Raw genomic sequence first — 72,089 nt, 5'->3', positions numbered from 1 at the left:
AAAGGAAAACCTTACCGAATAATTATTCGAAATTAAAGTCAAGATTAAAAAGTAACAATTTAAAAATGAAGTCATTTTATATGAGCTGCGATCAGTGTACTGTGCAGATGGCAGCCGTTCGGAGATTTTAGGATAATATGGATAATCTACGTTGCGCGAAATGAAGCTTTGAAGAGAACCTTGCCTTCATCCTGTACGGAAATTGTTTAATCATTACTAATTTATAATTTTATTTAAGTACTCTTCAGAAAAAATGAATGTGTCCAGGGCATTTTGTCTCAAATAAAAACAAAGTTTGTGTTAAATTATCTCTAAAATAGTTTATAGCTTTATATCTTTTCTAACGATGTCTCAAAGCTAACTAGAAGGATTTCAACTTATACTATCCATCAAGAGAAGTAATATTGAAGTCTCACAAGTACCGATTCACAATATCTACTTATTATATTCCTTTTTATTCTTGTCTTTGGATCTGAACATTTATTACTGTCTTATTGCTTGTGGAGTGCTTGGGGCCGTGCGGGGGCAGCACTGTCAACAAGAGGTTATTATGTTGAGACTGGCGAAAATTGAACAAGAAAGATTTCGCGCAGTGCCAACGAACGCTCGAAAAAATATTTGCGTTTAGGTTTGAAATGAAATCATAAATTATTATTCTCATTCTCTGAAGAATGAAGAACGTTAATACTTATTAGAAATTCCGTAAAACTTTTAACAGATTTAGTTGATCGATTGTTTTTAGCTAAAATAACTTTAACAAAGGTTAATTTTCGAAACTTATCCAAAGATTAATAAAACTATTTTAGGAAAATAATTTTGTCATACTTAATTCTTGCGTATAAATGTTATATCCATATGTGATTTTTTCTCTATTCATTTATTCACTAATTGTTATTTGTTATAAGATAAACATTTATTACACAATAATGTTACACACATACAATTATACATATTAAATAATTTCAAAAAGATGAACCAAAAGACGAAAATTTGGGCAAAAAGAGAATAAGAAAAAATAAACACTTCATTATTGTATTCATTTGATTTAATTGACAAGAATTACTCACAGGGACTGTCAAGTATTTTTCATTACTTTCATTTATTACTTATTGGTCTCAACACACTCAACACACTGAGTTTGAATCGTAGCCCTGCGGCCCATCCTCGGCTAATCAATGGAGATAGCGTGTATGTGTGCAGTCCAGTGTGGCGTAATGATATGTATTTAGTAATAAAAAATCAAACTTATAAAACTACAAATCTAATGCATTTTTTATAATTTATAGGAATAAGCGATACACTTTTTTCATAGTTTAATATATTCCTAAGTATTATAAAAATAAATATAAGTTTTACCTGTGTGTATGACTATAGAAACGCTTCCATTAATCTCTTTGATAGACTGCCGAAATGAGGTCGCTTATTATCAACAATATCTCGAATGATGTGGGAGGCGGCAAAAATATTTCAAGATGGTTCAAAAATTAAAACATGCGGGTAATTTACGATAACATTTATTTGCCATTTATCAAACCAATTTAAATTTTTTTTAGTGATACTGATTTAACAATAAAAATGAATTTTAGGTAAAGGTTCCTTTTTTTCGTAGTAATAGTAATATTTTAAGAATTACCAAACCGTGCCTAATCTGAAAGGTTCGTTTGCAAATGTCGGAAATGACTTATCAAAATATCACACAACGCAAATGCTGAAAATAGTAACAAATAATATACTATGGTATTTACTTATTTATACCTATTTACTTAGCTACCAAAGAGCTTGCTCTTAAATATTTATGGTGAATCAAAAGGGGTTTTCAACGGTTAAGACTTCCATATAATCTAGTTGTGGATTTTTTCTCTATAAGATTAAATTTCTACATTGATCCTTTTTCTTTATAAATATACTTCAGGTGTTTGCTTGGAGTTTCGGTCCATTTATAAACAAAATAACATTCATAAAAAATCAATGTATTCTACTACTACAAATAAGAAGATACCAAATATATTATAAATATTTAATGTCAATATTTATTAAACGTCAACCTAAACGCAGATTTTATATTGTGTTTATTCATTTTATTATAGAGTTTTATCATAAATAATCTTTACCAAATTCCTTTATCTACTATATAGAAATAGTTTTACATCTTAGTACAAATTAATCCAGTGATAAAACGAGTTTCAAGAATAAAAGTGTGCTTTAGGCAACTCGGCTAAGATACGACTTCACTATACACGCTCGCCAAGTGTGAAAACCACAGAATTTAAATACAAATGTCTAAAAATTTAGTTTCGATTTTTTAACAACTATTTTCTTTACTTTATTGTTATTTATTTGAATGCCAAGCTTTAGAATAATACATAAGGGTTTGTCATTTTCTCTCTATTCATTACATAAACGAAATATTCGAATACAGCTTGAACTTGTATTGTAAGACGAAAACAGTAAATAGCGGCCATGGTTCAAACTAAAAATATTTCTGGCTAAAATATATCATAATGTAAAAACTAAAATAAAACAGTTATAGCAGCTCACCTATCCATCTGTGTATCGTATATACATTTATTTTAAATTAAATACGAAATAATGTTAAAACCTAATAAAATAAAACGTATAAGCATTTTTAATGTAAGTCTAATCTACATGATATTTGCAGGATTTGAATTCATTTCTTTGCAAAAAAGAATCCTCGATGTTATGGCATAATGCGTATAAAGGTACATTTGCAGAGGATTTATGAAGAGGCCTTGGTTGGTTTATGATGACAATGTCGGCGTCGAGCGCCGGGAGCACCACCTCATTTCCTCACTGAAAGTTATAAAAACATATTGAAAATGAGATTCCCACAGAGGAATACTTGGAGAATGTTATCTTGTTTTGTGATTTGCCTGTTTTTATGCATAACCTCGAGAAAATAAACATATTTTATTGAAACACCTTAACTTCTAACCTGGTTAGGGCTGCTTTTGACTGTTTCAACAATTTATAATATTTAAATGATTGTTGATTATGAATAATGGATATATATTAAGAAACAATTGCATTTTCTTTCTGAAAATTCTCACTTAAACGAATCGCAGCTTTATTTAAATCCAGTTTATATAAATTCACTCGGACTCTGAAGACTACTGGGTTATAGTGTTCAGGAAATAGGAAAACCGGCAGAACCGATAAATATGCTACAAGCTATATACATTAAAAACAGTATATTTGCCAAAAACTTTCACATTATTTAATACTATAAAGTGAACAGATGGGAAAAACGTCGTAAGTCGGTAAGTAATACTCATTTCAACAAATCAGCATTATTACGATTTTTTGAAAAAAAATCATTGTTAACAGCCTAATAATAAAATAAAATGTTATGTTTCAAATAAAAAAAATGAAAACTTTTTTGTATACTCATGTTTATGTACATGTATAATTATGTGTACGTAATAATTACAAATAGGATGAGTAGCAATAAAGTTGGTAAGAAAAAAAGGTAAAGACAAAGCTTCAGTTACGCAGCCGTTATCCGTGTGAAAGCTCACAAGTTGCTGTTATCTGCCGAGGGCCACTGTGTACAGGCAAAGATTGTCTTGTCAAGAGCCTCCGAGCTCAGTGCGACTCGCCCCGCAGTTCCGAACGGACGCTCTACGGCGTAGACGTAGCTTCGTAGCGTAGAACGCGAATTCGATTTATATTGTAAACTTGGAACAGTAAAAAAAAATTTGAACATGTTTAGTTTATTTTTATATTAATTAAATAAATCATTTAGTTCATTTATTGATTGGGACTTGGCAACAATGGGACAATTTCCGTCGTTTTGAAAACTTTTGGAAAGAGGTTAGTGAGTTATAAGTTGTTATTGAAACATACTGTTTATTCTCCCATTGTCATAATTTTATAGCTCTATTTACGTATGTAACTAAGTAATATTTTAAATTTAAAACATGACGTTTTTGATATAGATAATATGTAAAGTTTTTATCCGATTTGAAAGTATATATAAATATTAAGTTAATATTTATAATATTTGACAATTTACGTATAAATAAATAAATAAAAACTTTATGTTTAATATTCGACAGTTTCATGATTTATATATTATCAACCCCTCACTCAATGCAACAAAAAAATTTACAACGACATCGTCTCCGTTTGACCCACGCGATTTTTTTTGAGTTTCATTGTTTTCTCTTTTTACAAAATCGCCTTACGTTAGCAGCGTATCGAAAATAAATGGAAAAATAATAAGTACCGATGGTGTACAGTGCTTCGAAACCACGAATGAAGTTTGATAATTTATTTGTTGCAATTTTTGGTCCATTCATACATAATTATACGATATTTAAATAAAAAATGTAGAATTTAGTAGCAACATGCTAGTGTGTATCAGATGTGAACATCGAAACCATTAACCACGATCACATCATTGATATAAAAGACAAAAGAATAAAATAAATGAATTTTGAAGTAAAATTATATAAATACAGTATTTTAATGCAAGAAGGTTTAAAATATTTTTACTTATGAAAAATTTAAATAAATATTTTTAAATTAAAAACCATTTCTCAAATTGTAGGAAAATAATTAAAATTCAAATCTAAAATTCTAAAATTTAATTAAATGTAATAAGAATAGGATAAATTATAAGGCTTTTAAACCTTAATTTAATAGCTCCAGGTTTAAATTGTGTAAATACCTCCCTTTAAGACTCTCATAATTTTAGCAGGAATTCAATATTGCTTAAGTTAACGAATTTTGAAAGATACACTGTTTTATATTAATAATATAATAAAGGATATAGTGAAGACTAACTACTCAGAACTTTTTCTTTAACAATAAATAATAGCTTTAAAGTAACATTATGCATAACAATATTTATCGGTTGTATAAAATATTATTAAACGCATTGAATGAATTGAGTTTTAAACAAATTCGTTGACTACATTTCTATATTTATGGTACTTAGATTTAATTAAAAAATAATAATTTGATTTATATTTAAAACAATACAGACTATGCTATATATTTGTATAAATAATGTTTATTATAGCACTTAATTACAACAGGTTTTTTATATCTATAAACTTTGTTAAAGTTCATCGCTAATCTATAGTTTTTCAGTTTGGTTTCTATACCTTTAAAATGGATGTTAATATTATTAAAGCAACTTATAATTACATGGTATCAGAGACAACCAATTACTTGTAATGAAAAAATAAATGTAAGTTTTTTAACAATAAAGTGATAAAATAGTGTAAACTGTTACCATTTTTAAAATAAGGTAACATGGATTTATCGCTTACAAGAACGTCTGATCAGCTTAGTAATATACGAAAGTAAAACGCTACTCAAACAATACAGTACAATATCATTGCTAATAGCACCTAGGTAGCTGAAATACACCCGGCGATTGTATTCTGCAGTCTTTTGTTTTATGATATCTATAATCGATATGTAAATGAGATGGAACGCAATAAACAGTTTACATTTAAGGACCTTTGTTACGTGTACGTCGGATTGACATTTCTCCAATATACTTGAATAATTACTTATCATGTCAATATATCAAGGTCTGAATAATTAATTTATATTAAAGACCTTAATCAATTCATTTTCTTTCTGTCGGATTAGTTACATCTATTAAGGCTCTATGGTATTCACGGATTACCCAAAACTTTCTTGAAGGCCCGGATCTTGTTAAGTAATTACTTACCAATCAAATATAAATATTTATTAGTTGAAATATTCAACAACCCGTACTCACGCGTAAAACATGAACTTACAGTTAGAGTTAAATTAACTTGTTTGATTTAAATTACAAAATAATATTTTACCAACTTTGATAAAGCTGATGCTAGTTTAACAATTTTTTTTCCAAAAATTAAACTCATTCTCAAAACCTCATAACCTATTTGTAGTTTAAGTTTTTGTAACAAGGTTTTTTGTTAAAATTTAGGAAGTTTGATATCTGTATTATGCATTAATCTGTTATATTTGATATTAATCGTCATTCGTTGATTTTTTTAGTTTTTACTGAAAGTTTTTTGCAATGAACCCTTGTAGAGATGATCAACAAAAAGTCAGAACTTGTTTACTGTTAATGAAAAAATCCGCTCTTAAAAACTAATGAGAACCAAAGACGATGAAAACTTCAAAGGGATTCACGCCGTGATCATGGAAATGATAATAATTCCGTGGCAAGGAACGCGAGCGATCGTGACCTCGTGCTGGGACAATATTGAACACAGAAAGATTTTAAGTGACTTCAGTATAATTACTTTGATTATTTTTCTAGAGAGATATTTTTAGATGACGGATTCTATAGGATGATTGGTTATAGGTTTAATAGCTTTAAAGGGACGTATAGCTCATTAATCAGTTAAAAGTTTTTGTTCCTATTTTCATTCAGCATGTACGTTTTTAATGTTTACTTATTCCTTTTTTTACAAGTCTCGATCTATAAGAAAATTAACAATAAAGCTTTCAATATTGACCCGTAAGTTACAATAGGCTACCAATCATTTTGTACTGAAAGTTTTTTGACTTTCTATAGTGATATAAACAGGAATGAGTGTATGTCGATGGATAAGAGAACATAAGTATTATATAATAGTTACATTTGGAATTGTTAATGTTGTCAATTTCATTACACTAATCCATTATTTTTTTTTTATGTTTGTTTTTTATTTCTTAGTTTTTGAATGTATGTATGAATATGTTCAGAAACAACAATCTAAAACGTGAGTATTAAATTTTTCCGAAATTTTTTAAAAGACTTCAGTAACACCTGCCACTGAAGAACTACCTGCAGATTCTGAAGCTGCAATAAAATGCATTTGAAATATAATTATCATGTTGGTACATTGTAGAAATATTGTTGTATGTTAAATTATATCATCCTTATTAACGAGATGTAATGTAATGTCCAAGTAAGTTTATTTTGAACTAAACCCAATAAATATATCCGATCCACACGGGCACTGCATGGTTGATATCAATTCCTAGCATTTCCCCTCGACAAGCCTAACTAATCTACTGTGCGTGTGTTGCAAATGTAATGATATCAAACTAATACTATACTGTTTTGAGCCTTTCTCATGTTATTTGGTACCGTTTTAATGTTGTGAAAGTAAAATTATAGTGGCACTATTAAAATATCCAGTTTCGTTGGACGTGGTCTCGCCGCACGCTATCTGAGAGCATGCAGTCATTAACGGCGTCGTTGTTGTCTCAACTTATTATCGTATAATTTATGACCACACATTACCGCTTAAGGCGCCATTAAGCTTCGCCGAGGTCTTCCCCGGGAATAAATAAATCCGCCAAAAGTTCACATGACGTTCGCTCTTAACTCATTTTACTTGTGGCGCCACTTCATAGCACGTGCACTCGTTAATTTGTCTCCGTCACACACCATAAACACTTTACGGCTTTGTGTTAACGTTGTTAATGGTTAAATAATAACATTAACATCAAGTCTCTCATGACATTCTTACAGTTTACTCCCAACCATATGTAATAGCCGTTTGTATAAAAAAGGATATTTTACAAAATGCTCACGAAATACGCGTACATTACCTTGAATAAAAGTGTATATAACAAAACGTTTTTTTATTTATTATGGTTAATTTTTTATATTAACGGTGTGATAATTACAATATCCGTTATAAAGATACACACGGGTAAATTCACTCGTATTCCGTTGTCGGAATTATTAAAATTGATACTGAAACTATTTCCTCAATGCACAATAAGTCCACAAAAGTTCTATATATAAGAAATATTTTTCAAAATGTATGTTTCATAATGTAATAAATCTATTTTATTCTGTACTGTACGTACTGTAAGTCTCGTTTTAGGAGCAGGAATTAGTAGTAAATGCAAAACAAGGTTCAGTGTTTATTGAAAAATCTCGAATCATTCTCGAATGTTCGGTCCTAGGAAACATCAGTTTCTTTACGACGTGTTATTTTTTTAGATGACCAAAAAGTTACCTTTTTTGTCAACTTGTGAAAGATTACTTATATGAAGCTCCTGGAGATCGAAACTGATTAACTACAATCTCAAACCATTACGTTACCATTGCTCGCGTATATCGTTTGTTGTACCTACGTCTTTTTATAAATAATACTAGCTGTCTCCCGCGAACTTCGCGTGGCCTGGACCTTTTGTGAATATAATTTCATAAAATCCATTCTTGGTCATTTGTTTAATCAACCTGAAAAAAATATTTTTGCCAATATTTTACCCATAAGAGCTATATCATGTCCAAATCCTTTTTATAATTAATGACTCCAAACACACTCGTGGTTAGAATTTTGAAAATTATTGCTTGATCTATATTCATTGAAATAAATATTCCTACTGAATTACAAATTTCTAAGCGTTATGGATCCAGATATATCGTGATAGATTAAAACATACATGGATTTCTCTTAAACGTTACTTTTATAAACATTTCATCTTCTCTTTAAAGCGATTACTTAAATCAAAAACAATCAATAAGGTGTTGCTTTTCAAATGTATTTATACAAAACTTTAGTATGTGCATTTCAATCACCATTGCTTGGTGGATATAAATACTACGTACCGATAACATAAAAATGTATTCTCTTTTTGTTAGCTCATGTCATTTTTACTTTGTTAGTCGAATATAAAAAGATTTACTGTGATGCCAAACTGAAAACCGAATGAAATCTACAAAGCTGTCATTATACACTCATTTTAAAAATAAACTATTGGGTTTTTATCTCCGACATATAAACCATTTAAAGTCTAAGTTATAGTTAAAATATAGAAAATTAACATAACTGATAATAACAAAATAAATATGATCTCTAGGGAATTAAGATACATGACTCTTCTGCCGTAAATCCGATTCGCTGCCCTCTGCGTTCTAATTATACATGAAAAGGCAATTAAAGTCGGCGAATAGTCATTTGGGTTACTAACTTACAGTATTTTAACCATAACCTATTAATTAAATTTATATTGAGATAACAAAATAACTTTAGCGGTTGTTTAAAACAAAAAATTATACATTTTAACTACAAAAGTTGTAGTTAATTATAATAAATATTGCTTCATTGTACAATTATATATGTTACAAACAATACACCTTATCTTATTTTAGCCCATCTTCTAAAAATTGTTAAATATACATACAATGGATTACATTTGTTATTGACGTCAAGTTAAGTTTACTGTTTGTTTGGATGAAAAATGCCTCAGATATGAGAACAGGTCGGAAATAGGAAACTGCGGGGCCAAAGTTTCTATTTTTAGGGAAAATAATATATTTAACAAATAATGAAATAGCCTGAAGGCACACACATCACTTCCAGGGTGTGCTATTTTCGATGAAGTCACTGTGCAGTAGTCCTTAACACATAAGCGTCCTGTAATTATTTTACATGTAACAATGAATATTTTTGAATAATATCCGGGAACTTATTGTAAGAGCGTATACATGGGCCATAGAAAGATAAAGTTAAAGATATAATTCATTTATTCAAAATTTAAATACTAACTTTTAATAAATCTCTTATTGGTCTTTAACTTATTATCTATTTATTATTTTAATCTATTTTATTCTTGAATCTTCTTTGCAGAAGTAGTAGGAAGAAACTCCATAGTTAAAAAAAATATATGGAAAAGTTTTCCGAACTTGATCAAGTAGTTTTAAGTATACAAAATGAGTTTTAGTTTCTTGTATTTTTATGGTGTACTTCCAGGAAAATTCCGTAATATTTTTGGAGACAAATAACGAATTTTTATTAATATATTGAAAAGCTATGTTAAAATGTGTTTTTAAGCATTATCACATTTTTAACAATGTTTCCGAAACGTTTTATCCCGATGAAGTTATTTAAAATTTTAATAATAGAGTACCTTATATTTTAATTACTATTTCATGAAGTTAAGGTTTGACTTCTTAGTATAAAATTTAAACAGAAATCTGTTCATCTATGGAGTGTATGTTGTATTTTTTCTTTTTCAGCCCTCGATGGCCATAAAAATAATATAGGACATTTTTCTCTTTTTCCTGTTTTTGTGCAGGGGGAGTCTAACTGCTGCAGTCTTCTTTCATAATCTGTCTTCATTACATTTGTGGCCTTCCCTGTGATATTATCTGGTTCCATGGTTCCATCTCCATTAAAGCAGAGGCTTGCACCGGGAATGTTTTTTGCTGGCAATATGGCCGGCATATTTCCATTTGAGTCTTGTCACTTCAAGGCCAATATCTATGCTCTGATTTCTAAGGCACATCATTATCTTTAGACCTCCTAGAGTCACACCCACCTTTCCATTTTGTTTCGAGCCACCCCTCAGCTTATAACGTTTTTTAGTATTAACCAAAGTCTATGCTCTTAGTAAGTCCTCATAGTATCTATATGACAAGTTCGAACGATTGATAAGAGAAATTATCCTTTTTAAGGCAATATACGTTACATTCAATTGTATAAAAAATTATATATATACGTATATATGTATTTGCCCCAGCACGCCGATCACTTTAATGGAACCACATTTTGTAACAACATAATGCGCTGGGGAGACTCACAGAATCGCTAAGTAAGGGTTGCAATTCTAAATTCTACCGACAGGTCTCGCATTAAATAGAGACATGTTTGAAATGTTTGAATTTTCCAATAGAATATTCGAGATACGATGTGAAATGCGTTTTATGCCTATCCATTTACGTTACAATACTTTATACTTCAAATACATATTTTTAAATCATCAGTATATATTTCATCAATATATATATATATATATATATATATATATATATATGTATGTGTATATATATATATATATATATATATATATATATATATATATATATATATATATATATATATATATATATATATATATATACATCTTGCCACGTTAGTTTGAGAAAGATTATAAATAAATGAAAAAATAATTAGTTGTCGGTCATATAAGTAGACAATACTATATTTGATTTGTTGAAAAAAGTAATCTTGAAGATTTAATCACAAAATATGCAGACGACCATAAGTGAGGAATCATTATAGAGGTTGTCGACGATTTACAAATACAAACATTGGCCACCTATCGCGGATAAGAACGGAAAGCGTTTTCCGTTAATGTCAGATAACTGTCATGAATAGCAGTATCTGTCCGATTTTGTTTACACACAGTTCCTAATATTCATAGTCATAATTTTAATTTTATACTTATTTATTCATCGGCTTTGGGTAGCTTCATGAACATCTTTTTACTTTTAAATAAAGAGCGAAGAGGCTCTCATTAATGAACTACAAAAAAGGTAAATATCATGGATATCCCGCTTTTTATTGTATTTACATTCGTAGAAGAAATATGAACTCCTGCAGCATATGGAAGGTTTCTACACGTCCTCAAATTATTTATGGGATAATTTAGACGAATATAACGAATTTATACTTATTAGCAACAATAAATTCAGGGATCTTAATTTTTTCATAATATTACGTCATTTATTACATGTAAATCAATACGTATATATAATTTTAGTATGCAGAAAAGCACCTAAACAATTAATTCTTAAATATCGGAGTCATCAAGGTCGAACTGCTTTAAGTTTTATGCCGGTTTTGTTAAATTGTAACATTATGGCTAAAAATTAGACATTTCTTCAACAAGTATATAATCATATGAATAAGAGGCGTTGTGCTCGAAGATGTAGACGATAATATATACGTGGAACATGCGTCCAGCTTTGTAAGTTCAACTTCGAGAAAGAGATCACTCGCCGAATCCAACTCGAATAGGCATCGTTCGGGAAGCTTCGAAACATCTTCTTATCCATAATACCACTGTGGCAGAAACTTCTTGACCAATGTATGTTGCCAGTAATAGCATACGGGTCCAAGAGGTGGTCGCTTACAACAAGCCTCATAAATAGGCTCAAGGTCACCCAGAGAGAAACAGAGAGCAATAATCGTCAAAGAACCAAGATTGTGAACGTAGCTCGAAAAATTGGTCGCCTGAAGTGGCAATGGGCGGGTCACATCTCTCGTACTAGTCATGACCATGGGCATTGGAAATGTTGGACCGACTACATAGATGAGGTTGCGGTCGTTGAGTGCAGGCAGCGTAAGAGCGGTCGTCGAGGCGATCTCTGCGCAAGGGCTTTGTCTTGCGGTAGGCTTCTATCGGCTAAAAAGAAGAACAAAAGAATCATATGAATAAAGCTAGGAAATATTGATCATTTTTTTAAAATAATAATTAAATATACATAATAACTTTACATTAATGATTTTAAATGTAATTTTCCTTTTTCAAAATGACTTAATAAAAATATAGATTGCGTTGGTGGTTTCTTTCGCTTTGATAGTAAGTGCTTTTTAACCTAAATACATTTCTTATATTTCACGAAAGAAACTACACAAGATAATTCAATACTTGACAAAGAATCTGCTATTTCCCGACTTGCCCGGGTTTGTCTGTACTAATTAGGTTTGCCCTAATGAATACAGGGCGGGGTTCATCCGTAGTTGTCTGGGTAATTAACAGCTGAGATAGGAAATATTAATATTTATAAGCTTCGGGGTCGAGAGCAAATTTTCGTTATACGTTTTAACATCCTGAAAGCAGCACGATGAACAATATATATTACAATGTTGATAGATATGTATGCGTTTCAAAAAAATCGACTATTAATTGCATGGTACATTTTTATATTGTATATTTTTAATAATGTTCACTCAATACATTACAACTTATTACAACTCGTGGAGTTAACCAAGGCGGCGCAATTGACCTGTTATATACCAATCATTTCATTCTTAATGACCACGTAAATAAATGGAAAGATAAAAGGACGGAACGAAACGAAAAAGGACGGAGGCATATGGTCGTAGGTCGCGGATTCGATTTACGGTATACATGTCTTAAATATAATGAACATTTATTGGATTAATTTTATACAACTGTCATTACTACATATTACAAACAAGTTTTTGATGGGCAGCAGCGTCCTCTGCGTGCCATCATACGCGATCGCTAGCCCACTAGATGTCTATGAGGAAGGCCTAAGCTTTGCAGTGGGCATATATGCGTTGAAACCACGTCGACACTTTCATATATACACATATTATAATTCGCGATTAGAGAGAAGTTTTTCTTATTTTTCTGATATATAGATTTTTTCACAGCGTTCATTTATTTGTGAAGTTAACAAGCATCAGTACAATCCATCATTTAGCACTGCGTTTGTAAGGTGTATCTTAACCTGTCTTGACTACAATTACGAAATCATAAGAATATTTATAATAAAATACAACAATTTTATTGCATAAATTCGCAATGGAATCATTCAGAAAAAATTAAAAGAGACAAACCATCGCCCCTTTCGTAAACATTACTTTGTATTCCGAAATATAGAAAGGTTGAACAATAAAGTTGTTGATTTAATAGAAATAACGAGATTTACATTACCCGAAGGTTTTACAATTCATAAAATGTTTTCAAATTACCATATTCGTTTCGAAATCGCGCATTAAGTGCGAGAGTTACGGCTTGTAAAGTGTGTTTTATTGCACTTTATATAGATGTGTATTATAAAACTTAACCGTCACATTACGCATAAAATTTCTCACTTTTAAATGACATTAATTTTTATCAGTACAACAAAAACAAATCGTTTTATGTTTGAATTTAAATTTGTACCCGTCGTTACACCCGGATTGTAATAAGGCGATGTTTTTATTACAGTAGGCCCATCTAATAAGCGGACACTGGCTGTTTGTTCACAAACAATCTCATCCCATTCCGTAATTTTACACCTATATCCGCTAGCTAACGCAACAAAATTACACGGAACAAATAAGTTGAAAAAACATTGTCTTTGGTAACAAATTTTACTGCTTAATATCTGTGCATACAGACATTTTTTTAAACAATTAATAATTTAAAATTTAGCACACATTTTTAAAAAATGTTTTAAAATTTTTACTAAACATTCTCACATAATATGGCTGACATAAAATTCAAACCAAAAATTGCCTAAACCTTAACCTTCAAATTTATAAGCATTTCTTTTGTCAACTATTTTAAATTTTAATTAATTTTAAATTTTTATTACTCTGTTTTTTAAATATTTATTACTCTGACATTTATTAATATGAAAAGCGTTTAGTATCTAAAAAAATTATTAGAGTTAAACTAAAACGTAATAGACAATTTCTTCAACTATTTCTTCAAATATTTTCTCAATCGTTAGAGATTTTTTCTAAAAATTTTAATGTGTTTATAATAAATCATTTGTCAGCTTTCATTTGGGAAAGAAACCGTACAGTTATTTTCATAACTGTCATATTTTGTAAACTGTACAATAGTTGACGCCATCGATTGAAGTACATAAGTAAATTCAACACATGAATAAGAGGCCTAAGAGATAACTTTATTATTTATTTATTATATATGAGTGACAAACTTAACCCCGTAATTTAACTAGAATGTACGTAATACAGTCATTACTTTGAAAATAGCAAGCTTTACTGTTATCCGTGATAAATTAATGTCTTCTTATATTTAAAATCTACCGGTAGTCATTTGTTTCTCGTGGGTATCAACGGCACATATTTTTCGGTACAAGTAATGCAACAGTTATCTTGGTTAAGTAATTTAGTTTCGAATTGAAGGATTTAGACAGAATATTCGAATCCAGTCTATGTCAGCAGCAAACAAACTTACCTTCATCGTGTTTAAAAAAATTAAAACAAATTTCCTCTCTTTAGTTCAATGGTATCCTGAATGTTTCTTTCACTTTTTAGAAACGTGTTCAGAGCTTTTTATTTAAACCTATATAATATATATTAATTAGGTATAACAAAAACATAATTGTTAGTTTACTTTTGCAAATGTTCATCTCAGCTTAAATAATACCGATCTTTAGCGAAAAATAATTTACAACACGAAACCAATCGAGGTTTTTCTCGAAGCGGCAAATGGTATCGCCTAAATAAAAATCAATATTTGAATTGGTTGCGAGTTTCTTCTTCACAATCCATTTGCTCTAAGAAAGCAGTACTTTCTCAAAGAGACCCCAAAGGCTCTTATTTTGAGAACCTTTAGGATCATACTTGAAGAACGGCCCTGTACCTTTGGGCCCTTGCTTCCGCCCCTCTGAGAAATGCCCGAGATAAGAGAGACGTTTTGGCGCCCTTCATGTTCATGGTTGGGCAAATGGCTCCAGAATACTGCGATGCTTATTATAAACAAATACCGACACAAATTATACTTAAAATATATTTAGTATATTTTGTAATGCATCCTTTAATATAACAAATATAGTAAGTTGTCACAAGGTAGACAAAAAATCATTCTACTGCCATTACGAAAATACCGCAGCACTTATTGTGTCACTCGTGTAAACAGTGTAATTTTTTAAAAAATAAAATTTCATGTCTTGATTCCAACACAAGGAAATCTCTACAGAAAGTATAGCTACACATTGCTGGTGAATAATTTGAATCAGGCGAATACTATTAAAGAAATTAATTAGTTTATTAAAAATGAGGTTCCTTTAGTCTTTCGGTGTAATGATTGTGATTTATTTAAAACTGCAATGACAATCTTTAGTAAAGACGATCTAACGATTGTCATAGCAGTTTTATATAAACTTGATTTTTCTTGACAGCTATTTCAATTTGAGTTTATGAATAAAACGACAAATTACCAAATAAACTGCTCATTTTAAGATAAATAACGTTATATTTTATGTCCTTAACTAAATTTTTATAACATAAAATATTAGACAATACTATTTCAAGATTAGGTTTTAGAAAATTAATAAAATAATACGCCTTGAAGACCATAAAATTGTTTTTAGATTTATTCCTTAATGCTTTTTTATATTTACATTTTGAAATACACAAAGAGACGTTCGTACATAAATACGTAACACCTAAAATGAAATCGGTGAAAAATATGATGTTACTGGTTTTGTATAAAAGGGGATCCGAATGATTTTATTAATTTTAATGAAGAGTGTTCACCGTAAAATTTTATGGAAATCGTTGTTGATGGTGCGAGAGAAACAAGTCCCATTAACAGTGCTTCGCCATGAAATTTCGAGCAATGACACGTCCGTAAAGCACTTCCTCGGCTACGAATTTATTTCAATTATTATTTTTTATTTTTTTCACGATTTTAAAGATTAATAACGTCGTACGTATTAATTTTCTATGTAGTTTTCTATGTAGACTGTCTGTTCCAGGTTTTTCTTTTGCTCATATGAAAATATATAGTAAAGTTAAAAGTGAATTTACGATCGTTTATCTTAAATTTGACTATGTTGTACCCGTATTAGTTTCGATTTCTCTAATACTTACGTACGGTACGTTATGGATCATAATTTTGAAGTCACGGATTCATTTGTTAAAAAGTGTACTCTACTACGAAAGAAGAATGAACATTAACATGTTCCCATTATGTCCTTCTCCAATGCGTATAGAGACTGCACTGATCAATTACTGTTTGCTTTCCGATAGCTAGAAAACTTGATAACTAATAACGAATGTATTAATTACAATTTATTTCTATGAGTTAGTTAATTGGAATGTATATCATACAAAATGTGTTTTTCATTAATTATTACTTTTGAAATACAAGCATTCTTAAATCGTTTGTGCAATGAGCTCTAAATCAGTTGTATAGATTTAGGTAGCACAGTATTGAAATGTGAAAATTACCTACTTTACCATTACTTGGAACTAAAACATGTCACTAATGACAGTAAGATATTAGCAAATAACACCGACCAGTATGCTTCCATAAAGAGATATTGATACAAACCATAAAAAAAACAAAACCATAACTGAAATTTGATATTTTGATATGTAGCATAAAAATTAAATTTAAATACAATCTAATCCTCAGAAACATTACAAACGTTCCGAGGTTTACTAGGAATAACGAAATACATGAGTAATTGAAAACCATAATAGAGGCCCGAAAAATCGAGTATTATAAAGAATTTCAAGTCAATCGTTTCACTTATCCCTTACCGCACGTTTCCGGATTAGTTGACGACGTCAATGTGGTCAAAAGATTGAAGAGAAACCACATGCATTGGTAAAACAGAGAGGCACTGGTCTCCTGGTTTATTAGAACCTTCGACTTCAAAGCAAATCTAATTATAGTTTTAACACTGATTGCAGATGATGACATACCAAAAATAAACTATCTAATATATGTTTTTATAATTTAAATAAGTTCCTGTACAGATGCCAATACGGAAAAAGCTTTTTATGACGTGTTCGGAATACATTTAATTCATCACATATCACACGGAACACATTTAATTCTAGCAAGGCGTACGTATGTAACATATACAGGATGTTTGGTTATATATGTAAAAGCTTAATGTGTTCACTCTAAAATGCTTTAATTAATTTTTCTAATACTTTAATTAATTTTTTCTCTTCTTATGTGACATGGCAATAATTCTGGCAGGTAAAACTGCAAAGACATATGAACAATTGAATTTAATGTTCAGTAATCCGAATTTTGAATAAGTTTTTTCTGACAATTCTATGAATTACGCAATTTATATAGCTATATATTCACCCTTTTGAAGCTTTTAAACCTATAACCAATTAGCCTGTATAAACTGTAAAAGTATTTTCCTTCTCCTATATTTCCTTAAAACACAAGGAACAGTACAAAGACAAAAGATATTTAATAAATAGTGTACTTCAATTTTGTTACGTATAAACTCTGGTACGGTTGGTGTTCGTCTCGATACTTGTCGAACAAAGTTTTTGTTTTACCAAAACTGTTAATACCCATTTTTTTGTTTTATGCTCAAAGGCTCAGAGGATTTATTGCCGTCCACTTTGCATTAATTTCGCATTCATTATAGATCACTTGTAAATTTTAGGCACATTTTTTGTTGGTGTGAATTACTCCGGAATTATGTATATTAGTTATTCAAGAGCTGCGTGCAGAATATTGCCACTTGCTCTAGTACTTATGACTATTATAGATTCATGTTCGAACATTAATTTTCTTGAAGATGACATGAACAGTAACTTAGACCAAAACAATAAATTAATTATAATGATTACGAATTACCATAATATAATTCTAAATACTGTAAAAATTTACCGTCTTTGTTTATAATTTTGTTTTTGGTTTGTAAGTATTTCATCGATTATATTTATAAACTTGCTAATTGTTTTAAATTCGCTTTAGTTCCATAATACGAACACCTTTAATTTCAGCACATATAAATGCAAACAGATCTTTATCAAAAAACGATATGACCCATGAGGAGAGCTATGCTCGAGATTTATAAACGAGATGTCTACAAGTGTTATCGTAAATCTAAGGGCTCCCCCTTTGATTTCCGATAGGCCTCCGCCTATGTCCACCAGTGGTCGTCCTGCGCTGAAATATTGATGATACTAGTTAAGCTCAAAAAATTTTGTGGATATACCTAAGTATAAGTGATTATGAAACAAATGATTTCTGATGTTATTAAACCTAAAAAAAATCTTTTAAAATTTTAAAAACCATAAAAGTATATTTATATTGAAATTCTTTATGCAATAAATTTTTTTAGTACTCGTTCCCCCTGCTTTGTTTGGGGCAGGGACGATGCAATGCGGGTGTAAATATTTATTTTTCATTTTTGTTTTAATTCTTGCTCTTCTTCCGAGTAATGGTCTACTGCACCACTTCTCTGCAGAGCCTCAGAATCATGCAATAAATTAAAAAAACTTTAACGAACAAAAAAGATTTATTAGTGATATAACGAACTGGGTATTAATTGTTCTCACGACTTTATTAAGAACATTTGAGAAAATGATCACAAATAAAAACCAATTCCGTTACTGTGGGCTCTTGAATAAGGATATCTTAAGAACTTTCATAGCTTTATTTTTAAAGAATGTCATTACAGAGAACTTATTTTGAATCTAGTGTCTAGCAAGGTATTTTGGCATTTAGTGAAATAGAGACTATGGCATGTAAGCAATTTATATTCTTATTAAACACTAAATAAATAATAGCTTGTCATACTTTCCTCTAGCCTTCATAAAATAAGTAACTTTACAGTATCCTATGAAATATCTATAAAATAATATAATAACAATATAATAATAATATAATAAAATTAAGAAGTTCTTAATCAAAACTTGTAAAAATCCCTATTAAAGCGTGAACGATTTTTTAGATGATAATAAAGTTCGGAAACTATGTTAAGAACGTCTACTACAATCTTAAGGATGTTATAGTTAGGTAGTTTGTGGCTTTTTTCATATCAGAGCGAGTTTGAAATCCTCGAAGCTTCAAGCTTATGTCTATTATATGATGTCATTAGCTCAATCTGATTTCCGTTAGTGTCAAATTTTGTTCTTCTAGTATTTCTTTCATATCGTATCCAAGTGGTCAACGTAAATGACGGCTAAGCGGATAAAGTTGATTGAACAAATGATTAAACGAATTATTTTCTTTACGTGAATAAGTGATTACTCCAAAAATCCAAAGTAAAAAATATTAGAATTAAATCAATAAAATCATCATAATTAAAAACGTTAAAAATTAAGTTTATGTATATATGTATATACAAACATATATGTATATATGCATGTATATATATAAATACAAACATATATTTATATGCATGTTTTTTTATATATATATATGTTTGCATGTGTGTGTGTAAGATTACTTTTTTTAATATTATTTTTTTTCTAACCGCCTTGAATTACATTTGCACGCACTAGCCACCGACTATAAACAATAAAAATCTATTTTTAAAAATAATTAACACAGAGTCAGTTTTTACACTTCAAAGTACAATTTTCTTCTAATAATTGTAAGTCGTAAATGTAAGTCAACAATAAATCTTTTTTCTTTTCGTATGTAATCTTTTATACGTACATGTTGATAATTATTACCATTTATTAGATACTGTTATTTAATGGTAGCTTTTTGTAGTGGCTAGTTTTATATTACTAAAGAAGAAATAAACATGCGGAAAGCACTAAAGAAGTGATAAGCGGGAACAGTGGGACATGGATCAACGTTATCTCATGACTTCGCGGTGAGCCGCACATAGCGCTACCATTAATGAAGATTAATTGTTGGCGACGAAACACATGTAACTATTTGTTGATGTAGTCGCTCTAGCGCGGCATTATTATATCTACAACAGTGTTTAAAAATCAGTATTTTTTGTAACAAATTTAACCAGTATACAAGGATGCGCATACATCTGTAGATTACTGTGTGCATTAATGATTGTCCAGAAATAGAATTGACTAAAGACGTTAATAAGTCATATATAAATTAGTGAGTAATAAAGAGAGAATAATTACATTTATAACGATACTTTAAATACGCACCAAGAAAAGTAGTTAGGAGGAACAACTAAGCCTTTTATTATAATCTGTGATAAATATATATACATGTATGTATATATAACACTTATATTTAAGTTTTCTTTTTTAAATATTGCATATTATAGTTAGTATACGCAGTAATATCCTTTCCTCGGGCAATCAAATAAAAGATAGTACATGCATTGTGACATAGGTGGTAGGTCCATTATTACTATCATACTTAGATAACAACTTAGAAAAGTAATATAGGCATCGCAGCCAAACGCAAACCCATAGGCTTCACTGTTTTCCAGATTGTAGTTGTCAAAGTGAGTGAAATTACTTGACTAATGAAACGTACTATCGTGTTTGATAAGACATGATGATGCGGGAGAATATTGGGCGTGCTGTAAGTGAGTAGAGTTTTATTCTGCAAAAATTGGAAGTTTCGCGATACATAAAATCTTACCATAAACATAAGAGCTTTAAAAATGTATAGGTCGAAAATTTTATTTTTTCAGTTTATACAAATAACAAATACTATCAAGTAAGAAATGAAAAAAAAAATGAAAAAAATCGTTAAACACCAGGACTAAAATAACAAGCAATATAAAACATGTACTATTAATAACATAAAGGAAAACAATTTATTCACAAAAAAAAAACAACCTGTAAATGCATATTCTGTATATATCCGTTCAGCGAAAGTGCCAGCGCCATGACGCTTGACTTTCATGGTCCACGTATGTAACAAAAATTTACTTGAAATAGTTATCGAAAAGTTAATTTTGAACGCACAATAATAATTTTATAATTTGCTAATTTTAAACATAATTTTCGCATAGAAATAATGGAGTTAAATAGTTCGTTTACCAAAGATTTTGTTTGATTCTTTATAACGACTCTTACATTTAATGTTAATGTATTTATTGACAGAACCAAAAACGAAAAAACTGAATACTAGATGATATACTAGAATTCACGTTATACGAAGTTTCATATAGTTTAAAAACCATTTTACAATGTTAAAATAATTTAGTTGTACATCATACTATTAGATTATCAGTGAAAGATCTATTTATACGCGTTTCGCAAGGCGTTCAGAAGTGCACACTGCCAATCGACTGTTTCTCGCCTTATCGCGAGGAAATGTCGTGTAGTCTCCATTGTATCCCTTAATAGTCGTAATCGGCTATTGAGCCCGCGGCTAACGACTTTTTGATTAGAACTAAGCTTTAACACATTTCGCTGTTGGCACGAGGTCCTCTTTTTGATCATTATAATTGTTCGTTATACTAAATACTTTAACATCATCTATGGGCTTAAAACAAGAAGGTTTTCACTAAATGTTCTTTTGTTTGCACTGTTTAACGTAGGAGCCATTATTTTAAAGCGCAGTTACCTTCACAGCACTTGCAACAGTTTACATTACTAAGCTCATTATAAATTATTCATTATTGTACAGCTTTTTAACAGTCTTAACAAAAACATACAATAAACATTTTTTTGTTTTTATAACACTTTAATTTTTACGCTTTCGAGTATAAATTATAATAAAACAGAATACTTTTAACTTATACGGTATCTGTGTTAAAATATTCATCGTCCTCATCACCAAATCGTTCACTAATGAACACAAGCCTCTTCCATAAATTTCCAATAAAATCGGTTAGAAGCGGTCAGCATCAGTCTTTCGTCGACCTTTGTAGGCCCTTGGTTAGTTAATCTTGAGAGCACAACAGTCACGTGTTTTGCGCGCTATATTATGTTCTCTCTACCACTTCAAGTCATTAAACCACTGTGATGTTGATTATTTCCGTTCAACTACGGACTATATCAATACTCATAAAAATATAAAAATAGTTTCTGCGACCACAACGAATATTTGTAACTTTCTAAAGGCGATGAATTAATTTCTAAATTGAACACTTCTTTAACTGCCTACTGGCTCTTGCCAATCCGCTGGGCTATATCGGCTGCTTCCGTTCGTATACGGATCTCTTTATACTCGATTAGATTGCGTGGATAAATCTCAAGCATAGTTGCATGGCTTATTAAACGACTGCGAGCATGGAAATAAAGCTTGAAGTGAATTAAATAACGTATTACGTAAAGTAATATATTTTGTATATTTCTAGTATGTATCATATTTAATAATCTACGATGAAAACAGATAATGGAAAAGTCTTGTTGACATAAATATTTAAAAAAATAGATAGTCATCTAAAAATGAGATGAGTACCAACCGTTGCAAATGTACTCTAATCCCAGTTGTTGCAATAATATCTAATCCACTTAAGGACCCTCACCGACGAAAATCCATTTCATTACATCCCTTACAATAGTACATTAAAACCGACGGAGCCTTGGGGAGCCTTAAAACATAGTTGCAAATCTGAAACTAAAATCACTTTGCAGCTTTCGAGTAAAACGTTTCTGGAAATCATTTATCTGAAAGCTACTCCCTTCCGCTATCAAAACCGGATCAAGAAGGGTGAAGAACATAAACTCGACCGCCCTTGCAGTTAGATAAAATAAAAAGGGGAGTTTGATTCACTCGTGTCGTGCCACACGTAACGCGTAGATCGCCCTTCTGCCGGTCCTCCGTAACGACGTCTTTATATTGAGCTATCTCTCCATTTGAATACGTCTCATATCTCAAAGTGAAGGGTACTCAATGTAACATTATAAACAATATTAAAAATGTCTTACCTGCAGAATAACAAACGTTATCATGATGTAATAGGTATCTAAGTTTTATGCCTTTTTAATCACTGGTTTATTTATGAATAACTATTACTTTGTAACATAAGCCTTGTTTTTAATTATCTATGTGTTTGGTACTTTTTGACGTAAATCGTTAAGTATTAGTTATTAGATGAAACATTAAATGAACAATATGTACCATTACCACCTTGGTTACTACGTCTTGGTTAAATAAAACGCAATTCTTGCAAAAGTTAAAAAAAGTTACGGTCCCGGAATTGTTAGGGAAATTATATTCGATGTTGGTGAATATTTCAACGGTGACATGTTTACGTGACATAATTCGGACCGCTTTCCATCGCAATGGCATGTCCAGCCTGGCGTTGAGGTGTTGTGGTATTTATTAGAAAGGATTTGCTCGTCCCTGTTAATGTGAGATTTAGATTTACAATTAAACCGGCGCCTAACGACATCCTCGAACAGATTATATAACGTATATAATAAAAATGATAATCATTGATAGCGAAACTAACACCGTCACAAAAAAATAGAGATCATCATCATCATTATTTTAGCCATAAGATTTCGACTGTTGGGCATAGGCCTCCCTCAAATATTTCTAACAGGGCTATTACTTTTATCGAAGCATAAAATATTTATAGCTTTTTGTAAGCATTTCAATTTTGTGCAATATCTAAATTTTGTATTTTCGAATAACTCGTTCTTTACGAAAGGACAATAGATAGTATAAAATTTTTTATTTACTTCTTTTTCTAATTTACTAATTAACCAATTATTAACCGCCAACTTCGTTATTGATGACAGCAGTGGCAAATGTGGGTTTTAAAAAAGTCATTTAAACACATTTTAGCTAAAGATCTTGCCGTTGCCTTCTAGGTGTAGGTTCATCTCAGTATAAGAGACGGGGAGGAACGGGCGGCCAGCATCTGGCCTGGTAATTAAGAGCATCTGCCTACGTTCAATTTTGAAACGCGGTGGATGAGAGTTGCCCCGCACGCCGTCGGGTCCATTTGGGAGGGTAGAGCAAATTGCTAAACTTTCAATTAAAGAGTTGTTATTCAAACCGCTCCCGGTTTTCTCGGTGGAATTATGTTTTATTTCACAACGAACTCTGATAGATCCTTGTTTCAAATTTTGCCGCAACTCAGTTTTACGATATCTCTGAATGAGTGTTACGATAATTATAAATTAAAACTTGAATTGAAACGTCTTAGTTGTGTGACTAACTAGTTTTGTATTAGCATCTTTCTTATGTTGTGTTAAAATTAAAAGTAGCTATTAGAATAAAAACCAGCATAGTAAAATAAGAGACAGTGCTTATCATAAATTTACTTTAAAGGCCTTTTTATGTACAAACTTTCGTCTGTAATCATTTTTAACCGAACTATTTTTGAACAAATTAATGCGTATTCGCATAAATTTTTATTATAGATAGTAATCTCTTTCCCAAAAAAATGTATTTACGATGCCTCTTATTGTTTTGCCGAAATTATACTAAGTAATAAAGTTACTTTTTTCGGCTTACAAAATAATGATGAAAAAAGGAAACCAATAAAATGTAAATTATACTCCAGAGCCGTTATCTTAGTAGTTTTAAAAATGTCTGCTATCATGACTATTTTTGTTATTATTTTTTCATTGAAAATTATTGTAACACAATTGATTTAATTATCAACAAATTTCTTTAAATTATGTAAGTCATTCATATAAAATCTCAATGATTGATTTTAAGCCGAATATGAAGTTAATGATAAAATTAACCCGATCGTTAAAGGAACGTAAAAACTTTGTTTTTTAAATATATTCGTGTTTTTTTATTATCAAAATCTATCAAATTTTGAAATATTCTATGGATCATAGAGTACAAATTTAAAGAATTTCGTGGGCATTTAGAAATTATGTCGTGGATTTTTTTATTCTGATTTCACCTATGTAAATAAAATAAAATAAAATCTTTGCGTACAAGTAAAGAAACAAAAAAAAATTACTCTAATAATAATGATGTGTCTTTTGTTATTTTCATCAACATTTGTATGCGTACATTTGGAACACAACATTTCATTTCTTTGCTTGTTATACGTATGGTTTATAAACCTTTTATTTAATTTTTAGTGTAAGAAACTGTATGGTATGTAAATAAAGTCATATTAAATAAAAGAAATCCATAATTTACCAACTAAATACAAGTAAAGTGATTGAAAACTATTGAGATTATATTACATAGAACTTAGAAGCAATGCTCTTTTACGCAGTGAGGAATCCATCCGTACAAACGACATTGAAGCACTACAGAAATTGTCCCAACATGAGAAACTATTGTTATATTGTACTCGGAGGACATCTTGCTACCGCTTAGTACATGTAGTCCAAACTGCTATTCGTATTTTCTTGTGCAGTTTTAAAGATTTCTCTTATTTTGTATGAAGTTTATTAATGTAACTTTTTAGGTAACTATTAAACCTAGAAACCACTAGTATTAAACAGAAGGGATAGTTATATCGCTAATGATTTTCAACAGATTTTTTTATTTCGATAATTGACATTGACACATAGTAATTTTTTTGTTTTTAATATTTTATGTGGCGCTGTAATATTTATTATATACATAATTAAATATATCATCGTGCTTCTTAATCTAACCTTGCATAACTTACGTCTACCAAAAGCATAGCCTGAAAGTTATTTGTTACTTAATTAAACTTGAGCTACAATATTTATTTTGTTATGTACTAATTTTAAGTATAAGAATAAGAACATTAACAAAAGCTATGAAGATAATATTAATAGTATGTCCTAATTATGTCGGTATGTCCGTACACGTGGGTAGTCTGTGGCTGTAAGCTTTTGAAATTTTCCCTAATACTATTGAATGGGTTTTCAAATATGTATTACATGTGCTAAATAATTTGGTCAAAGAAACCGAATACGAACCATCGCTTATCGAATATTAAACGAACGAGCGCTTAAAATGATCTAAAGGTGAAGTTAAAAAGCATAACTTTAATGCGTGGTTGAATTGCGTATTTCTTATGAATTTAAAGATGAAATAAAAAAAAACGCTAATTTGCATAAAATTTATTTATATTGTTCCAGCGGTGGCAGATTTCAAGATTGCGGCTCGATGCGCGCCCGAAGACGGCGCCTCACGAGGAAGTATGCTGGTACACCTCTTGATACTTAGCACCGCCCTCGTGGCAGTCAACAGCGGCAAACACGGTATGTTTCTTGGGATCAAAATATATTTTGTATTCACGTATTCAAATACATCGTAATGGAGTACTCTGCTCTCTAAATTGCTTAGTTTAAAAAATTATACTTTCGAAAAATATATTTTTTATGTGACATATCCTTTTAAATCGCAAATACCTAAGGTCGAAATTTAAGTTGAAAACATGGTCACTGAGTAAACTTACCGTTACTCAAAGAGTGATGAACAGTGCCTTGCTCGAAATTTCTCTATGAAATTAAGTCAAAAATGAGGAGATCCGTAGACGAACAAACGTAACGAATTTTGCCCAGTGGTTTGACAACTTGAAGGGGCAATGGGCAGCCCAGATGGTATCTAGGATCTCCGGGTGATGTGGCGACCAGAAATCGGCAAGCGCAGGGTAAAATGTCCGACCGCGATGGAGACAAATGATCTTGATGTGGTCATTGGAAGACGTTTGATGCTGGTCGCCAACTAACGGTCTTATTGAAAATCTACGAGGAGGCCTATATCCAGCTTTTGACGGCCTATGGTTGAAATAATACTGAAGTACAACAGTATATTTGCGTTTTGATTATGGACGGCCCCAGGACTTTAAATATCAATAACAATCACTGTGTAATTAAATCGAGTAATTCTTGGCACGCAGTGTTATAATCTTGTAATACGAAAAACCTTAATTCAATATAGTTCTTATAACAAAAACAACAAACATAAAAACTTTCACATTATTTAATTTATGATATACCCTTCGCCCGAAACTCGTTGTTTGGTACTAACAATATTAGAGACTTGGCAAGTTAAAAATTTTTCGTGTAAAATTTACATAAACCTTGCCCAAGCTTTGCTACTTTCTACCTGTTTTTCTCTTTTCTTTGCATGTCTCTTATGTTTATTTCTAGCATTAAAAAATATTGAGAAGTGTTTTGCATAATTGTATAATTAAATGTATAATTTAAGCGTGGTAAGAAACATTTTATTGTCATTCTACTAAGCACTAAAGCACCGGTATTAAATATCGAAAATTTTCTAAGAAATTCTTTGGCTGCAAAATAAATTATCGGAGATGAACATAGTTACACTAATATAAGAATCAAACCGGTTGTACAAAAATCAGTCGTGTCGATCATAGCCTCGCCAATCGTACTGCACAACATGAAATATAATAAATTGTGTCAATAACTAAGTGTGAATATTAAAAAAAAAACATTTATATTATATAATTAATGTACAGGTTCTTTTAATGCAACCGGTGTGAAAAGAATAAAATAAACTCACTTATTTGCGAAAAAAGTAACCTCGCCTTGCTTTTGAGAACTGGATCCCCAGAGGTTTATGTCTTTTCGGATCAAGCGGCTTACCGGAGGACGCGCGAGAAAAACTCTTTTCCCTCATAAATATTTACTTTATGAAATAACGCGCCCCAAGCTCAGCTTAGTCTTACATACCGGCTGGGAGCAGGTGATAACTGTTAAATGACAAAAACACTTATTTGTACACGTATTTATATTAAAAGAAATCTACTTTTAAATTATCTCCGTTTTCCAAGGAACATATTTGGAAAGTTAGTATTGCTTTCGGATTTATTATTGACAAAAATATTTTTGTATTGAAATTTGTTTTATTAATCCCATGAAAATGCTTAATTCATATCGTTCGGCTGTGGGTGAGTGTTTGTGTGATCCTGAACGGATCTTTGTTGCATAGTTTTTATAATATCCAAAGTGTACGAGCCTTTCCTAATATTTAGAGAAAAGATATCTTGGGGACATTTTAAAATTATAAATATAATTTTACTTAACAGAAATACAGATAGCTTTGTCTAGTTTTTATCAATTTTATGAAATTTCGTAAGATATATTAGCATAAGTAGATCCTATATAGTATTGGTTTACTATTTTCCTGTTCTTATGTATTTTTAAATACATTTCGCGATTAAATTTATAATTCCTAACAACGTGTGTGTTGTAGTTTCAGTCATGCTGCGGCTGTTAAGCCATCTGTCGCATTAAACTAATAATCATTTCTACTAATCCTCTGCAAGGCTGGGAGCGATATCTTTATGATAGGACGCATCTTATATCTCGTAATGTGTCTATTATTATTTTACAATCCCTAAATGATATAAACATCTAAACTCTATAACAAAAAGCGTTATTTTTGAACACCAAAACTTCATCTATATACTTTACCATATTTTAATTTGATAGGCGCGTACCCGATATCATTATAGTTACAGAGTATATAAACTTAATACAAAAAAAAAACTATCGCAAAAGTGGTTGTGCTCAGTGTTTCTAAATTCAAAAGGTTTGTTGTAACCTTTTTGTTCTAGATAAAGCGTATTACTTTTGATAAGCTTTAAACGTGATACACGCCGCATCTTTTATTCCCGTAAAAACATGAATACTGAGGAAAAGATGTTCCGTCATAAATCGATAATTCGGGCATTCATGAAACTCTATGAGATAGAAATTCTTCAATAAATTCATAAATTACAGGCATTAATTTTATTTCGAGTGCGAATAAAGAATGTGAATATTTCACCGCAATTTCGATCTCTCTAGGCATATTGTTATAAATACGTAATTCATGCTTGTATTACGCGATAAATAAACAATTTAACGCGAAATACAAGCATCAAATCAGATTTCAAATTATTGAATATAATGTTTTCATATGACACAAAACATACACCCGTTAACATATATGTATATCTAGCACTTACTCTAGCAGTGATCGTGAACGTGTCTTTCGCTGATCACAAATACTGGTAAATTTACCGTCTGAAACTTTTTGTTGATAGATTTATCAATAAAAGTTATCGGTTCTAAAAGATTTTTAACCAAATTTAATGCTTATAATGTTTTTTCAGTTATATTAGTCGCTTTAAGAAAGTACAAGTCAATGGATTTTAGTAATAAGCCTGAATAAGTAATATTTTTTACAATTTGAAATATTTCAATTTAATTAAAGACAAATTTTAGCGTTCTATGGAAAATAAGGAATGTGGGAAGATAGACGACAAGGCGAAGTTCATAATCAATCCTAGGGAATTATTTTTTATTTACATTCGCTTCTGAATCGTTAATTATTTTTAACATCATGAAAAGGTCAGTGTAGTCAGTTTGTGCATAAGCTATCACTGGTTTGGAATGCTGATATGCTAAGTACAACACGCCAGAACAGTGGCGTACCTAGAACTTTTGCCGCCCGGGGCGATCTCCAGTTTGCCACCCTTTCTATTATATGTGAATCAAATAGTAATAGGTTTTTGATTTTAAAAAATATTGATACATGACTTCAAAGTAATCATAAAACTTTTCAAAAGAAATGACATTTATAAACTGACATCAAAAAATTTTAGTTAGGAAAAATTGCCGAACAAAGTCGTAAAGATCTTTTTACGAATTCAACGAATTTTAATGAATACAATAAAATAAAATTATTATCTTGTTCTTGAATTAGAATCCAAAATTTACACTACAATGCATTTATATACACTGAGGAATAATATTCGAAATCATAAAGTTAATAATAATTTATATAAATCAAATATTAAACTTATAATAATGATTTATTATTCAAGAAAGAAAATAAATTTGTAATGAAAAAGTTGCTTTTTACAACTATAAGTAAATATAAAAAATGCCGCCCCTAGGCAAGTGCCGCCCGGTGCGGACCGCACCCACCGCCCCCCTAGGTACGCCACTGCGCCAGAAACTCTACAATTGCTCTAAAATATAATTTTTAAATATTTAATGTTCACTTTATCATATGGAACTAACCAAGTCTCACACATTTTACATTTAACTAAAAACTCTTGAAAAAAATACTTAGACCCATGAAGGAAATTAATTTAAAGCAATTATTATCCACAAAAACATACCAAACTAATAATTAAAAGAGGTTGGTCTTATCACTGCTGGATATAGTTGGCACTCTACTAATTTGCTAGATGCCGTATAGGAGCGAAGTTGAAGATAGTGATGCACAGTTTTCCTTTTTACGTCTCAATCCAGATATGTCATATAACGATTTTTACAAACAAAATAAAATATACTCTTTCTTAATTTTACAAAAAAACTTACGTTAAAGTATTAACGAAAATTTAATTACAAATGTAACAGTAAAGTATGCATTATTTTTATAGAATTAGGCTATGTATTTCAAATATCTTTACGAAAATTTCAGGTACATAGGTTGTTACAAATTTCAGTTGTACGTGACATTTATTTTTGTTACATACGTCGACAAACATTATCATCACGTTTCAATATATCGCAAAATGTCTTTGTTGTACATGTTCAATAGATTACTTATTTGCCCCAAGATTCAATAGTTATTGTAATTTCTGTCAATTTTAAATATCTGTGTTTTTTTATTTTGTTTGTTTAAGAACCTTATAAAACTTTTCATTAAACATAAAATAACGCTAATAAAACATGAAAGATCAATCCCTGAAAAATTTAAATCTTTATGAATTATAATAAAGAGATCCTTTTCTTTATCGAGACCATAAGACTTTTTGTATACCCTTTTTATTGAAAGAATTTTTCCTGTTTAGGTCAAAGATGCTTTTTCAGTAAAATATCTTTATATCATGTAAAAAATATTTTATGTAAATTAATAAATGCTTACAAAATGTTTTATAGATTAATGTATATAAAAAAACTTTGTTACTAAAGAAAAGAGATTTAATAGAAAGATTTTTACGAAAAAGTTCAATTTTCTAACACTAACAAATTATTTACACTATTCGCTCAATATGGCCCGTCTGCGATACAAAATTTGGAAACTATTTAGTATTTCATATAAATGTTATTTATCATAATACAAAATAATATAATTTCTGTTGAAGGACGTCTAATCCTGGGTTGGGGCGTCCTTCATTGATTTGCAATGGAGGCAGCCTGCATCTGGCCTATTCCGACGATCTTAAGTCGGCAGTTCACCGCGTAGGTAGACATCTAGGCGTTCACATGTTTATAAAAAAATTTAATTTTACGTGAATATTATTCATTAAATGAAACTAAGCTGACCTTTTACGAATTATATCACAGTTTCGAGCTGTAATACGACCTGCCCGTGAACAAATATGCTACAATACATACATAACTACCGGTTGTTTTTTTATAATATTACTAACAGAAAACGAATAGTTCTGTTCTGCATTCGTCAGAATTAATAAATATAGCAAAAAAATACCGCAATATAGCGAGAGCATAATTTGTCTCATTGGTACTAACGAGTTAAGGATGTGTTCACATGACGGTAAAGTATAAGTCTACGTTTATTATTTCCACGTTGCGTGTGTTTTGATTGTTTTGTTTGTTTTGATTTTTTGTGTTTTTACAATTGACTGATGTTTAATCTATAACTTGGTGTGTTTCTTAAACAATAACGATAAACAAATCGGAAGAGCAGTCTACATAAAGATTAAATGGCATATTGCCTAACCGGGATGATGTGACCTGTCATTATATTTACGAGGCACTTTTACACCGAAGGCAACATTTGAAAAACAGACCGATGAAAGAAATAAAAAAGTGATTATTTCATGACCTATAAGGTTGCCTTATAAAACCTTTTAATAAATTTAAATAAAACAATTATAGAATCATGGTATAAAAAAATCAGTGAAAACGTCAGTTTAAGAAAAAGTACGAAAGTAAGAAATCTTAGTACGGCAACAATGACTAAAAATTATGTTATAAATTAAAATAAAAGCGAATGAGATAGCGACGAATTTTCGTTACTTTTTAAATTTTGAAAAAATAGTATTATACTATGAAGACAAATCATTAAATTATCAAAAATAGTTGACGCTTTCCCGTATCATTCGCACGGAAAACGGTTACAAGTGCTCTAAATCAATTACGTATTCTCAAATGTCTAGATCTACAAAAAAGGATTTTTATAAGACGTTTTTTTGTAAAACCCCTGTTGTTAGGGACCTTTTGTGTCTTTGATAATTTTATAACATTTCATTTCATTGTCATTCTCTTCTATCGTTCTTGATATTATCATTCATTCATTTACTATATATATAATATAATTAATTAAGGGTAGTGGGCAGAAGGCCTGGTCTAATTTTGCATCACAGCTCGATACTCGTCTGATGATAGTGGTAGCCAGCCACTGAACAGACGGCAGCAAGTTGAGAGCAGGGAGCGTCGGTAGTTTACAGGATGTGTCGGTTCCGGTGCAAGGATATATGAATTCAATCTCAAATAGTAGGTAATTTTAAGTGTAAAACTCGCACCTGTGATAAGTATATGTACAATTTGCTCCGCTGACAGCAAACCCGGAGAGGGCTTGCGATGACGGAAGGGCAGAAACCGAAAGCAGTTGATGTGATTGTTTACTGTCAGAGAACGGAGTTACAAAATGTAAAGCAAGTAAAACAAGAATGGGAGAGATAAACAATTAAACAAATTGAAAAGTAACAATGAATACATAATGATGGAACTATGGACACAGACAAAATGTTGAGCTCTAACTTATAGATAAATGCTACTTAATAATGTTGTCTTCATAATATTTGTTCAAAACTTACCCTTTTGGAGTGCGAGGCGATGTAAAGGTTGTAGCGTGAATTAAATAATGCCCAGAGAAAGAAAAGGACCAAGACGTGAATTTATAACGTAAATTCTTATTGGCTTGACCCCGGCGCGTGAGACGACACGTAGCTGGTGAACGCGACCGAGGCCAAGATCCTTCTGCCGAGCACTGATGTAAACTCTCTGGCTGGTGCGCGGGCGCATTGTAATTTGTTATCAAAACAAGGATCCGCTAAACCAATAGCACTTTTCCACGACCCCACGCCACTTGAGATGTACCATTCCCCGCTTAGGGTTGAACAATTTTTGGCTGTATTGCGATTTATGAGATGTTTCTCGTGTTTATATTTTTTGGTTAAAATTTTAACTAAGGTTTATGGGACGTTACAACAAGTAAGAAATAATTCTCAAAAACACAACGTGAAAATTCCCATCGAGTTTTTTTTTCGTAAGTTGAAACAAAAGTATTTATCGTTAGGCAATGTCCGCGTGTGAAGAGTTACGTTCGATTAAAGTAAATCGATGACACACAAGCTCCATCCGTCCGAGTGAATTTAATGGCCGATGTCAGAAATTCAAATACTATTACTACAATGCATCAAGGACTAATTCGAAATAGTACTAAATGAAAATTCTGCTTTTCAATGAACAAAGTAAAATTTAATCGCCTTTTATTTTGATTCGTTTATGCAGACATAATCAATCTCACATTTATACTTAACTTGTATAAATATACATACAATTATATAAAATTACCCCAAAAAACAAGCAATTTAAATCATATATAGGTTTAGACAAATATTGTAAATGCATCGTTCATATTGTAACTAAATATTATTTTTTTACCGCCGTATTTGAAAATTAAATTTATTTTACTATATCGTGAGACAATTAAATTAGTGCAGGAATTAAAGCCTAACGATATGGATTTAGTCAAATTGTGTGTCTAAGGAATATTAAATCGCTTTCATAATTTAAACAATCTCTTCTTCTTTTAGAATAAAGCTCACTCTCACCTCCATGTTAACGAACAAAAAAGCTACAAATACAAGTATATGAGAAGCAGAAACAGTAACACTCAACATCTCTTTCATCCGATTCCTTCTTTTGTTTTTTTCTCCTTCCTTGTTTTTTCTCTTTGCTTGCAAAAAGTGGACTCAGAGAATCGTGAAGATAGACTAAAAGTCTTATCTATTTATTTAAACTCTGTAACATGTAAATACTTGAGCAAAAAAAATCAGAGATAATAAACGTGAATATAAAACAAAGCCACAGATACTAATTTTTGTGGAACATCGATCTCAGTAATAAAAAATTATTAATTAGTTAAAGGAGGAGAAAAGAAGAGATGAAAGCAATACCCCTTTATGGTTTCCATCTTCTAGAGGCATAAGACTGCAAGAGTGGTCGAAAAATAGTTGTAGTGGAGTTGTTGAAAAATAGTCCAATGTAGCTCACTAAGTAATGATTAATTTATTTAGAAATTATTGTTTTATTTCTCTACTATTTATTAAACTAATTCTTAGCTTAGCTACTTACAGTCGCTGGCTCTTATCTGGCAAACAAGAAACTATTAAAAAATACATTTCATAATAAGGACTAATAAGGAATATACTCAATAATATATTAAACTCCACCCCACACAGTGCATCTAATCGCAGCTCAAGAGTGTCTTAAAATAATGGATTATTATTGTAAAGGTTTCATTGTATAGTGGAAATCACCTTCGACTTCTTGCCTTTAAAATTCTAGACTTGCAGCATGTTTTTAACTAATAATATTAATCGTCTAATATGAATATATTTGTGTCAAACATTACATTATGATGGAATTTTTAATCGAACATATAAAAGTGAAAAAAAAAACAAATAATTCAAAATTCGCTCGCAACTAATGCAGAACTATAATTAGAGCCTAACTTTTATTCCCAAAAATCTTTACTCGTTCCAATTTGCTTTAATTTTATAAGTTATTCGTAAAATCTAAGAAATTTGCTAACCCTGAGTAATAGGAATTTTCAATTAGTAAATATTTTATCAAAGATATTTTGCAGGTATTTTTACTTACATACTGCACAAAGAGTCATTACGTCTGTAAAACAAAACTACTACAAAGGCAGTTTGTACTGTGGCTATTTTAAGTGGTATGAAAACTTGTTATGAATAAAGTCGATCTATTTTAATATTTTTCGTTGATCTGTGGCGAATTTTCTGCACAAATTCTATCTATTCGCAATATCGATGTCAAAACTAAGCTTTCTGGTATCCGCTTGCGCCAATTAAATTTTCGCCCTCACAGTCAAGAAAAATTATTGGAACTTCGAACGATTGATGGTCACTGGAAAAGTTGGGTCACATCCACTGTTTGGAACAATGCTCTCGTTGTTTGCTACTAATATTCATATTGCACTTTACAAATATAGGAACAGGTGTCAGAAGCAGCGGGAGCAGGATAAGAATGAAGATGTGTCCAAAGTATCAAAACTTTCAGCAATAGGGAAAATGATGAAATGATGATGTATGAATAAGAACATCTGACTTTCTCATTCACACCCGGAGACATGGACCTTGGAAGAGATTATAAGACGCCCTTTTTCAACCTCCATAACAAGGTCTTAGCTAAGCGAAATGCTCGCGCCTTTATTATAACGGGTTTGGAGCTCTAGGTGACTTAGTTGAAGCCTCAGTTATATTAGAATTTTCCGAAGGTGTAATAAAATGCGTTAAAAACTATCATGTTCCTTAGAATAGGGCTTAGTTATCCCTAACCTGTTGTAGGAGGAAGCTAAAAAGATTGTCAGGTTTGCGAGCATTGACGGCGGGAGTCTTCATCGTCTACTCAAAGCGAACCTGAGGAGATCAGTAACGTCAAATGTTGTAGTATTGCTGCGGCACAACGATCCTTCTTCCAGAGAGGAAAGTATCTTAGGTCTATACAGTTGATTTCTCCTCGAATTCAAAAATAAAAGGGTGGCGTTACGTTACAAACGCAAAAAAGGGTGATGTGTAAATAATTTTAAGTTTGCAAAGTAACACAGCGATTGTCGCAAAAGTTCTAGAGCGTAAAAATAATATTTATTATTTTCCCACTACTCGGTAATTAATCTTAACATGGTGACAGTAGTAAATATTAGCATTCATAACTTGGTTCGAAATTACTGGCTTGAACAATACAATAAACAGAGCTGTGTGAAGTGAAATAAATTAAAGAATTTTTCGCAATCTGTGTCAAGGAGTCAACAAGAATAATGAAATGTTACGATTAAACAAACATTTATACTAACACAATAGTCAAGAGTTAATATTTAAGTGCAAAGTATGTTTTATTATATTTTATTTTCTTCGCCATCATCGTCATTACAAGCGTATCATCTATTTTTAATTCATTTCTTTCGGAATTCAAAAAGCTCTTATTCATAAATTATAGCATAATTAAATAAAAAAATGAAGCAATATATGGGTATTCTGTTTGTTTTTTTTGAAGAAACAAAATAACCTTATTAACTTCATTTGAACGTACGTCGTAGTAGCAGGTACTCATTATTTAAACTCACAACTGCTGATTATGGTCTAGCTCAAAGAATTTCGATAGGACCGATTGGAAGTGGCCAGCAGCCGTAGACCTTAATAATGTCGTTTGTTCATCCGGTAGACAGACCATGGAACGGCAAACACAGCAAAGTATATGGTCATAGTCCATGGTCTCTACTCCAAAACCTTAAGGACCCAGTAGCCTTCAATTCCGCTTACTATGTCGCTTACCTGACTAATGTCCTAAAATTAACAAAAATAATTCCTTTTACACTATAAAATAAATTATTAATTGCTTTATTTGTTTGTTCTTCAACTACGTCGTCTAAGATTAATAATTAAAAAGTTAATATTTTTGTGCACGTAAAGTAAAAAATGAAATGAAATGAAATATTTTTATTTGCGTAAACATGGTTAAAACACATGTATAGCAAAAGTAACTAGGTATTATGCCTGTTTTAAAACAATTCTACTTATAACTACTAATTTAGATTACGTACTTATTTTATTCAGTATCATCTCAAAAATCCTTAACAGTAAAGTAACATTTATCTACTAACCATATCCTAAAATTATGCAAAAAATAGCCTTAATGGTAGTTTCCTTATGCACAATGGTATTTTATTACATATAATAATTTCTTATATTGTAATGTTCTATCAGGCTTCACTAATGCTGTAATATCTCTTTTTCTCTTTCTTGAAATTGTTTAGTAAAATTATTAGGATATTTGAGTACAAAAAGAAAAATAATTAGAGATTAACTGTCTAACTAAACAGTTATGTTTTAAAGTTTAAGGTCGAATTAATATAAGTTCTATCAAAGAATAAATTAATATTGTGATAATAAATTCCATAGTGTATTAGAAATTTTATTATAAGTAAAAAACTGCCTATATAAAAACAACTTAGGATTAAAATTAAAAGACAGTCGGCGTGCATTTACATATATTTCATTCTCCTGTAGCATATACTTAAGTTACATGTTGGCATCTATATAACACCTACAATTTCCACGTCTCCAAATTTGTTAAGATCTACTCTATTTACTACGGCAGCATCCTATGCCCCGTTCATGGCAGATTTATGTAACTAGATATTTTTACTTCATTTATTTGCTCTGCGTTACTTTTCCCCTATTTAACCAGAATTCCTGATAAGCGGGTATTAAATGATAAACTCTTTTAACTTATCATGTTGAAAAAAATCTCTTGTTAAAATGTTCGCGAAATGTAATGGCCAATTAATGAAGATATTTTCATCTATTATGATATTTTCGATTAGATATTTTCATATATTACGCATTCGTATTTATTGCTTGTACTTTCCTCTGTTATTTTGTTGTTAAACGATGAAATTTTTTTTTTACAAAAATTAATTTTAGTCTTTATATGTAACAAGATGTACACAGCAATACCTTATACCAACATCTTTAATTTCCGTGGGCGTCCATTGCCTGACATATGATGCTATTTTTATTACAGTTTTTTTGTAACAGTAAAATACTATTTTCGTAATATTTAACTCTCTATTATATATTTTTATTCTCTAGAAAATGAAATAACTTCTATTAAACGATTTTGACACAAAGAATAAAATAACATTTTGCTTTTTAATTGTTGTATAATAACAAGTCAAATTACATTAAATCTCGTCATATGAGTCATAAATTTACACAGAAATAATTTGAAAATGAATTTTTAAATGAAATTTTTACGATTACTTTTAAAACGTTTACCACAACACACGACACGATGAATTAATATCAATGACAGCGTTACATTCTTTACTGCCGTATACATATACATGATATTAAAAACACGTTTCAATTATACGAGATTAAATTCAAAGTTTTTTATGATAAAAAAGACATTGCAAACTAATAATTTCAAATTGTCTTATTTATATGTTGTTTTCACCTTTATCTAATTGAAATCTTCATGTGTTGTTGAAAGCGTCCGCGATGTTTTATAAACGGTGTAACAAATTCCGCTTTTAGGACACGTAGTAAAAAGGATGTTGGGCTCTGTTTTACACAGACTTCTACAACAACAAAGCGTTCGAAGCTGATTAAGTTAAATATATTCTTTAGAAATTTTGACAAAAGTAGTTTTCAGTGTTTATATAATAAACCGATTGATTTACATGTAACTTTTTAAACCGATGATTGTGATCTATATTAGTCTAAATAAATTAATTGTAAAAATATTTAAAATGAGGAGACCCGTAAACGAACGAATGTACTGACAGGGTATCGTACTTGGGGTTGACGACTCGAGTAACGGGTACCGAGGGCTCTTCAGTCAAGTCTTTTTCAAGTCTTTTTGCAATACACCTTCAGCTACCAGATTTTTCTACCTGCATAAACAAATTTTAAATAGTTATAAAAATACCATGGAGATAGCACAGCTTGAAATTTTGACACGAGATCTAATCAATAATCCGAAGACTTATAAGCAAAGAAAACTAATCAACAGCCCAGAGAATTTACAAGTTGAAGTGGCGGTGTAAATTCGCCGCCTTAAGTTTCTGGAGCATGCCAGTCAGTGGAGACCACAGCATAAGAAGTTCACTCGTCAGGAGGATAGATGACCTTATAAGGTCGGAAGACATTGAATAAGATCTGCATCTTTCCATGCTTTCTATCGGCTCTTTTAGAATTATGTGAGTGGGGCTCCTGTCTAGATGTGAATATCTTACGAATTAAAAGCCGTTATTAAAGTTAACTGTTATTCTTTTGCTTTCACTTACAATCTACGTTTTCATTCATTATTTAAATTAATTTTTACACATCATGAATTAAAACAAGCCGCAATATGCAACTCAAAGTAGTCTATTTCATTCATTTTTACGCTCTCAAAGCTGGATAATTTATAGACCAAACTTGCTAAATAAATTCATACGAATACTGAAAATTTTGTTCGTTAATTTTGTGTTATACCCGTTAATTAACTGTGGATACTTTTGTGACGTACTAACTACATTAAAATTACTAATAGATATTTCTTGTACTTTATTTACTTTTAATCATCGAGTTGCATTTAAAAATATTGTCACCAAAAGTTTAACGCATGTTACGAATAAAAAAATACTAACTAGGTGTCTTGGTCGTTTTAGCTCACAAACGCCCGCTGCAAGGCATAGGCTTCCTCCCCCCCCCCCCAAATCACAAACTTGGCAGGCAGGTAAGCGATCGCAGTGTGATATTCTGGTTCGCAAAAGACGCTGCTACCCATTCTCTGGAAACTTATTTGTGAGCAACGGCAATCCTCTATAATTAATACACAAAGTATGAATTGTATAAGATTGTATTCCAGGAATTCACACTCAATCCTTTACTGCTGGGCACACCTCATATAATGAGTTGGTAATCAAAGAAAACTCCTGTATTGAATAGTGATTTAAAAGTATTAAGTAGTTCGTTTTCCTCGATATGAAAACTTAATTAATCAATCTTTTACAATTAAGTGGACGCTGATAACCTTAAGCGGAAAAGGCAAAAAATAAAGAAATCTATCTTTACGTCCATTAACATTTTGTAGCATTTTAATTGTATTTTTAAATACGTTATTACATAATTAGATGAGGAAAACTATGTATTACTGAATCGAATTTCATTTTTACTAAATGGTTGGAAACAGTCTTATACTACAGACGTGTTACTTACAATTCAGTCAATGAATTGTGCCTCTAACTGCTTACATTATAAGAGAATTATTAAAACTAAACACTCATAAACTCTAAATCAAAATTAATCTTCAAGTATAATTGACCTTTTTTGACATGGTTAAAAATAGTACAACAAAATTCTGGTACAAGAAAACAGAGCCAGTTTTTTATACTACAAAACTTAAAAAACATTTTCTACTAGTGGAGAATGTATATAAGACATTAATTTTAACACTGCAACAAATATAAAGAGAGTAAATAAAGAAATGACCAACTCAACCTGGTCTTTTCACGACACATGAGTTACATAATTTTATATTAAAATAAATCATTTCACTACGCTGTTGTTTTTAGACACCTAAAGATGTTACTAGATACCCATGAAGAAGTTACAGATGCTACAGAGATGAAGAGAACATCAGAATAAGCGGCCTGAGGTTTAAATCTAGCAGGATACACTATGCCTTCCTATATATAATCCTCTAAATATTCACTTTTACAGCGTATTCTGTGATCTTACGTTCTAATTTAAGCCTTGCGAGCTTTCTGTACGCATTAAAAACACAAGGCCTGCGCTGATATTATACGGAAGCATTCCCGTAGTTTTGACAACGTGCTTCAAAATAATAACCGTTCCTAACAACTTCGTCTTGAACAATTTCTTCGTGTACGCACGTATCGAAAAAGATACTTGTTCTGAAGCTTACTTGAATATTTAATCAAATTTTGTAATAATTGCCGTTCATAAATAAAACAATAAAGTGAAAAAATCAGAGACGCAACTCCTCGGTATTTTATAAATTCACCATGCGCGTGTCGGGTACATTTCGTATTATAATCAGACAAGGCACAACGCTCGGGGTTGGTGACCCGACTACCAGGATTAAGAAGATCTCGTTGCAATGCAAGATCTACCAAACTAAATTTGAAATGAATGAAATTTGAAAACTACTGCTTTGTGTGTTTAGTTTTAGCTTTTACAGTCCAAAATGCTGCAGCCGTTTAAAGCGACGTTTACCTGTTACGCTTCACGTTCTTTAAATCGTCACCATTATTTACATATTCTTTTGGAGAAACATTGTAACGTAAAAGCCTAGATAGAAAAAAAAAGAAATTTGCTTCAGACCTTTTTTTTTAATTCCATGATTTGACTTACGTATAATACTGTACCAAGTAGACCCTTAAACCTTTTTAACGTACACCTGAAAATAGCAATGACATTTTAAGTTATGCAGTTTATCGTAGTAGTCGAATTCGAAAAACGAATTCCTGCGCGTCACCGCTTTAATAAATCACATTTGAGACTGTAGATGTTACTGTTTATTGGATAATTTATTTTACTTACTATGGCGATCCTCCCATTTGATTACAGTATCGTAATTTATTATTATTTTACACGGTTGTTTAAAACAGGCTATCATATCAATAGATTTCGCGTCACTCGTATATCAAGCGTTTTCCCTCTTATAGCGCGGCGTGGAAACAAAAAATCCTGCTTCATATTGCTGTACTGTAAAAATTATAATGATTTTTTAAATTCATAATTAATTTTGCGAACGTCTACATATCTGCAGTGCCAATTGATAATAATAATATAAACGTGAATCATTTGTTATACACTATACAAGCGTAAATAAGCGCGTTATAGGAGAACACTCGTGTAACGAAAAACTAATCTACCGTAATAAAAAAGAATAACTATATCATTACTTGCATGGCAGTAACAGCTACATAGACAGACTCATGTAAAAAGTCTTACGACCAGTATTTGTAATATTTAGTATTTAGTAGTTATTGATATAGTATTAGGAATAGTTTGATTTTCGAATTTAATTAAACCAAGATAATCTAAAAACAGTCTAACTTCATGTTTACAACATAACAATCAACTCAGATACAATATTCGGCAATAAAAATTGCACATCGGACTTTGAAAACCACACTACCTATGTGACGTTTTGTCAATCGTGGGACAGAGATAACGCTCTACGAAGCCGATTGCCTCTTTCCAAAGGTCTGTAGATACTGCATATTCTAGATTGTTATAAAAAATCAAGGTCTGTCAAAAATGAATTACAAATTTAAAGCATACAAACTCAAAAATTTACCACTTTAACAAGTTTCATACTTATTGTACTCCATGTTGTAACTATAAGCCTGATATCACTAACAACTCTCCTCCAGCTTCAGTGACAATAATTAAAACTTGTAATTGCACGGAGCAGAAATAGAACCTCTTGCGGGTTGCTCTGTTTCAGTCTTAATTTAATGGAGGTTATTTACATTTATAACAAAGCGAACGATTGTGTAATAATTTATGTTAATACCTCCTCATAAATTGTTAAATTATATTTCAAAACGATGTACACTGTAGTGCCCTTAAAATATTTTTATAACGTAAAAATTAAAAATAAATTTTGATTTACCAATAATTATCAGTATGATTTTGATTTTAGCGGCAGGATGTTCAATGCTGGACATAGGGCTATGAATCCACCGATATCTTCTCAAAAAGAATCTCTGAAAAAAAAACTGCAGCCAGCCAGCAAAAGCCATTACCTTTGTAGTTGATGTAATTGTTATTGCTTATTAAACTTTCACAGTCAAAAGTAGAATCCAATTTAAAAATCCAATAAATATGCTACAAACTCTGGACCTTTGAAAGACTAGGATCCTGTAGTGGATTAAAATAAAACTCTCTTCATAAACAAATTTCAACCATAGAAAAATTTTAAAAATACACTAATTAAATAAATTATATTCTCCAGATATATTCTTCGAAACCAAAGTATTACCTTGGACCTAATAATAATTTTTCTTGTAATCAATAATCTCTATTTATGAATAATTAATTAAATGTACTTTATAGTATTTATCGCTCGTTGAAAGAAATCTTTTTACAATTATGATTTAAATATGAAAAGGCAAAGGCAACTTCAACTTATTAAGAAAATTATAAAGGGAAAGTATATTATATTTTCAAGTAGTCATAATTTATTTAATTTAATTTCTCTGCAAATTTAATGAAGGTGTTATCATCTATAATACCTTAATTTAATTTGTGTATTAGATGATTTCCAAACAGGGTTAACCTTAAGAGTCTAATTTGTAAGGAAAGAAAAACCGTCAAAGAAAATGAGGAGTAGAAGGTTTAATAATCTTTACGAGGTACAAATCGCTCGTTATGTAAATTGAATCTCTTGCAAATTTAAATCGCTTTCATAAGCCAATTTGCCCTGAATACGAACAATAGCTAGGCTTTATCTTCTTACATAGCTACGATTCCTTTGCGTTAGAAACGTAATTCAAAAAAATATTTTTGAAAGGCCAAAAAAGTTTTAGGTTATCACATTTATTTATTTATTTGTAAAAGCACACCAAAAGTAGGTATATATGTGTGTGTTACAAAACAAATCAAAATAAAATCATAATTCGTCTTTATTTAGCAAGACTGACTGAAGGTATAAATAAGAATTGAAAAAACCTTTTGTATGTTATCCTTCATAATTGTTAGATTAGTGTAAAGATTTTTAAGCAATATTTTCTTGATCACCCAATATGTTCATATAGAAAAAAATAACAAGTTTAAATAACAATATTATTTTTAATATATTATTTGAATAACTTATTTTACTATATTCATTTTAGATTTTAGATGTCATATTTGTTTTACAATATTTATTTTAACTTAAAAATCATTATAAATTTTGTGTATACGAAGGGTCAAATACGCATATTATTCATTGATGTTTCGAGCCAATTAGCCTTTTCGGCTTTTCGACGAAGTTTGGCTTCGCGGATACATAATCTCCGAGCTATAATCAATCTATTTCCATATAAACAGGTGTCTATTTAGTTACAAATTATTTTAAATGTATAGTATTTAAATTAGGTTCAAGTTGTCAAAATAATTATACTTGGAATACGACACCGAAACATGTTTTTATCCCTCAGTGCCTTAAAACTAGAGTCTTCGATTAATACGTGTTTTAAGTAATGATTTATAGAATTGAAACATGGTTTCTCACTCTGAACCTCATTGGCAAGCTTACATTCGCTTAACGAGCCATGGATAAGGATTTTCTTCAGGATTTAATGAGGAATGAAGAGACCCGTAGACAAATGATAGTACCCGATATGACTCAGCGGATTTCAAAATTAAAGTGGCAGTGGGCAGGCCACATGGCGCACAGAACTGACGCCTGCTGGAGCGTTAAGGTTCTGGAGTGGAATACACTGATCAGCAAGCTAATCATAGTACGTGTAATCACAAGGTCAATGGACGACCATGTTAAGATCTCCAGAAGACGCTAGATGCAGACCACTTTCAACCGGCCCTATAGCAAATATATTAAGAGTCTATGTCCGGAAATGGACGTCCTATAGCTAAAATCATGATATAAAAGTGATATTTGCTTTTACTAAAATATTTCAGTTATTTTTTTTTTCCATAACCTCTGATCACAAAGAACGATGTTATAAATAGAGATTTCTATTTAAAGACTATCTAAACTAAAAGTCAATAAAAGCAACGGCGTAAAGGTGACAAATATAGTTTGAAGAAATAGACATCTTGCGGTGTTATATAAAGAATGAGCAAAAGTTGTTTTTGCATGTTACAGAAAAAATACGATTTAAAAAATAAGTATTAAATTAAATTTTTATCGAAATCTATTTAAAATAAAAGATTTAAGCATAAGACGCAATTATGGCTGAATAAATACGACTTCTAATTAAACATTTTATTTTACTTTAAAGAAAAAACGCTGCTACTCACTTTTGTATTCAAAGCACGAAAAAAGAAAATCGTCATTTTACTACGGTTCTCTTTTTCTAATTCAAAGAAAGATATTAAAACCGTTCTTAAATGCAATATTTGCTCTTTCTACCTATCTATATAAACATTAAAACGTATTAAGAATTCTTATACAAATTCTCGTCGAAGTATTTTGGACCTTATTTGCTAAAAAAAATGTTTGTGCGATGACCGGCAATAGCCAATCTGGATAATTTGTGTTTTGTGTTACAAACTGCCTTAGGCTGCCTTTACAAAACTTACGATATGTCTATTTATCCTTACAAAGACATATTGTAGTCTTTGATTTAAATCAAAACATATTTACAATATAATCTCGAATATATAAAACTCAGTCCTATTGAAAGAGAAGCAAAGACGGATATAAAATCGTAACACTCACAAAACGAACAAAACAGAAAGTAGTTGAGAACCACAATGACAGAGCTAGACACAGTGTCAAGTACAGAAAATTATGTCCATTCATCCAGCGCAGCCGAGGATTAAGCGAAACGGGGACGCATCTTCTGCTTGACTTGTGAGCCCCTCGCTCCCGACGACAGACATCCGACGAATACTTTAGCGTTATGTTTTTATATTACGTCGGCCCTTTAATTAAAAATAGATATTACTTTTATATACCCTGTCGATTACTATTATTTACTACAAAATGCATGAAATAATAATTATCCCAAAAAGTATAGTCTTTATAAATTAAGTGAAATCTTGGTAAAATAAGTATTTTTTTATTTGCTTTACTAAAAAGTACATTATGGAAACTACAAATTATAACAGAAGAAAAACATACATAAAATAAATTCAATTAGGACTTTCCAGAACACTATATTCAAAAATCATCCTTAAAATCTAAATTTTAGTCACTTTATCGTATGTTACATTTAAAAATTGATGTAAATATTTGATATAATTATTGTAACCAAGTATTCATTTTATTACGTCTATTCGTTAAAAAAAGTATTACGTAAATAATTAGCAATTTATTATTAAGATAAGTTTACCACATAAATTTATAGTAACCTTATTTTTAAGGACAGATTAGGAAACAAGAAACAATAACCGGTAATTAGGTAGTTAGTAACGCGAACTACGTAATCGTAGGTTTCTCATGTTTAACATAAAATATGAAATTTCTAGATAAGAAATGTAAACTTTTAATAAGTACATAGAAGTGATAAATTCACTTATAAAAGTAACGACAATCGAACAGACGAGACAGAAGCAAGGAGAGCCTGGCTAATGTCCTCTGGCACTAATTAAAACTTTACTAAGAGGAAAAAGGGTTGAAAAATATGGCGATTGCCGGATAGTAATAGCACTGCGGCCTTGTTTAATTCCACCAGTTTTTCTTCTTGAGGATTTGAATTAGAATATTAAGATTTTACGATCAGTAAGATTTAGTTTAATATTATTTAGCATTTTTTTACCTTCGTGTAAATCACGAAAGCTCTTATCTCTTGCGCTCGATAAATTTTTATTTGTTGTTTTATGTTACCGACTGTCATTTTATTTTAACTAATGTAAGAAATAGTATACTTTATCTTATAAAAAAAATATTTTTCTTATTTTTCGTTTCTTATTATTAAATTTTTATTTAAATATAGCTTTCTCTATAAATTGGCATAAATCTCTGTCTCGACAGTCGTTTTGTTTTTTCGCTGCCAAGGGAGGAAGTGGCGTATTAATTAATTTTCTCATCAATCATTGCTGCTTTCTTCTTTGAAGTCGGCGTCACTCACATTGTTACAAGTCGATAGAACCTCGGAAAAATGAAAGTTACGCTGGTAGAATTTCTTTTTCTCCCTTTATTACACTTATTACGAATGATGTAAAAGTTAGCAAACACAATGGGTAAATATTTATTCACGTGAATACGCTAGGCAATTTGTAAGATATTGTTATTAATATCCTAATTTCGATTAATGATTGTCTATATTTATGTCAAACCCAGTTATGAGTTGTTTTAAATGTTAATTTAAATTATTTTTTCATTTCCTAATCCCCGTATCATTATCCTATTTGCTAAGAGTCGGAATCCTTTGGACGCAGAGTAATCTTCTTCTTCATAATGTTGCTCCACCCGGTTTTACCTTTGGTATTGTGAAACGTAGCGTAATGTTTGATGTCAAGTGACTAATGGATTTAATCTGACCAACTGGTTAGACTGAGACCTCGTGAATTTTTCCAGACTTCGCCGATGATAAAAAGATTGGTTTTAGTTTAGAGATAGCGTAGAATGGACTAATCGGGTCGAAATTAAGTCATCGTAATTAGCAGCATTATCCTCCAGTACCACAAGAGAATATTCAAGATCCAGTAGCTAAACAAATTCCCCCGACTTTACAGTCTCCACATTTTTTCTAGATGTAACATTACGTTCTTGGCCAAATCTATAAGCCTACTCAATCCTTTTATTTGATGTCAGAGATTAGGTGTTTAAAATTATTCTTTGTTTCATTCAGAATGCCTGCTAGTTCCTGTTAGTTTTAGTTTTTGTTCGGTCTTTCACGATTAATTTGGCTTTGGACTGGTTGATTTAGGGAGTCAAAAAATCCTTTTTATTGTATCAATCAAGAGCGGTACCATTTCGCTTCATTTGAATGTATGATCGTATCTGCATAGCGAAGATTGGAGATCATGTTGAAAAAGTGACACCTCCTTCCCAACCACCACAAGTTTTCCTTACGATATATTCTCCATAAGCTTTGAATAATAATAATCATAAATACTATATAATATTCTAGGTAATAAAATATATTTTTTTCAAAAGTATGATGCAAAGGTTATGACGAATAATTCATAAGAAAACATTCTAGTATTAAGATACAAGGAGGCAGATTATCCTCCTGCAAACGAACAAATGGAAAGGATTGCTATTTCATAGCAATCTTTTCTGTTTCCGGTTTTAGCGTCATCCAGGCAATTAGTTGCCGGAAGTCATACAAATAGCCTTCAAAGCTGTAATTCTGCAGAAAACGTTGACAGCGCTCTCGTGTAAGGTTTAGGCTGTTTTCACACACGACATTGCTATTTTGAGCCAATATCAAAGTCCAACATATTCATGCCTTTATTACATTATAAATGTTTGGTGCAATTCTTTTTCCAAATAAAACAATTCGTTATTTCCCAAAATACTTAGTATAAACTAAAATGTTTTAACTGTTTCATGTTATATATATACGAGTATATATAACATGAAACAGTTAAAACATTTTTATTTGTTATATATATATATATATATATATATATATAACATATAAAATATATATATATATATATATATATAACAAATGAAAATGTTAAAGGTATATATAAAAAAAGATATATAATTGCTTAAACATGTGTATATTATAATTTTATCATCTCTTGTATGTTGTAGACCTACTTAGTTAAACTTATGCTAATGAAATTTACAATCTTGTCACCAGTTTGTGATTGCAGATGTATGCACATGTTGTATTAAAATATATCTATATAGCATCGCAGTGTATGTCTACAGAAATACTGTTATCATATACTTTTTTTATTACTCTCTTATATAATACCAGCTATAATATTTCTAAATAGAACAATTATGTTTTTTTTTGGAACTGTAAATAAATGTAATGCTTATTTTTAGCCATAATTTAGAGATTTACAAATTTATTTATATGAAATTAACGAAATTTTGTTATGAAACACAAATAAACAAGAAAAACATAAATTGGAACGTAAAGAGCAAGAATGAGTGCGTTGTCTAATAGACTAGTCAAAATAAATTATATTACAAGGAGAAGTGCTATTCTTCGTCACGCGATCTCTAATGGCGTAATAAAGTTAGGAGAAAGAAAACTTTGTAGCGCTACGGCAACGGGCTGCTCTTTTGCGTATTATTAACGTCGCCACTGTAATGAGGCCTCCCGGTATATTCCTTGTTTCTCATTGTGAGAAACAGACTCTGAAAAACTGAGAATTGCGGAGTTCTGGAACTAATGGGCGTGTAGCAAAATCTGTTTGTCTGCTAAAGTCGTCACGTGCACCCGCTGATGAGTCGTAGACGTGATATCACTCATTTGTACGTGATTCCTACTTTACTTGAGATTTCAGAAAACACCGATACTTTTACCTCTTCTTCGAGAATGTTATTATTTATTTCAAACAGACACGCCAATAGCAATACATAATATAAGTTAGCATTAGCTTCATTTAACAAAACACAAAACATAAATGTTTGCTTATTGTAACGTTGGTTTCTGAATAAATCAGAAAATAATAATAAACGGTTCTCTACGTAGTAACAAAAAATACACGAACAGTCATACTATAAATTGTTGTTAATTTAATTATAGATAACATTAAAGACATTCATTACAGTGATAACAACGTCAATGATAGTCCTAATTATTTTTTGCCATCTTTTTATTTTTATAAATAAAATTCAAATGAAATGACCAGCTTTCTTCCGTGAACGATCTTATAGTGCTACGATCGTATATAACTTACGGGCTATAATAAACGAAAAGATAATTAGGAAAATATGAAAAGAAAAAGTTTCCTCTCAGTTTGTAAAGTTGCTACCAAAATTTTTAATGAAGTCTAAAACGTTTGATTCTTTTTTGACATATTTTTTTGTATTCGTTGTTGGAGCTTGAAAACTTTACTGTGCAAAATACGTCAGGAATAATTAACGAAGTTCGTAAACTGTAAACTATTTTTATTTTTATTTTAAGGTCATTTTTACTACAATCGTATGCAAGAATTATGGTGCAAGTATGACTTACAGTATTTGCATTGGAATGATAAATATATTCTGCTATCAAAAATGGATTTAATGAACAATATATCCACAACAGGATACTTGATCATCATCGTCTTAATCGCAGAACTTCCTCTGCTGGACATAAATGCTTTCAAAATATTGGAAATCTATGGAGGGGGCTTGTGAATATTCATTCTAGCATATTTTCGAACTTCTTTATTATCCGGTAACATTGACCGTTGCTTATGTATCAACGCAAAACTAAATTGCTACATTGCCTCACTCTGTTGAAATCAATTAAGCGCTACCTTCTCTTTTCCACTACCAAAGTGTAGTCGCGGTGAAAAGGAGGGGTCGGCATATGGTGGTGCCACTGTGAATGGCAGTACCGATAAACCATAGGGAAAAACACCCTATATGCAGCAGAACGTTTGTATTTACGACTATTCTCATTTTTAACCCTCTTAGCTTTTGGATAACGAACTAAAGGGGGCCTATTTCGAATATACCGTTAAAATATTTAGCTACCTAAAATGCCCGTTTACTCGCCGTCGTAAATATTAAAATACATTATTGACGTGCCGTAAGAATAAATAAAAAATGTAAATTGCGTATATTACGCACTTTTTTTACTATAATCTTTGTAATATATTACATAACGAATTTTTAATTTTTAACGTATACCTATTATTAATCATGGATTTATAAATATCGCTTTATATATTATTATTCTCACATAAAATTAAACGTTTACACATTATAACGTTTAAACATTTAACGTTTCATAAAATTTTGTCAAACTTTGACGATTTTTATTTTAATCTTATAAAACACTTTCTTCTGATGTACAGATACGTTTCCACGATCGGATTACAAAGGACTTTGTAAGGTTCCCGTGATGACCTACGAAAGGAATGGGGAATGGATTATTGCGAAGTTGACCTTTTTCCTAATATTCGAGATAAAATACTACGTAAAAAGGTTACAGTTACACGTAGCGCTCAGATCATTTATTTTAATTCTTTTTTTATTAATTTTCCGTTATTATAAAAAAGATTTCAAATAAAATTCATTGATGATTGGTAAGTTTAATGACATTTAATATTATTTTTAATTTATATAACATTCAATATTATTATGATTTTAGCCTCGGAACGTGTAATACTAGACTCCATACATACATTTCCAAAAGCTCCGGTTAGATGCGGCCTGCATTCAGTTGCTTTTGACGAACTTAACAAATCGTACGCTGTCTACAACATTATTAAAGTTTATTAAATTTACGTATATTTATAATTTGGTCGCAATTAGTTTATTATTCTTAGGTACGAAGTTCAGCCAGCGTGGATTCAGTAGATTATGAAGTCATCGTGACTATCTTTCGGGGAGGCCTGTGTCTTGCAGTGGGCGTATGTCGCCTAAAATAATAATAACGATGTTAATGACGCCTTTGCTCGGTCATTGAGCGAACGCTTGCCGCCTGGTGACGTGCACCGGTAACGAATGCTCTTAGTTCCTAATATGGATGGAGGAGGCAAGCCTGGAATTAGTTAACAATAAGTCGGACACGTTTTAAAACACGACCATGATAAAGTAATTTAGACAGTTTCCTCCACTTTTCTAATGTAGGTTTTGCCTCTTGACAAAACGGGAATGATATTTCATTTTTTCACTGCCAGCAACTTAAAAATATATACAAGCGAGTATATAATTTTGTTAGAATTATTTTGTTACATACAAGGCCGGTTATTTACCCGAAACAGAAAGCATCAATTATTTATAACGATCTTTAGATCAACTCATGACTTTGTTTATCTTTTTAACAATCAATTGTCTGTTATATATTTTGAAATAAACCTCGTCCCATAAACTTGAATTTAAAGCCGAAGTCTATGCTTAATGTCCTTTAGTGACCATAAAAAACAGATCACAAAACGCAAGCTGTGCTGCGACCACATTAATAATTTATCAGCCACATGACGGCTGTTTGCTAATAAAGCGTGAATTCGCGCTGGAAATATTAATAAAAGCTGCTTGCAGCCGGAACTCGCTTCGTCGGAACAACGCCGTGCCGCCCGGCCACCCGATGACAAATGACCAGTTGGAACCTTCATTTAGTTTCCATTTAAATTAAACAAGCAAATCAGTAAACTCTATCTACAACAAGTAACAATCGCTTGAAATTGTTGAATATAGTTTCACTGCGTTCACGCTGTGGAAAATGTTTGATTATATGTATTTAGGATAAAATTAACACTGTAGATACTAAGGCTAACTAAGATAGATTTACGTTATATCATCCTGTAAGCCGATGGGCGTCCACTGCTAGGACATCTCCCTTATAAATCGCCATGATGACCGTGTTGCGCTGTCCGCATCCAGTAAGACTTTACATCGTGTGTATGTTTACTTGTGATTTGAGATACATTCTGTGAATCCGTGCCTAAAATCAGGCATAGATTCATACATTTCCCTCTCATACTTGTTTAATATAACGATCAAAGCTTACATGATTATTGAAAACATCTTACGCAGGTTACTAAAGAGTTAATTAGACAACCCAATTACTCCCAAAGTAACGCTCTATAAAAATTAGTAATTATAATGTTCCATCACGATAGATTTTGACAAATTAACTATACAGAGCATAATGTAAAGTATGTTGTGTCATGTGTGACCTGTTTTAAACAATATACAAAAACAAGACTGTGGTACGGTTACCAAAGCGGTAATGTTCACGGCACGCGGGACAAGTCGGACTGGCAATCATGTGCAGCCAGGTAAAAAGCCGTTTTCCCTACGCCCTCGGCAACACCTATATCTGTCAATAAAAAATTTAAATGTAAATTTTGAAGCAGCATGCGTCTTACAAAATATATTCCGGTAAAAGTCATAGAAGAAATAAAGAATACTTATAAGTACAAATGTCGCATCAAAGGAAGGTAAGCGGTAAGGCATTTTTATAAGAACAGAAGAAGACTTAATGATGCACGACACAAAAATGGATGCCTAAATAGAGAAAGAAAATGCCTTCGTCTATTCAATTACTTCAAGAGTTATCCGTACAGAAACTTTTGTATTCACATATTACATACGATCCTTAATTAAATACTATCCGGTCCTAATACAGCGTATTGATCAACATAGAATTGACATAGACGTCATTATATTGACTGAGACAAACATTTCATTACAATCAAGTCTAATTTATAGACGCATGTAAATATAATTAAGTAACTAAAGTATATAAACTGAAAAAAAATCGTCAATATCAAGTATTATGTGTACAACATGCACAAAAATCATAAAAGATACGGTAACCTTGAACTCATGCCGGCGTGAGTTTTGATATTAAATGTAATAGCGTGTCATGACCTCATTGATAGAATTAGCGAGAATATGACAATTTAATTGAATTAATTAATAAATTTCTAGTTACCAAAATAATTCCAAACCAATCTGATTAATCACAACCAATGAGACTAATCCTCTATACGATTACAGTAAAGTTGGAAATATTAAAGACCAATTATTTATTCGCAAAATAATTTTAAAAACTGGTATGACAATGCTATATGTATGTAATGATTCACCAAACAGATCATATCACATAACTGTAGCATTCGATTACGTGAAAATGCGATTGTATGCGATTATATCTGTACATATCTACCCAAACCATAAAATGATTTCACTTTTTGTAATTAAGACATAAAAGTAAATACTTTTTATTGTGAAATTAATTTCAAGATACAATCATAATCTCTTCAGTTTTGAATTAATTCAGTTTCGAACTAAATCATAACATATTTTTCAATTCAATATTAATACCACTCATCATACCCACTCCTCCCTAATTGGTTCATGTGTCAATATACACAGTTACATCAAAAGTGAATATGTTCGTTAAAGACAATTCATAGCAATCGTCTTCTTTTATAAAGGTCTGACCGACAGAACCCTAATTATCTTATTGTGCCCGACATCTTATTTACTTGGAAGAAAGTGAACATACAGAATAATAATTTGTCTGTTAATTTGTTGAACGATATAAGAAAATAAATTAATTAACAAGAGTACCTTTTTAATCTTACGCTAGTCAGGGAGTAAATTAAAAAAGGAATAATGAAATTCATGAACGCGGGCTTTTTGTTCCGAATTGCAAACCATACTGATTTATCATTCCCGTGATGGTCGACATTGCAAGGCGCTGTCTCCGCCGGGAAATATATAGCCTCTTTGAAGCGCAGAAAGATAGGTAATTTCATTGAATTTATGAACGTATCACTTTGAAATTGCGAGGTTAAAAATTTGGATATAAAATTGTTATAAACATTTCATCACTAAATAAAATATGTTTGACTACCGAGTTGATATTGTAGCATCAATTAGAGATAGTCCTTACTGTTTCTGTATTTAATAGTAATTTCTATCCATCAACAATCTGTATCGAATAGTTCTGCGTAAATAATTCCATAGCTGTTCAAATTACATGGGTCATTATATTTTTCAGCTAATAAAGACTTTAGGGGATCTGTTATTCGTTTGCAACAATACTACGTAAAAAACTAGATGGTCCCATGACGCGTGTTTGATTTTAAATGTATCCAAAACCAAACCTCTACGTGTTCACTCTAACCATATACATAACTGAAGCTCATTTAAAATCATTGTGCATTCCTATGATTGCTTAAACAGCAGAATAACACCTTACAATTACGCATGTGACACTAAAGACAGGTCCATATCTTGTTCTAAAGTGGACAACATATTTAACTAGAGTCATCACATCGGTGCTTTCTGCAAAAGATTATGAACATTTCTCGCAAAATTCTGTCTAATTAAATAAAAAGTGACAAAAAAAGGTGATCCGAAACATATACGTAGGCTTGAGGCAGAATCTATAATATCGTACGGTAACACTAGTTATGGACGCAATTTTAAATCATACTTAGACTAAAAGCGAAATTGCAAATATAAAAATATTAATGACTGTTACGGAAAGCAAACATTAGCTTATTTTATATCCACACTACCGAATGATATACGCGAAGAGTTTAAATTAAAAATAAATACCAGAAACTATTTATTTTTTTAATGGTTAAAATAAATGTAGACATTAGAAGTAATTTAGCTTACTTTGAAACTACATTAATTATGTCTACTTTATATACTTTATAATTAAGTGAACGTGTAGTGAATGTGAGCACCAATACAAACAAAAGGTTTATATGATGCAATATTTCAAAACATTGTATGACTTTTTACTTAGGCTTATTGAGAAAATGGATATAAACTAAATCAATTGCTTGAACATTTCCTCAGCCAATACGAACAAAAGCTATAATCCTTTACATTTAACACCGGTGAAACCAACTTTAATAAAATAGAAAGATTATCGTTATAGCTGAAATTAATTATGCCCGTGAGACCAAACGTTATCTCTCTTTTTGTTTTGACGGCCTAACTTTATGCTTACATCCATTACGATTTACCTTAAAATTAGTTATTTCTCCGATTTGTGCTAATGGATTTTTAGGAACTATCTTCTGTGGAACATTACTATTGTTTGTTTTTGTCGCATAAACTACAATTCTCCGATGTCTAGACGACTTATTGCCACAATGCATTCGGTAGTGAATGTACCGTATTTCCTGTCATACCTAGAAATACGATATGTACGGATATTACTATATTCAATAAATAAGAATAGCCACAACACGGTATTTCGAATGCTTTTTTACGTACTATAATAATTAAATGATTCTACGCAACATTTCACATGTGCTTTTCATCTAAATATAAAAAAAAATTATTATATCTATATATTCTATACAGAAGATTAAAAATTATTTAATTCCATACGCAAAGGGGGATAATTAGTTAGGTAGATAACAAAATTCAATATTTATTTATATATTTCACGCCAGTAGACGAGGCGTCGGTCTTCTCTACCCCATTGGTTGCATCGACATCATAGTCTAGGTCACAGAAATTCGCTGGATGAACGCAGCGAAAGACCACCACGAAGACCATCGAGTCGATCTTTAGGAAAGGCCTATTACCTTGCAGTAGCTGACATGATAATGATAATGATGATATTTCACGCCACACAAAGCGAGCGGCGGACAGCGAGTAATAAATAAAATAATAATTACTGCGATTTACATATGTACGGTGGTATATTCGACATTTCATCAATCATCGGTAATTTTACATAATACCGCACTTGCAATGTACAACGTAAAAAAGCAGTTTTTGTAATTTTTAGTAATTTATATTGACTTAACATCAATGTATTATATAGTATTAAGCATTTCTTAATTCAAAAAACTATATTATAAGTCACTCGAATTACAAAAATGTTAATTTGCACAATACTAAAACTATAATAGGCAATCACTAAATTTATGAAAAGCTAGCCCAAGAGATACACCTTGTACTGCTATGCGTAATCAATTTGAACACACATATTGTTCTTTATGATAACTTTTGGAACATAACTTTGTAAATATTATTTCCTGACGCATAAGTAGAGAATGTTGATGCTTTTACACGGTAATGGGCGGCGTAAAATAGGCAATGGGAAAAAGATGTATTTTGAAGATCGATGCCACAAAAACTCTATGACTGTCCTTGCGATTAATTTATCGGCATTGCAAATGCAAGCCCCACTAGAAGTGTCATTATATAAGAACCATGTAGACAGTATAAAAAATCGTAACAGCCGTTTTCAAATTACGGCGGACTTAGGGAAATAGAATTTTATGTCATATATTTGTATACATACTTATACTAAATTGTAGAAAATTTCATCTCACTTATAAAAATTATATTTTTTAATTTTTTAACAGCCATTGCAATTTTTCGTTTTATTATGCTTTTACTCATATGGTACAAGGTCTTTAAAGCAAAAATAACATTTTTGTGACATTTACATAATTTTCGTTATAGTTGAGCTACATTCGCTTACAATCCAAAGAAAACTACCCGTTTTGTTTTTATGTAACTGATAACCCTACTTACTTAAATTTGTAATTATGTATTAATATGTTTTAAAACTTTTTCATTGAACAACTCCTCTGACAATGTTACGTAATGTCATTGACTCTTAGGCGTTGTCATAAATTCCTATTGGGATTAATCTTTAGATTAATGTATAATATTCGGTTACCACTCCATTTATAAATACTCCATGTATAATTTGAAGTTTATTTTATACCTTCGTTCACATGTTATAATTTAATTAAATTAAAAACAAGTTAAAATTCTAAAGGAAAAGGTAGTTTTATTAAAACGATAATACAAAAACAATATCTTGCAAGATATTCGCAACAAAAGGAGGACATTTTGTAAACATTTTACTGCGTCCCAGCCTGTGACGATATTGTGGACGCTGTAGTTGCAAAATGGCAGTTTTTAGTGCCTTCAGCGAGACCGTTCTGTAATGTTACGTCTTCGACACACATACATAGATGCTATTGTCATTTTTGCAAAGAAATTGTGGAAAATTTTTATTTGGTACAGGTTTTACTTTACAGTAGCATTATCATATATTTATTTATTTATTACTAGAAGATTACATTAGTTTTATTTAACAAAACACAAAATTAGACATGTTTGCCCACAGGCATATCCTTTGCGAAAATTATGAGGGCTTATAAGCTAGATATATCTTAGCGAAAATAATTAATGATTCAAATTTAAATTTGCCTTATTATTAATATTTTATGATAGTTAATTGTTGCACAAAAAATTATTCTTATATCCATTTTTGCAAAGTTCATCCATCGCTCCGTACGAAACTTTTTCTTAAGGATAGAATAACCTTACATAATCGCCAACAAAAGTCATAATAACTGGAATGTCGTTATCATAAACTTTTCTTTTACGTTCCGTAACAGTCAGCAGTATTATCATTTTGAAAGGTATTCAATATTTTAAAATATAAACTAACTGATTTCTACTAACTCTGAAGTTATTTGTGACTCTTCGCGGTTCGAGAGTTAGGCCGCGGTTAGCAAGCAACTATAAGTGTTTAACTGACACTTTGTTGCAAGGTGTTCGTAGCGGAGTGCAACTGCGAGTGACAGTATCGTGAATACCAACCACGACAGGGCGAGGGGAACTTTGTGGCGACATTCCCGATAAGGCCACGAGTATACAAACCGCAAACTAATGTCTTTGGAACTTAACTCCTCGGTCATCGGTCTTCAGGAGCTACGCATTTCTAACAATTGTAAATAGAATTAATTCTATTAGTAATCAAATGTTAGAACATTTGATTCTTTTGAATGTTGAATGAACTTTTGATGATTTTGACTGTAGACAGTCATGTTGATTAATTTTAATGAAATATTACAATATTTTACAAAGTTCATTTATTTGTTTTATTAACTAATCACTAAATAGTTAGAAAACTGTTATATGTATAAAGGAAGGTTTGAGACCTATCGGCGAAAGAATCAACGTAACTTTTATCTCATCGTATACTTAATAGTAACATCTGTTTAATTTAAAGCATTAAGTCTGTAAATAATATGAAATAACATTATATTAATACTCTTAAATAATATTTTTTATTTAAAGCTTCAGTTCATTAATCGTTATTTAAATATGTATATGTATTAGGTTATAACACAAGGTTATAATACAAAATAACATCAAGAAGAAAAACTATCAATATTTGATTAATGTTTCCACCTCATTTTAAAAAATATATTACTGTTAGACATGTAATTTTTTCGCACATTTATTACTAATTTCTAATCTTATCACCAGCGAATTATACTTAAAATCTAACCTTTAATGTTATATAAATAAATAACATTGAATATTACGGGACGAAATTTTTATTTATTAAAGATATTTTGTACATATAAATCGATTACATTTATTACGTTTAATCACTATAGCTGCCCCAAGTTAAGTCTACGGCAGTAGGATATTTAATAGAAGCATAGAACATACAATGCATGGGATTCTGCAGCAAGGGTTCTTTGCAATCACGACTAAGTATTGCAATCACCTACTAGCAATTTGTCATCATAGTAATGAATGTAAAAATAAATTTTAAATTTCAACAAATTTAGCTAAAGCTTGCTACAACAGTAGTTCTATCATCATCTTCATTCGAACTGTAAGTAATATCTACTGTTGGACATAGGCCTATGTCTTAAGGCTTTCGAATAGGACAGGTTGCAAGAGGCCAGAATGCAGCTTCTTTAAAAATAATAATAAAAGGTAAAGTATCAATACAATATTTGCCTAAAAACCGAGATAAGTAAATAGTACAGATCTATTCTTTTATGTAAATCCATCATACTTAGCATTACAGAACTGTACCCCTCTATAAAACTTGCAGGGAAATCTTAATCAGTGAATACAAATTTTAAGCAACATATAAAAGAAATTTCCAACCTGTGTAAACTGCTTTGAATGATTTGTCTAAATCTTATACGAAGTTCTCAGTTTTATATAAAACTTTACTTCGTCCAGATGGGACTTAAGTTTTCTTTTACAGATTATGTTTTTATTGAACATTGACTTATAATAAATTATTAAAAAAATTAACCTACCATTATAGTAATATCATAAAACATTGTATTACTGTCAGTTATGCTTGCATTGCTTATGTTATATTTCTTTAATTAGTAAATTATGTGACCTCCGGAGTGTTCGAAAAACTGTTAAAAACGTTTTGATTTATATGTTATGTTTGCACATTGTCATAATTGAATGTTTTTAGTAGATTAGATAGCGATAAGCCAGATTTTTACATAATTTCTTAAGTCTGGACATATACTTGATTTTGTAGCTGACAATTACTACAATAAACTACAATTAAATAAATTTAAAAACTCGGTCACACAAATCAACGTTAACGTAACAAATTTAAATTTCTGTCGACAGGAGGTGTAGACGTACCCGAATTTGGAGAGCCTATTACCAACCTTACAGTACCCCTAGGGCGCGACGCAACATTTAAATGTATAGTTGTTAATTTAGGCAACTATCGGGTGAGTATTCCGTCATTATTACTATCATAAAAACTGAATAAACTAAAAAATATAATTTAATATTTTTTACATCGTCATAAAAAAAAATGTCTCTATTTTATAAGCTTACGATTCTATATTCAATTACTTATAGTCTTTTGCGTAAGATAACTTACAACGATCACTTGTATATTTGACGAAAATGTTTTTAAAAGAGCCCAATTTCGTAGAAACCAGAATCATACTAAACTCCTCTATAATTGTATCCTTCAACTTAACGCCATGAGGGTTCCAAACGTGTCCTAATCTGAGAAGAACGCACAACAAAGTAGGACGAGTTTTTTTTTTGTGACTTATAATATAGTTGTAGTCTTTAATGTAGCAGTACTTTATTATTACATAAAAATTCTTCACACTGTAATACATTTTTGAAAGATGTACACAATAAACTTTTTAATTTTATAACTTGATAATAGACATTAAATGAAAGTGTATTGTAATACCATACATGGGCAACTGCCCACAAAAAGTAATTTTGTAAAGCCTAGAGAAAGATATAAAAAGTTAATAAGTTCTACTAGTGCTAACTTTATGTTTATCGCTATTTAAAATTAATTATTATTCTTATACAAATAAACCATAAAGCTATATGAATTAATATTTTAAGAATATTTATTTGCGTCGTCCAGTCGGTGTTTATCATGTTACAAAGGAATTTTATTAACGTTGCCATTTTTAAATGAAAATATAATGAAATTTATAGTTTTATCGTTGAATGCTTTTATGCTGCAGACAAGAATACTGTAGTTTGTTACAAGCGCCGAATATTTATAACGCGCTTTGTTCGCGTATGACAGGTGGGTTGGGTGAAGGCGGATACAAAAGCGATTCAAGCGATCCACGAACACGTGATCACGCACAACCACCGCGTGTCCGTATCACACAGCGACCACTTCACCTGGTACCTTCACATAAAAAACGTACAGGAGGAAGATCGCGGCCAATACATGTGCCAGATCAATACAGATCCGATGAAGAGTCAAGTTAGTATAATGTTCATTTTTAGTGTTTTTCCATCTTGAAAAATTTTTATACAACTATTATTAATAGGTGTTAAAATGCTAGCTAGCTATATAGCTAACTATGCTAGCTTTTAACACCTTGTCTTAAAAAAAATTTAGAATTTATAAATCTGTAAGTTTAATATATAATAAACTTCTATATCGTTTATAAACATAGTTCCAAAATAAGAAAACAATGATAAAATGAGTTATTACCAATTTTTACGTCCAACGGCTAGAATTATGATGATTATGATAAATTATTTTTGTATCTCTAATTTTTAACGAGTCAAGTTATCGCCTCGTTTCTGCTTCTCGTATTTTCTCGTAATATAAATTTCATGATATATAATAGAAATAACAAATAAAACTTCAGCGAATTTCTCAACAAAGAACATAAGCTCTTGTGATAAAAGATAAGGTTATCAAACGATTTAAAAAAAAACATTATTCCATTTCTTACAGATGGGATTCCTCGAAGTTGTTGTTCCTCCTGATTTTGTACCTGAGGAGACATCGGGAGATACTATGGTCCCTGAAGGTGGAACGGCACGAGTATCGTGTAAAGCAAGGGGAATTCCTCCGCCACGGGTTATGTGGAAGCGAGAGGATGGACAGGAAATTGTAGTGAGGGATCATAATGGATCAAAAACCAAAGGTATACTCATGGGTTAATAGGCAGACCTTTCATGGTATAATCTCAAATAAATAAGTACTTATTCTTTAAACAATATCCGCACCGTGATGTTAAGTTTTACCTAAACCAACGACAAATGATAAAAACTTAACCACAAATAAGTTATATTTAAATGTAAATAATTTGGATACAATTTATTTACCTTACTATTTTACAAATTACTGTTGTAGGAAAGCAATCCGATTCCCCTCGAACAACCCACATGGCAGCCGATAACATCAACACTGACACGCGACCACTGAATAATAGTGATTGAAAGAAAAGTTGTGTGCTTTTGTATGCATTGGAAAAATTTTAAAACACAACATGTTTAAATACAATGGCGAATTGTTTAAAAGATAAATTCAAGAAACATTGTAATAAGTATCTGAATTTCAATTGTAAAACATCACGAGTTTTCTCGCAATATTGTACTGCTAGAACAAGAAGTTGACCCCAAAATTTCACTTAACTCTGCTAGCTCCAGGAAAAATATTTCATTTGTCTTAGTTTATTTGAATAGTGCAAGGACGGCATTGTTTTTCTGAATATGTATAATAATACGAGCGTCTGTGTGACCGCATTTGTGGGGCTACAATGAGCTGCGCGGCGGCTATTCTCGGGATGAGTTTTGCGTCCAGTATTGTTTAAAGTTTGTCGTAATTAGTAGAGTTCTGCGTTGAATAGACTTCTAGGTCTCATTGTACGAATGCTAGACCCCTTTGAATAAGTCACTAAAAATCTTATTACTGTCGAATTTCAACGATTCGCGCGAAATAATAAAAAATCCTAGTTGAATAATTATCCTTAGCATAATTTACATATTTAATTAAATCGTAAGATAAGGTACAAAATTGATAGAAATAAAAAATGTAAGCTGTTGTAAAGCTTAAAACTTTTTTTTAACAGAATCTCTAATATCTTTGTTACGCCTCTAAAATAAAACTTAAATATGAACTAAAACATGAATTCTTTATAGATCCAAAACTTTTCATAATTTTCATTTTTTTTAGACATTGTAATCAGATTACTCTATTTAAACTAACGACGAAATTACATGGTGTATTAGATTTAAAAATAATTTTATTGATCACTAATATTTTTCTGTTTACAATCAAACTATGGATATTCAGAGATCTTAGATTATTTTTTATCGGTTTTCGAGGTTTGGCATTTTTCTGCAAAATATAAGTGCCTTTTCTACAGTTCATTTTATTTAAGCATTTGTTAACGATTCAATAAAAAATGCTCTAGGTATTGATATAACCTTCAAACAGTGATTGATATTTTACTTCGTTAGTCCAATTTATCTTCCAAATATTTTATTATTCATAAAAACTGTTGAAACTAAACATTTCTTGGTAATTGCTATACTTTTAACTTTTTTGCAGTACTATCTTATCAAGGCGAAGTGTTAAAATTGACAAAAATTTCACGATCTGAAATGGGAACTTATTTATGTATTGCAAGCAACGGAGTTCCACCAACAGTTAGTAAAAGGATCCACATAAGTGTACATTGTAAGTATTTATTTTTGTAAACTCAATTAAAAATACATAACATATTAAATAAGGTTACCTAATTCAAACTTCTATATAACCTAATGTATAACTCCTATTTATCTTCAATAAATAGTATCTATAATTTGAAATTGGATACATTATCTTTATTAAGAAAAAAAATTTTTAATTACTAGTTATTCCTTTCGATGTTTCGTTTTTGTGTTAAATGAGCTGTTTTACATATTATGTTGCTTCAAAGTTAATAGCAATCTATTACAATTTGAAAAATGTAATAGTTGTGGCTTATATTATAAAAATATCTCAATTTGCAGTTCATCCAGTAATCCAAGTGCCTAACCAACTCGTTGGTGCTCCACTCGGAACTGATGTCACTCTTGAATGCTACGTCGAATCTTCTCCTAAATCAATCAATTATTGGGTTAAAGATCCAGGTAATAGAAAAACATATTTTTTATAACTCAGTTTTATGTGAAAATAAGATAATTTCTCCTGGTATGTCGAAAAGTTCATTAAATAAATATAAGGTCTTGTACAAGTTTTACTTTTAACACGCATGCTGTAACTTATGTTTGTGTAACAACTCTTATAAGAAACCAAACAAATTATAATAAAGCCATAAAACTCCTAGGTGTTTGCAGCAAGTTTTAGCATTTTTCTTGAAACTCCGCGAAAGAAAGGTGAAATTCTAATATTGAATTCGTAAGAAAATGTGTAAAGAAGTTAATGTTTTAAGTAATAAATTATTTCGCAGGTGAACTGATAATACCATCCGAACATCATGAGATGACCGTCAGGCAAAAGTCCATGTTTGAAGCTGAAATGTCCATGACGATTAAAAGCATTCGCCGTGAGGACCTTGGAAGCTATATTTGTGTGGCCAAAAATTCCCTCGGAGACGTTGAAAGCAAGATTCGTTTATATGGTAAAAATCATTTTTATACACTTCATAGATTTAATTGGATTTTATTTCATACCCTTATCTTAGCGCGAAAAACTTCGGTTGCATAAATTTATAAAAGTATTATTTTTTTAATTTTCTAGAAATACCTGGCAACGATAGGCATGTTTATCAATATCCTGATGAGAGGACAACTTCAGAAGACGAGTACGGTACAGAAATGTATGACGATGATGATGTTGTAAATAACAATGACAATCAGAAAAGTAATCGAGTTCCTGATCGAGCGAATAAATGGTACTCTAATGATGGCAAAATTGTTATAACTAGTTCTAATGGTGCGTTTGCTATTTTATCTGTAACATTGTTCATATCCACGGTCTTCCTGCTGCCTACGCTTGTTTAAACGATTACTCTCTCGATGTTGGTAAATATAATATCAAATGTAACAAAAATTAAGAAAATTTTACGATATTAATAGCAAAACGACTGTTACCCGAGGTGTCTGGATTTCGTTGTGTTAATAAATTCTAATTAAGCTGTTGTGGTACTTGATACTTTAAAACGATAACATCTAGAATTCAATTCTTTTAGTCTGAAGAGAAATTTATAGAAAATATGTTATTAAAATATACCTTTTACTGCAAGTTGCCATTATTATTTACGAACATGTAACGTGATAATAATTAGGTTAATCAGTTTAGTGTACATAGACTGTTTGAAAAAAAAAATCCTAACCAAGTTAATAAACATTTCTTATAGCGAATATGGGTAATATTTATATTGAATGTGTGTGGAGAGTTATAATGCCATGTACATAGCTATGATTAAGTAGAACAGTATTAAGTACAATATTTATATAAAGTTGATTATCTACAAACTTCTTAGTGTAAATAAAGTTTTTTTCATCTATTTATTGATTACAAAAGTTATGTTACAAATAAAATTATTTAAAAATAATTTGAAGTTCGGATATTTTTATTATTTCAAATACAAGTAAAAAATTGGAAAACTGTGAACTGTGAACGTTTTAAAAATAAAATTTGGAATAATGTTATTTTATTCTCATTTCTGCAATTTTATTATACAAAAAATAGATAAATTACAAATAATGAAATACATATATATAAAATTGCATGGTTTTTTAAATGTTTTTTGTCTGATCGTTATGAACCTGTCGAAATACTTTACAATAAGAAGTTATTTTTTGCCCAGGACATACATGTTTTGAAAAACATAATCGTTATATAATAACAATTATAATAAAAATGAGGAATTGTAACTGTGTAATTGGTTTGTTTTATTTCCGAATGAATCCTCATAAAGCAAATGTAAAAATTATAACAATGTAATGGTTATACGTATTTAAATAAAATTGGATAACATACGTACAACGTCCAGTCACAATGAAATCAATTAATTTTCAGTGTCTATATATTTTGGATTAAATTGAGTGTCCCAATTGAGTTTTCTACTTGTAAATGCAGCAAATATACGCTCGCTATTCGACAATTTAAAATTTAATTACCAAGCATCAACTGCGGAATAAATCAAACCATTAAAGGTCTTTAATTGAGTTTATTTTGATGACAAAATTAACGCTTTTATTCTTCATCACAAGATGGAATGTTAAGTGACGTCAAATTAATAACGCCGTAGAAATACTGATTAAAGGTTTTAATTTTACAAACTGATACGGTTAGACATTTAAAACTGTTTTAATTAATTCAATCCATACTTCGTCACTGTTTTAGTAATTATTAATAAAAACAACGTTGTTTACTAATGTTTCATTATTTATTAATAGAAATATGGTAATCTTATTTAGTTGATGCTTTTTGAGAACCTGTCAAGTTAAATCTAGCAATGTTAAAGACTGATTATATTTTCAACACGAGCGTATCTATTAATTTCATTTAATAATATTTTTAACAACTGATTCTTTATTAATTACTTTCCATTTTCATCATTAATAAAATGACTTTATACATATTCGCCCTCAAATATGTTACTATATTTTTATTTATTGCAATGTGACAGACTAATAACTTCTGGCAATATAAAGTGTCCAGAGACAAAAAGTAAATAATAAATAATTATAATATTTATTCAAATTTTAAAAGCGCTTATTCTTGCATTTTATAATAACATTATTTAACATTTGTGAAACCATTGATTTTTAGATAGAATATACCACATATTCACTGACAGCAAATCTATATATTGCACTTATTCTCAATCATACTGTATGTATCAAAGTAGACACATTTATATTGGTTGTTGATTTAGATACACATGTGTATTTCAGATGTAATTAATTACGCTTGCTTATGAACGAGTAACATGTGTTTTCGCAAAATAATTCTGACGAATGTCTGAGAAGAGTTATCGCCATTATTTTTCCTCGAAGCAAAAGGGAACTCGCTCAAATGACCTTAATTTGGGCAATCTAAACATAGCAAAGCAAAAGAGATTGATGCTTGCAGCCGTTCGTCTTAACTACGTAACAAGTGTTTTTACGTAACTGTAATCACCTCTTCTACAGAAATTTTGTCAAAAGAATTCAAAGTTTATTAACAGTTAAACATTAACACGCCCGGACTTACCTGAACACTTATTATGTTTACTGGTTGGGAGCAACTTTAACATTAAGCTTTTTGGGAACGTAGCGCAATTTCGAGACTGACTACTATTAACACTTCAACAAACAGTTTCGAATAACAAAGAACTATTGTTTCTATTAATAGCTAGTCAAATATTAAAGCGAATTCAACGGAAATAGCTCACCGCTTCACGTCGGAATTCTAAGTAATAAAAATACTACTGAACTGCATCAAGCACAGTAAAATGCAGACAAAGGGAATCATTTTTGCTATTCACTTAAAAGAGTAAAGTGCTGACGTTAACGCGAGGTAACATTGCTGAGAAGATGAGCGGCGAGTATCGTGTAACACAGCCTTATATCAGTGCATGTAACACTGAAGACTTAAAACAACGTGAGCTTGTTATTCGAATTAAATTAAAATTTACATTGCTTTAGCTGTCAAGTAATAATATAAAACAGTCTAAAACCTACTATCTACGGATTTGTATGGATTTATTTTTAAGTCCGTTGAGAAAATAAGTTTTTAATCTTATTAAATATTAATAGGGCATCGATTCGATCATAGGTTTCTCAAATAACCTCAAATAAACAAGATACACTGACCGTGTATGTAGCCATCCTACACTGCTATTACTGACCCGTGGCCTGCCCGCTGCTACTTCATCTTGCTAATATGCTGAACCATGTCGGCACTTTCTTTCGTGTATTGATCTCCTACACCGTGGAAGTCATACAGCTAAAATGATCTGATGACCTGCTGAAGACGAATTCTGACACTACTGAGGACACTACAATGTTTTCTATAGCTTACTTGCCTAGACGTGCAATATGATAGTTTGATGTGTTTAATTTTCACACAACAATCTTCATCAGATTTAGATCTTTGTTGGAAATGACCATCTGTAAGTGTATATGTGTAATTTAGGAAATATTTTACCTCAATTACTGCGGCAAAATATTTCCTTGATGATGAACATATTAGATTTTATATTGAAAACTCTCTATGTACTCTGATCAGCATATTAAAGAGTGTTCAAAACGAAAATTTGCACAAAATAACTTTAAAACTTGTTGTTGGAAAAACCGTAACGTCAAATTTTTGTCTTCAAGTGCAGACACATTATCTACAATTAAATACATTTTGGCAGCCCAAGTTACTTAGCCAACACGGGATTGTTTTGAAATTCGCGAATCTAACAACGTTCAGTTGTGCGGTTATTTGGAAGGCTCGAATTACCTTTCAAAACTTTGTACACGGTTTGATGTTTTACGGAACACAAAAACAGTTTTTCATGTATAAATATTGGTTCCCTATTTTGAGAGGTTATACTTTTTCTATAATAAAATGTTACGGCAGAATTCCGATTTTGTTCCTTAAATTATGCATGATGTATAATACAAAATTTTGTAAAAGTATTAACTTTTTGTCATAGGATTCAAATATGCCGAACAGTTTGAGGTATACGAGTACATTACTTTTAAAACGAAACGTGATACAAAAACTAATCTATCTAAAAACTCAATTATGGGGCTTAAAACATTGCCTGCTACCGGAATTAAGGGATAAAAAGAGTATGTATGGAATAACAAACATAATGTCTGTTAGTTCAAAACACAAGGTTTCATATATTCTTACAACAGTTTATTCTAGACCAGACGCACATAGCACCACTCGAGTAACAACCCCGACGCCTCCGAAATAATGTGTCCAATTTCCCTAACTCCGCATACGAAACATAACAGCAGTAAATTACTATTACTATATTCACAGACATGTTTTGATATTACCATCTCGCTCCCGTTTTTAGGTCTGATGTTCTTTCATAATAATAATTTAATATGAATATAAAATATTTACAAATATTTTATATTCATATTAAATTATTATATGCAAACGCATGTACCCATCTCTTACGTAAGTTAAGAAATGCTTAGTTATATGCTAAAATTTTAAAACTTTTTTAACTAATTACAAATTTGATGGAAATAAAATGTTTTTTTTTTGTTTCTAGAGGTAATCTAAAGTTAATGGAGTTTCATTTTTATTTCCTGAGGTATAGAGAGAGCTCTCATCGAGATTTCTCTAAGATCAAATCGAGAATGAAGAAATGCGTTGACGAACGAAAATAAAACATATCTAAAGAAGCAGTTGGCGAGAGATTCAGGATTAGAAACCATGGAACAGCAAGCTCAAGAAAGAACGACTACCCTTAAGATGGATAGACGGCGTTGGAATATGCTGCATGCTGGCCGTCTCCAACCGGTCTTATTTGAAATCTATGACGAAAGCTTATATCGAGCAATGAACATAAGCCTCTTCCATAGTTTTCCTTTTTACGAATGGAATGATGATGATATTATGAGAAAACAATTAAAATTGAATAGACGGGGAAAAACATCTCCAAATTGCACTATGCTGACGTCTCCGTTCTCCTAGCAACAAGAGAACATATTATTGCAGCAATATATCGTTCCGTAAAGTCGTAACACTAGACATATTCTCGCGATGATGAATACATGCACAAAAATAACCATTGCTTCGACTATAATTGAAAACTTTTCTAAGATTCGAAGAGATAGCAACATTAGCAAAGCAAAAAATTTTTGTTACAACTAAGGATAAACGAAAGAAAGAAAGACGACTGTGAAGTTACTTGCCATCCAAGGTAGTATTAACATTCACATTCGCACGTGAAAAAATAGTTGAATCTCTCCTAAATCTATGCACGCAAAATACCTTGGTGTATTCGAATGTGTAAATAATGAGTTTTCAATAATTAATTTCCGCTTTTTTAAATTTTTTTTACTCAAATGATTTACATACATAACAGCTAGTCTATTGAAGTCGGAAGAAGTACTTACATACACTGTTAGCAATTTCCTGCAGTACGTACATAAAAGTATTTTACTACTAATAATACTACGAAAATTTATATTCTGTATGAATGAACATTCTGTACTCTTTAATGTTTATTTCGCTACCGTAGACTAAAGCCTTGTGAAATATTAATAAAATATTAGTACAAAAAAAATGGATCAGGTTAACATGGTGCAACATTAGGATAATCTGAGATAAATGTTTTACAGATATCTTCGTTATGTATGAATAAATATTATACTAGATGATAAAATTAATAATCATCTTAAATATAAAAAGAAGAGATACATTTAAAAAACTTGATTGTGATTCATTTAATTCAATATTTGAACGTGTGTGCGGAGTTATAGATTTTTGGGCCAATCTGTAGAACAAATATTCATATTGGCATATGGGGACGAAATCAATGCGGTTCGGATGTTATTTTCGTGACTCGTTTTACAGGTAACCACACTTTTTGTGATACCTATTCCAAATTTAATATTTACATTACGAATAATAAAATTATTAAATATTATAATTATCACTGTATATAAAAAAAATATTTCCTTTAAACTTTTTAAACGAAAAACCATTAAAATAACTTTTGTACTAAATATAAATTTACAGGCTGTAAGTAAAGCGGACTGAGTACATAGCGTCTTATTACCTTTACATGTAAATGTAGAACAATTAATAAGTATAAAAAACAATTAAAATTTTTTAACATACTTGATCCTTCGTTTTACATTATGCCGAAAAACAAATTGCACCATGAAATACTACAAATAAAGTATGGGAACTATTTTAATACAGAACTGAGTTTATTATTTACCGTAATGCAAAAGTAGTTTAAGTTGAAAGGCGCAACACAGTCGAGTGTTGCAGCATTATCAATTCAATGCGCTGAGGTGAGAGTTCTCAGCATCAACGTTTCCTTGTTTCTATTTATTTGCTTTTATCCCAAAATGAATATATTGCAATTTGTACTCAAAATATCTCATCGTTTATGCTACAATCCTGTTATAAGTAAAATAAACATCCGTGGTACGATGGTTACACTAATAGTTTTAAAAATGGACAATTCATAAACAATAATAAAAAAATTGAGCTCTTTAATACTGATGTCACGTACGTTACATCATTCTGTCATTCATGTTCATAAATCGGTGGCAACTTAAAACTTATGCTTCAGCGTCATTGTGCATTTAACAAGTAATTCGGGTGGTATAATTTTTTACGATTTTCGTTGCAATCTCAGCGAGCAACAAAGTCACAAAACATTTAGGTTAGCTAGTTTAAAGAGGTCAAACGTGAAAGTACTAAGTTCAGTGAAGAACCGTGTAAGGATGTTCTTCGCTGTTAAAGATCCTCCGTCACGCTGTTGAAACTAACATACAAGTTGTATGGTATAAGGTAGAGTCTGGCAAGAGAGTTACATTGGTATGAGTCAAACTGAAAATAGTTTACGTTTAGCGCCTTACGAAACTTTGTATTAGATACCTCAAATTATGACTGAAGCTCAAAAACACCCTAGTTTTGTGGAGCCTCGGTCATTATTTGTTTGATCTTGTAAAAGATTTTAAAATTCAGGGATGGCGCCTTAAAGTCTGTTTTAAGATTGACGGTTATTAAATTTATTGTTATGACCCTGATAATAAGCGTTGCCGGGAGTTCTACTGCTACTTGTTCAGAGGCAGTAGTAATATGATCAAAGCAATAGCAACTGATCAAATCGAAATTCGGTCTTCTCCGGCGCCTTTGTATCAGAATGCTATGGAGAAGCGCGGAATCTGCAAATGCCGTTTAGGCAAGAATTAGAGCCGGGTCTGGTAGACTTAAATGTATTTCCACAAAAAAAACATAGAATATTGTTTCAATATGTCGAAAAACGATGGTTGTGTTCAAAAATACAGAGGAAAAGACTCCCTATGAGTAATGGGTCCAATGTTTCTCATAATGGTTTCACAAGATGCAAGGTTGCATATTTACTATCAATGCGCCCATTTTAGTAAATTTTTATCATATGTACGTCGATATTCAGTTTAATTTTTGGAATTAATAAAACTTTCAGTGTCACCTCTGGAACATGCAGGATTAACTTAAATCAACATAAATTTAAGCGTAAGCTTCCGGGTTTTCCCTTGTTACTCCACGAAACGTGGGTAATTTACAGACTTAACTTTTAAAATTACAAGTATGATCAATAGGATGAAAGGCTTTAACTCATGGTTATATTCATGTTTTAACAATGCTTTAATATTATATATTCTGTTGAAAGTCACTTCACAAGTTATAACAAATTTTGTTCGAAAAATGTTTATAATCATTTATTATATATTATGTAAGTTTGATAAAAATAGCGACCGATGTTTTTAATTACTCAGGCTAGTTCACGTCCCTACTCAACAACAATGAGGCATATACTTCTTCGCGGAGCAAATACGTCGTACAAAAGCGTGAAGTGAACTAATGGCGCGTAAATAATCTGAACAAGTCTCTCCATTTCCAAGCAACTGGCAAATTTTTGAACGATGATTTACCAAAAGCTCAGCGGCGTTCACTCAGCGAGCGGTGCTACGGAACTTTAAACGTTCCAAATCAAATATACTGAGAGTAACGCAATTATTATTCAGTTTTATTCCGGTATTTCAATGCTTCCTTTTTTAATGTCTTTTATATTCATGACGGTATAGCGTAGAGAACTACTTGTTTAAAATATAAAAATTAAAAAGAATAATTTCATTGAATGTTTTAATAAGATGACAGCATCATTGTAATATTATTAGTATTTATCACTTTAAGATGTTTGATAGGTAGTCAATTTCAATATAACAAATCGTAAATTTTGATTTTGTCCAAATTTAAAAAATCCTTCTGAGCCT

At 30.9% G+C, this 72,089-nt stretch overlaps 1 protein-coding gene across 1 annotated transcript; it reads left to right on the top strand.

Moving 5' to 3' along the window:
• Positions 1-26,221: 26,221 nt before the first annotated feature.
• LOC137926906 (lachesin-like) lies at positions 26,222-64,148 on the top strand. Its single transcript, XM_068770643.1, has 8 exons — positions 26,222-26,282; positions 59,499-59,605; positions 60,442-60,627; positions 61,111-61,303; positions 62,713-62,841; positions 63,156-63,275; positions 63,596-63,766; positions 63,886-64,148. Exons 1-8 carry the CDS (start codon positions 26,222-26,224, stop codon positions 64,146-64,148), a joined length of 1,230 nt encoding a protein of 409 aa, XP_068626744.1.
• The last annotated feature ends 7,941 nt before the right edge of the window (positions 64,149-72,089 follow it).

This window comes from Battus philenor, unplaced genomic scaffold, assembly GCF_028537555.1.
Source record: "Battus philenor isolate CCGP_79_NKW_IND1 unplaced genomic scaffold, ilBatPhil1.0.hap1 SCAF_3, whole genome shotgun sequence".
NCBI classification, from domain to species: domain Eukaryota; kingdom Metazoa; phylum Arthropoda; class Insecta; order Lepidoptera; family Papilionidae; genus Battus; species Battus philenor.
The sequence above is the reverse complement of the archived record's forward strand: the minus strand, read 5'-3'. Positions and strand labels throughout refer to the sequence as shown.

What these genes read in the sequence shown, in the direction of transcription:
- LOC137926906 (XM_068770643.1), top strand. Translation starts at nt 26,222, where the DNA reads ATGCTGGTACACCTCTTGATACTTAGCACCGCCCTCGTGGCAGTCAAC. An exon ending in CAGATCCGATGAAGAGTCAA is followed by an intron (nt 60,628 to 61,110) that starts GTTAGTATAATG and finishes CATTTCTTACAG; the next exon opens with ATGGGATTCCTCGAAGTTGT. An exon ending in AAGCAAGATTCGTTTATATG is followed by an intron (nt 63,767 to 63,885) that starts GTAAAAATCATT and finishes TTAATTTTCTAG; the next exon opens with AAATACCTGGCAACGATAGG.